The sequence below is a fragment of the Lissotriton vulgaris genome, chromosome 8 (genome assembly GCF_964263255.1).
Source record: "Lissotriton vulgaris chromosome 8, aLisVul1.2, whole genome shotgun sequence".
In the NCBI taxonomy this organism is placed as follows: Eukaryota; Metazoa; Chordata; class Amphibia; order Caudata; family Salamandridae; genus Lissotriton; species Lissotriton vulgaris.
Window position 1 is genome coordinate 803,936,540 of NC_141696.1, and position 72,089 is coordinate 804,008,628.

The window sequence follows — 72,089 nt, forward strand, 5'->3', positions numbered from 1 at the left end:
CCGGCAGAAAAGCGGCGGATAGACTTTGCAGCCGCCGCGATACCCACCGCCATCCTAATATGCCAGTGGGTAAATCTTGTTACAATGGCGTAACGATCGCCACCACCGGCCCGCCGGTGGCGATTGTTCCGCCATCGTAATCAGCCCCTTAGTTATTATAATTTAATTTGATGCAGTTAAGGGCTGGGTTTGGGTAGGGCCGCATCAGGCATTAGACTACAGCATTTTAATGCTGGCATATGCATCACTGGGTCGGTGTGATGAGCAAAAGAATGATGGATTAAACCCAGATCCTTGTGACTGGGTGTGAATGTTTGCATTGTCCAGCATTACGTCCATCAATTCTTTCTTTTGCATATGTCGCCCTAAGTGGGAAGGGTATGCCCAGACGTGGGCCCCGTGCTCACTACACCACTGGATTCAAGCTAGCCTGGCTGACGAAGGGTGATGCCCTGAAAATGGTGCCAGGATGCTTGTTTCCGGTCTAGCGAGGACCTGGCTTGGCAGTTCGGGCTGGACTTTTGCCACAAGACACAGGGTCATGGCTGATTTGCATTTTGTTGGGACCAAGCTGGAGTGGTGTGGTGAGCAAAAGAATGATAGCTTAAACCCAGATCCTTGTGACTGGGGTTAATGTTTGTATTGTCCAGCATTCCATCCATCAATTGTTTCTTTTGAATATGTCACCCTAAGTGGGAAGGGCATGGCCAGAAGTGGGTCCCGTGCTCATTACTCCACTGGATTCAAGCTAGCCTGGCTGATGAAGGGTGATGCCCTGAAACCGGTCCCAGGATGTTTGTTTCAGGCCCAGGGAGGACCTGGCTTGGTAGTTCGGGCTGGACTGTTCTCACAAGGAACAGGGTCAAGACTGATTTGCATATGTTTGGGTCCAAACTGGGGTGGTGTGGTGAGCAAAAGAATGAAGGATTAAACCCAGATCCTTGTGACTGGGGGTGAATGTTTGCATTGTGTAGCATTCCGTCCATCAATTGTTTCTTTTGCATATGTTGCCCTAAGTGGGAAGGGTATGCCCAGACGTGGGTCTGATGCTCACTACACCATTGGATTCAAGTTAGCCTGGCTGATAAAGGGTGATGCCCTGAAACCGGTCCCAGGATGCTTGTTTTCGGTCCAGGGAGGACCTGGCTTGGCAGTTCGGGCTGGACTGTTCCCACAAGGAACAGGGTCACGATTCATTTGCATATGGCTGGGTCCAAACTGGGGTGGTGTGGTAAGCAAAATAATGATGGATTAAACCCAGATCCTTGTGACTGGGTGTGAATGTTTGCATTGTCCAGCATTCCGTCCATCAATTGTTTCTTTTGTAGGCATCCGCATCCCAGCATTAAAATGCATTAGTCACGCATTCTAGTGACCCTCTTACAATACTGCAATTGAGGAGCACTGCCAATGAGGTAGCACCAGCTCGCTAACATTGTCTAACATATATGAGCACGCAACTGGGCCTTCAAATTTAAAATGCTATGTGTCAGAGATAGAATATTCATGAACAGTGCTGAGCAGGCAGGCCACAGTTTAACAGATCAATTAACTGTGTCCCAACCAGCCTTCCAGTGAGTGTACTCTGGGGGTACCAGCCATCACATTGGTGACCCATGGGGCGTGTATTTCCTGCTATTTTCACACAATCACACCACACTTTTGGTGACCAGAAGCACACACATGCTTCGAAGATTGGACACACTGGCGGGTGGTAGCTTTGCTTTACCTTGCCACGCCACCCAGCAGAGAAGTCACATTACCAGAGCCTCTTGTGCAGGATGTTCGTTTTACAGCTTGCTGGGCCCATTCCCTTCTAAGCTCCCGCGTCAGCCTGGACAGAGATTAGGAAATAATCTGCTTTGCCACACTTTTCGAATCATAGTCATTTAACTAGTGTCATCATCAATGAATCTTGCTTTACCTCCCAAAAAGACAAATTTCTTTCTTTGAAAATGGACTTCGTGAGATTCAGGTCGATATCCAACCCTTACGTCAGCTACCACCTTTTCCCCAAAGATGGGCCATTGCAGCCCCACTGCCTTGTCACATGGTAGCTGCTGCTGAGGGCACATCATTTCAGGGGGTCAAGAATTAGGTTTTCAGGGAAAGGGAATAGTAATTCCAAGTGTACGTGATTCAGGACCCCAATAAAAAGTAGAGTTTTCATTAGAATACTCTGCATGCTGCACAGAGAAGTCAATTAAACATCTTACAGCAATAGAAAGAAAATGCAGCTCTGCCTGGATTTATTCCCCTCACTGCCAAACAAACTATGTCCATCAGATTTCATTTATTTTCCGACTCCAAGCACATACATTTTTTGTAGTGACTCTGTCCAATCATGTTGAGTCAACTCATGCACTCTAGCTCAGCCATTCTAGTAGCAAGATGATCATTAACCCTCAAAGTAGTCTGCTTGCTTCCTAAAAGCACCACACATGCAGTGGTCGAAGTAGGCGGGATTCCCCTGCTTTTTTATTTTAAACGTGCGTCCCAGGACGGCAGAAATAGCCAAGGCCCACAGATAAGGCTTGACGTTTGTGGAAGTTCTGGACAGGGTGGATATAGAAGGAAAAGACTCTGTCTCTTCCTTCTTGACCAGAGAAGACAAGGACAGTGCCCACTTCTGCTCTGCCATTTTCAAAAGCACTCACTGATTTCAGAATAATTAGAGTAAAAGTGTCGTTCCTGCTTACATTTCACATGCTTTACTTAAACTTGCATTCCCATGTGTGTTTGCATTTTCCAGGATGTTGTTACTTTTTTTAGGCAGCATATTACTCTCGTCTAATGTGTAATTTGAATTGAGTCGCATCTAGGTGTTTATAGCAGGGCATAATTGGGTTGTAGCTGAAGGCAGTGCAGGTTTCTCTCAGTGGGGCAGTATGGTGTTCAAGTGGAGGAAATGATGTGGCACTATAGGCAGAGCTGCCGAACCAGGTTCAGCCTTTATGACCAGGCCACCAGACCACTTTCCTGAGGGAGCACATTCCCTTGCCTGACCTTAGAAGACCCCGCTAGACCTTAGACTCTAGAAGTCTTAGCACCAGCATGTGGATCCTAGCGGTGGCAATTGTGGGTAACCTTAAAGGCCTGTTGACCACAATCCACACTGAAGTTCACCTCCAGTCTTGCAGGCAGGCCTAAGAAACAGGACACCCTAGCACAACAGTGACTCTGTCACTGAGGTCACAATACCCTTGAGCAAGCTGGCTCTAAGGCTGTGCGATCGCACCGGGCGCTGACTTCGTGTGGGGTGTCATGCTTGCAGGTATATTATGTTTCTAAAAGCACTTTCTTCCTCCTTCCTCCAGCAATTTTAGGCACCAATAAAAATGTCATGATAACTCCGGCGATTAATGTTCTTCCTAGAGAGAGATAGTGTTTTGTCAAGTGGATGTTTTGATTCATTGAAAGGTAGAGCATAGGGCTAATTTGCCTTCTGCAAAGAACATGTACCATCCCGATCACAAAGTGCACATAAGTTAAATGGGTCAGTGGGTTACTGCTTTTGTCTGTGAGATCTTTTTGTTCCTTGATGTTTATAAGTCAAAATCCTAACATAGAACAGCAAGCTATTAACTGTGATCTAAGAGCTGCATGTTTTTCCCCAGTCTTATTATCCTAATGTTGCAAAAAGGTTTAATTTGAATAGAAATCAATTCTGGTTATTAAAGAGAACCTCAATTCATCGTATTATGTTCTAAACTCGGAGTTTGTGTTTCTCCAGACCAATCACTATTAAACTACACTGCCCACTAGTATGGATGTTGTGTGACTCCTACTCCTTGTAGTCCTCTGTCTAATGTAACATTGCCTATAGAAAGATTTACACACATATGAATAATTGTATTTTTGTAATGAGTGTGATGTAAAGTGCTCTTACATATACACTTGTATCAGTTAAATCTAGTTAAATGAATCTGAGAGAGATTGTGGTTATGGAGACTTGAGGTGCACTGTTTAAGGGTGGTGTTGAGGGAATCAGTGGTGGAGGGAGTCATTGGGGGGCACCAACAAACATTGTAGCACAAGGTTGCACCACCGCTAAAGCCGGCTGTTCCCTTGACGCCTGGCCACCTCAACTATTGGTCCCTTTGTTGACCTTGTTTCAGCAGTAGTAGCTGTAACTCACCAGGGGTCAGCATTGCTTCATGCACAAGCACTTTTAACATGTGCTGCCTGCTTTGGGGCCACTGGAATTATGCAGCAATGGAGTACAAAATTATGCTGCAGTGTTGACTAAATTATGCAGCAAAAAAAAGGCTGCAGCATAATGCAGTATATTTTCTGATACTTTATCATTTTGAGATTTTTACACATGCTAACAGTTGCTGCAAAAATCTTGCCTTATTAGTACCAATGTAACGTGCAAATCCAGCAGTGAGAAAGGTAATCAGTCAACCTTTGCAAAGGGCCGTCCACTTTGCAGAAACACAAGTCGCATTTTTTGTAACTTTTGATCTGTTTGTGATACAAACAATGTATTAGTTAAAATCATCAAAATATGCAGCAGATGATGCATTATGAAGCAAATATTACAGAACAAGAACTATATACAAAACATTTGCAAACTAGGATACTTTGCCATTTATGCTTGAACTGTTCTTGTAGAAAAAGGGAGGAGAAGTGCTGATGACAGAAACTCCATTGCTCAGAGACAGATGGTTTGTGCTACCACTTTTAAGCACAAGTTGGAAATTCTGTGATTGGAAACAAATCCCACTTTGTGGATGTATTTTAATGTCAATAACTCATATTAAACCTTAACTAAACATGTATTCATTGGTTGAATAACTTAAGCTGTAACTGGGTAGTAAAATGTGAAACAAGTAATAAAAAATAGAATGATTTGCTCTTTCTGGCCACTATTGCCTCATATATAATGCCACACCTAGCAATCTGAAACCTTAGCAGCATTGAATCACCCTGCAGCCCTGCTTTATTTAGAAAAAGAAATGCAGCAAGTCTACAAACAGGGTGTGTGCTTTTAGAATCACCTGAAAGCACACGCCATGTTTGTAGGTTTACTGCATTTCTTTTCTTAATAGAGTGCAGCTGCAGGGTGATTGTGTACTTTTGTTAAAGTTTTCATGTTAATCGCAGCGGCCATCATGAGCTGCAATTAACATGAACACTTTAAAAAAGGCAAACAATCACCCTGCAGCTAGCTCAAATAAGAAAAAAAATGCAGCAAATCTATAAACAGTGTGTGCTTTCAGGGGATTTTGAAAGCACACTCCGTGTTTGGTGCTGCATTTCTTTTGTTACTAAGCGAGGCTGCAGGGCACATTGTTTGCTTATGATTAAAGTATTCATGTTGATCACAGCTCTTGACGGGTGCTGCAATTAACATGAATACTTAAACAAAAGCACACAATGTGCCATGCAGCCACACTCTTGAAGATTCTGGTGAACTATCGCAACCTCTGCTAATCTGTCAAGCAGATTCACTGCCACCATCTTGTTCTGAAGGAGAGTTCTCAATATGTGGGGCATATTTATCTGAAATACCCACGACCTTCTTCTTTTTAAATTGGAGTATTTGTTGTCGAAGTTTCTCAACCGTATTATGATGATGTCAGAGGACCATTGTGAATCCTTTTTCGGTTTCACATACTATTCTTTTCTATGCTCTAAGTGCCCGCCTCTCTTAGATTATTCATTTGAGGAGTACAGAATGGAAGAAGAAGGATGTGTATCAGTGTACTGATACCTATCAGGTTATTTTAATTTATTACAGTTATGAAATTATAATGCTTATCAGAGGTCTCTGGTTGCAGAGATCCACCCTGTAATTTTACTTTTTCTTTATATTTATTCTTGTCCCAGCATTTTTTAGAATACTAAGGTGCTTGTTTGGTATTATACTTTTCAGAACTACATTTAAACTGTGGCTTATTTGGTCTTGCCCCCAAATTATCTCAACCTATAGATTCATAGGTGTCTGCAATACTTTTTTGTAGCTTGCTTTTCTGGTCGACTACAGCAACGAGCGCAAGGTGTTGGCGTATTGCCAGTGATGCTACTTCCCCTTTAAAGCTTAAGGATACTGTACCAAAATAGCCAATGTATTTCCTCCCCAGATCCAGGGCAGGGGCAGCCCCATATTCATTCTGAAACAGTTTTAGCACTTCAGCAAGTGATGGTGTACCATGAGTTATGGTATAGATTGCAGAAAAGCCTCTACCTCAGTTGCCAGTTGGGGAACCCATCCCAAGTGACAAGCACATAGTGAGAATTCTATCTTTATCCAGAGCAAATTACCGCCGCCACCGCCGAGAGTCACTTACGGGCAGAGAAGGCAGCAGACGTTCTAGCCGCCACCGCCAAGAGTCACGAAGGCATCTGACTCCGCGCCGCCGCTCCGGGGGACTACAACACCCGGCAGGCCTCGCGGCGGCGCGTGCAGGGTGACGACAGACGCGCCAGAGAGCGCCAACGGGCCCAATAAAGAGAGGAGAATCCCGGCAGAGCGGGGGAGAGCAAATTACCGCCGCCACCGCCGAGAGTCACTTACGGGCAGAGAAGGCAGCAGACGTTCTAGCCGCCACCGCCAAGAGTCACGAAGGCATCTGACTCCTCGCCGCCGCTCCGGGGGACTACAACACCCGGCAGGCCTCGCGGCGGCGCGTGCAGGGTGACGACAGACGCGCCAGAGAGCGCCAACGGGCCCAATAAAGAGAGGAGAATCCCGGCAGAGCGGGGGAGAGCAAATTACCGCCACCACCGCCGAGAGTCACTTACGGGCAGAGAAGGCAGCAGACGTTCTAGCCGCCACCGCCAAGAGTCACGAAGGCATCTGACTCCGCGCCGCCGCTCCGGGGGACTACAACACCCGGCAGGCCTCGCGGCGGCGCGTGCAGGGTGACGACAGACGCGCCAGAGAGCGCCAACGGGCCCAATAAAGAGAGGAGAATCCCGGCAGAGCGGGGGAGAGCAAATTACCTCCACCACCGCCGAGAGTCACTTACGGGCAGAGAAGGCAGCAGACGTTCTAGCCGCCACCGCCAAGAGTCACGAAGGCATCTGACTCTGCGCCGCCGCTCCGGGGGACTACAACACCCGGCAGGCCTCGCGGTGGCGCGTGCAGGGTGACGACAGACGCGCCAGAGAGCGCCAACGGGCCCAATAAAGAGAGGAGAATCCCGGCAGAGCGGGGGAGAGCAAATTACCGCCGCCACCGCCGAGAGTCACTTACGGGCAGAGAAGGCAGCAGACGTTCTAGCCGCCACCGCCAAGAGTCACGAAGGCATCTGACTCCGCGCCGCCGCTCCGGGGGACTACAACACCTGGCAGGCCTCGCGGCGGCGCGTGCAGGGTGACGACAGACGCGCCAGAGAGCGCCAACGGGCCCAATAAAGAGAGGAGAATCCCCGCGTCGCGGGACGCCCGGGGCTAAGCCCGGGCAAAGGGCGGGCCCTCTACGGCCCTCATCCGCAGGAGGAGGCAGGGGCAGGGCCAGAAACGCTGCATGAAAAAACTCCTGTGAATCATCCCTCAAGTAAGTCTTGCTCACCCAAGACTTTATTAACTTTATTTGTTTGTGTTTACAAGATTATATTTGATCATATTCCCAAATATCCCTAAAAAACTTGATGAAGTCCCGCTAAACACTATTGACAACTACCTTGTTCAGACTGTTAAGAAGATAAATATGCAAAGGAGGGAGTCATTGGGGCTGAGCCAATCCCCTGACTTACGATGTTTGTCCCCTTCTACATCTGTATCTATCTTGAATGATGACACCCAGCTTCAAGAAGCTCACAGTGTGGTCACTATTATTGACACTACTTCCCAAGGAACACCTGGCACATCAGATAACGTAGCCCCGGCCTCTGAGGGACCTAATGTTGAGGCTGAGGGTGACACAGACATTGATACTGAATTTGAACAAGATAATCAGCTTCATGTCTCTGTGGATGAGCAGTCTCCTATAGGGCGTGCCGCCAGGCCTAAACGACTATGCACTAAGAATCCTCCAAAGCGGGGAGGGTTACGCTCAGGGACAAGACGGAAGAGGGCTACTACCCCAAAACCTAAACAAGCAAATAGTGCTGAGGATCAACCTAATTACACTTTTGAGGAGGCTTTTTTTAAAAAAATTGCAGATTTCCTCGAGATAAAAATCAACACTATTATCAAACCTCTAATATCTAAAATTGATAAACTGTAAGCAGAGGTTAAGAAGTTGGGTGGACTTCAGAATTTGGTTGCAGGTGGTGTTGAAAATATAAATACGATAGTCACACATCTGAGTAACAATACTGGGGAAAATGTTGTTGGAGGTGATGTAGGTGAAGGAGATGGAAATCAATCGCCTGGGGAGAACTCATCACCACATCTACCAACTTTGACTGCTACTAATGAGGGTCCTATAGTAGCTAATATTCCAACAGACCCTACCACTTCGGTCAATATCCCCCCAGTACAATTACAAGCACAAGCTTATTCAACGGACCCCCTGCATTTCATAGTCGAAGCCACTCCTGTGGTTTTAGTCCTCGCAAATGTCCCCCCGCTGGAAGGGGGAACAGTGGAAAGTCCCTCTTCTCTTTGTAGCAAAGCCCTACACTGGCTAACTAGCAACATGCGGCTAGCACCAGGGGGAAAGCATCATCTGGCAAGCGTAATTAAGTCAGCAACCAGGGTTCCCTGGCTGGGTAATCGGCCGAAAAAGTTTAAAGGGGACTGTGTGGCAGTGAGCTTTGCAAATCAAGACGTTCTTCCGAATATCCTTGCGAACATTTTCCCTCCCCAATGAAGAAGGGGTACTGTGGTTCCCCTAACTTTAAAATTCTTTTATGGGGAACAGCAGAACGTTACTTACCCAAGGACCCCTGCCCCAGGATGGGACAACAACTGGGACTTTAACTTCAGATGGGGACAAGATACAAGGCACAACGTAGCAGCTCATCGTCACCAACCATTACTGCTTAATCCAGCTACACAGCCACTTGAACTGTTTAATCGCTATGCGCCGTTATCTTTCATGGATCAAAATGATTGACTTTTGCCAAGACAAAATAGTGATGTCGATGGACCCCAGCCTGTTTCTGGCCCCTCAGTTCAGCATTCTGCAGGTGTTAGGGCCTGTAGAATCATGAGCTGGAATATTGCTGGCCTTAGAGCCAAATTTAACGACAAGAACTGGCTGGACATAATTAGATCCTATGATATTCTTGCCTTTCAAGAAACATGGGAAACATCAGACGGTTTGGCCTTGGATGGTTTTTCTTACTTTAACGTATCCGCAGACCCCAGTAAAGCAGGAAGAGCAAGGGGGGGTTTGGCCATATACATTTCATTAGATGTCCAAGGAAAACCTAGACATATTAAGACCAAAACCAAAAACTGTTTAGCGGTTGAACTAACTACATCAAATTCCCATCCCATTTTATTTGTTAATTTTTATAATTCTCCTGTCAGTCAAACTCCAATCGAGCACTTGGTAACCTTAGAGGAATTCCTGTCTACCTATAGTGAAAACAGTGACCACGAGTATGAGGTGATCCTCATGGGAGATTTTAATATTCACCCATGCCACGTGGATTGTCATGGGGAATTTGAGGATTTCCCCCCCCTATTCCTCCCCACCTCATTTCGAACACACACCACGTGGTGAGGCTTTAGAATTGCTCTTAGCTACCTTTAATCTTTATGAATCAAGTAGTTGCCCCACTGGTCCGAGGTTACCAACATATGTGGGCAATGACTCGGGCACAATTATAGATTATATCTTTTTATCTCCTGGTATTCTGCCTGAAGTAATTAATTATAAGGTAGAAACTACAGTTTTTAGCGACCACAATCTTGTGATTTTAGAGATTATTGCTCAGGGAGTCCTGGGAAAAAGGAAGATCGACGCTTTATGCGCGACAGAACTAGTTCTGAGAGATCAGAATCGGAGGTTGAAATGGGATCAAGTCACCCCAATCACCTTCTTACAGGATACTTTGGCTAAAGTCGAGGGGGAGGCCGCCATCTGTCTAGATAATACCAACTCTAGCGCCACCATGGTTGAGGCCTTTAATGTCATTTGCCGCCAGATCAATTTAGATCTGACTGTAAAGGCAAAGCCAAATAGGCTAAAGGGCCCCAGATGGTTTGACACAAACTGCTCCAAGGCCCACTCAATCCTCCTAAAGGCTCTAAAAAATAAACCTAGAGACAGAGAGCTGATAGCGTCATTAAGGAAACAATATAACCAAGCTATCAGGACGAGGAAATCTGAAATAAAAAACGAGGCGTGGAATGATTTATTATTGCCGGAAACACAGAAAGACAGTGCAAAATTTTGGGCAGTTATAAATCACCCATACTTCGTGGGACTAGACAATCAGAGAGCAGACTGCATTATTCCAGATGAACAATGGGTGAAACATTTTAGCAACATTTATAGCTGTACTCACACTACTCTGGATCGTGAATTGCCTCCTTCACAACCGGTAACTCACATCTCTCTTTTTATCCAAGATGAGGTGAAAAAAGCAATTAATGACACACTCTGTAAAAAGGCACCGGGGCCCGACGGGGTCCCCGCAGATTTTTTTAAGAGTGCTCCCGAACTAAGCTCCAAGATTCTTACTAATGTTTTTAACGCTACAAGGGAGTTTATTTTTCCCTCTAGCTGGGCCAGGTCGACCATAGTACCAATTTTTAAAAAAGGACAGAGGACAGACCCGGCCTGTTACAGGCCAATTTCCCTCATCGACTCAAGTGTTAAAATTTTGGGAAGGGTCCTCCTAGGAAGACTGACCCAGATTTTAGAAAGGAAGGGCGTTCTATCCAATGCACAATATGGTTTTAGAGCCAAAAGAGGAACCTTAGATCAGTGCCTAAATCTAGAATTAATCTTAAACAAATATGTAACCGCCAAGGGGGGCTCCCTGTACATGGCCTTCATGGACCTCTCATCAGCTTTTGACCTGGTCAACAGGGCAAAGCTGTGGAGGATCCTTTTGGCCATGGGCCTCGACCCCCCATTGGTTGGATACTTAGCTGAGCTACATAAGGACCTTGTGACCTCGGTCAGAGTAACTAGGGAAGGAAGATGCACTTGTCACTTTAAGTCAGAGAGGGGGGTTAGGCAAAGGTGTATACTTGCCCCCCTCCTCTTTACCCTTTATATAAATGACTTAGAGGCAGTCATGGCATCATCCCATATTGACATCCCGCGTGCGGGCGAGACAAAGATACCCGTCCTCCTGTACGCGGACGATGCTGTTCTCCTGGCACGATCCGGAGTGGCATTAAATAAACTCCTTCTATCCTTTGGTGACTTTATGTCCTCGCTGGACATGAAAGTTAATACAGAGAAATCTCACATAATGATTGCCGGAGCCGCAGGCAGGAAAAGAAAGTCGAAAACTTTTTACTGTACTGGTAAAGAGGTTAGGAGAGTCCCTTCCCTTCCATACTTGGGAGTGACCTTCGACGAAAAGGGCACCTGGGGTCCTCAGCATTTAGTCAAAAGCAGCGCTGTTGCTAGAGCGGCAGCAGGGCTGCTTTGCTTTGCTAAAAAACTAGGCGCCCGCCCCATGGAGAGCATCATCAAAGTCTATAAAGCAAAATGTTTGTCCGTTGCCCAGTATGGCTCCGTTATTTGGGGGTATACTAGTTCTGATAAAATACAGAAAGTAGAAAACAAATTTCTGAGATCCCTGCTTTCTGTCCCCCAATCGACTTCGATCTTTGCACTGCATACAGAGCTAGGACTGGGCTACATATCTGACATTTTAAAATTAGCCCCAGTGATTGGTTGGTTGAAAACTTGGCTTAACCAGGAGCTTACTCTGAATCACACCATTTTAAAAGATTGCTTAGCCCTGGATAGAGCCCTTAACATCCCGTGGGTAAGACACGTACAAACGCAGCTAATTCTAGCTGGACGTCCGGAACTCTTTTCATCTCCAGATGTGATAAGTTATGAAGACCTTAAATCAGTTAAAAATACCCTGATAAATCCATATGCCCTGGAGAGGGAAGCTATAGAGCTAAAAAAAACCATGGTGAGGAAACACTGTATGTTGTCATCTGTTCCAGGAATTGAACCATATCTTTTCCTGGGAACTAATTCTTATCATTGTTTCCTCCTAACGAGATTTCGTTTTGATTTGATTCACTTTGTCCTGGGCAATTTTAGAATCTGGAATAGACCTGATGATGCTGAACCATGTGATTGTGACCATTTTTCCACACAGGACACGATGCACTTTATCATGTTTTGCGGACATTATAATGAGATTAGAAAAAGATACCTGCTTCCAATCTTACGTAATCAAGGCTTTATTCAGGTAAAACCAGCCTTGTTGTTCTTGCAACTCCTCCCTAATGTAAAAGTAGCTTTTTCTGTTGCTAGTTTCTTAGTTGCAGGAGCACGTTTAAATAAGCATCGCATAAGATTTAGGCACCCTATCCTTGAAGAATGATCTTCCTCTATATCTCAGTTACTCATATGTTGTGTGTTTTAACAAGCCCCTCTTCTTTTATCTTTTTATCATTTTTACTATCTTTGTATGATTCATTGTGATTTTAGTGTTTTTAAAATAATGATTGTTTGTTTTTAACTTTGTATCAACTTGTGCTCTGATGAAATACTGTTATGTAACTATGCTCGTTCTTTTATGATTTTTAATAATCGAATAAAGATAATTGACTGACTGACTGTCTATCTTTATCCTGGGGTCCCTTAGGGGAAACACTGCTTCAAGCTGATTTGTTTTTTGTGAAATCCAGAATGGAATTTTCTCCCGTCTGGTGGGAATTTTGCCGATAATAGCATTGATAGTTACAGGACTAATTGCAGGTACAGCTAACTGTGGCTGGACAGCTTAAACAGTAATTTCTGGGGCAGTTGGTATTGTGTGCATAACAAATAGTGTTAAGCATATTTATAGTCTAACAAGACCATTGTAGAGAGTATGCAGTTCACCTGCGTTTAGTGGTTGTAAATGTGGGTATGTTATGGTGTGTATCCGGCTAAGACTGGACAAGGGGCCCCATCATTTCTGAAGAAACCCAGTAAAATATTTTGTAATACATGTGTTAGGGCACCTTGGAACCAATTTTAACGTTTCTTCAATGTTAGTGGTGTTTCTAAATCATTATAAGCTCTGTATTGGCCTGGAAAGGCAACTTCAGTGCATGTGTGAAATGTTTGTGTATTAGCATCTATTGTTGGAAAAGGGACCCATAAGTAAAATACTTCAGTTTTATAAGTGCTATAAGCCTCAATCACAAAGGTAACTTGTCTACACCTAGTGAGTAGCCCATGTAATGTTAAATGCACTGTAACAGCAGGTCTGCAATTGGAATAACATTCATTGTAGTGAGTGGAAAAAGAGGAAATGGCTATAGCAGAGTATCCTTTTAAATGCTCAAGCTTAAATAACAGACACACAAAACGAGGTGCTTCCTATAATGCTGAGGAGAATTCATCCCCAGCACCATGGACTTCTCCATTTAAAGGTGAATAGGGGACCTTAAGAACATACAAGAACTATCAAAAGGCCCGTTAAATACGTGCCTGACCTATAAATGTTGGTGGCACCGTGTTACATGTTTTGCATTAAAAAGGTAGGACTGTGTATTCGGATGACATAACTTCAGATTGTGGAGACTGAGTCCATCTACACCATCGTAGAATGTCAGCCCAATGTAAAGCTAGCTCACAGTTACTCACTTGAACCCTTAATCTTTCATCTCATATCATCGCCACTTGAATCTCATTGATTGCGCTTGAGAAATTGATTATCCACAAAGGGTCTACTAAATGGTGAAGGGTGGTCATAGTATTGACTTGCACACATAATGGGGCCTAGGTGTATGGAGTCTATTATCCATGAAGACTTCTGTACAAAGTGTAGGCTGTGTTTTGTAGAGAACTTGGCCACCTAAGAGGGCATTGTTGTCTGGACAAACTAGGCTGTCAGTAAATTCTTTTATACAAACGATACCTGGCCAACAATGCAGATGAGGGACTAGCCTCTCTATCAAAGAGCATATAATGGACTTCCAGTATTCTCATGATCCCTCTGGAGTCTCACAAGAGCCTGTGCATGCACCTGTATGCTCTAGTGAGACTCCCATTGGATAAGCAAATGTCAAAACCACATTTTCTGCAAGATGTTGGCACCATGTGGAATTTCTCTAGGAATCTGGGGGGTATGGGTAACCATAACTTTCCCAGTGTATAGAATGGAATGTTTTTTTTAATTCAGGGCGTAGGGACTGAGACCCCATGTCCTGTAATGGTGCCAACATCATGTCTGAACGTGTTGTGGCCAGCCAATCAGAGCACAAGATCCTGCACTACTGTTTTACAGAAGCAAGAGGCAAACAGGAACAAAAATCTCTCTTGGCCAATCGGATGTTTTCATTTTTAATTTGCAGGACTAACAGTAAAAATATCTATACATTTTGAACCCTAATTTTGAAAACAACAATTAATAGATGAACATAAAATCACAAAAAGCTAATTGTGTGAGTAAGGATCTCACTTTCTGCAAAATGTAGTGTAATTCCATTCTTCTGTTTTAGCTGTAGTGCTATCAAAAATTCCCTATGGAAATTGCACTAGGGAAAAAGCATTTTGAGACCCCCCCTTTTTTTTAAATCAATAATACGCAGGTTACCAACGCCTTACAATACACACCTTGTGCCTTATACAGAAGTCTTTATTGAGAGCCCCCTCCCTTGAGGCACCCCCACCTCATTAGGTGTGCAAGCCCCTACTGTGCACTACCTTTACTCTGAAAAGAACAATTAAAAAAAAAGTCAATTTTTTATCTTTATAATTTTCAAGTTGTCTTTCAAATAGAGTTCAACATAAAAAACAAAAAACAGGCATCAAAACCTGGGAATCAAAAAAATTTCAATTGGGGCTTTTGGGCACACTTATTGTCCTCCAAGAGTCCCCTCCAAGAGTCCGCTCCCCTCGCTTCATGATTCCAGCCCAGTGCAGCGCCCACAGCCCACAGCTGAATCTCGTTTGCCTTGACTCGCCTGCAGAGTTTGGTATCGTTGCTCCGGCATAATCATAGCGCTCTGTGCATTAAGTTTAGGCAGCGCTTTAATTTCACTGTACTGCATATTTTAGAAGCGCTCTGGACTGCAGCTTGCTTTAACTTGTAAGCGCTCTCACCGGGATTCACTGAGTGAGCACGCTGGTAGTTCTGTGCTTTGAACATTATCAGGCTCTGCATTGCGCCCTCCCGGTTTCACTTTCTAACTACCCCACCATCTTGTTGTTGTGCTTTCCCCCTGGCCCGCCTCCACGTCCCCGCCTCCCAGCTGACCCTCCCACGCTCCGCCCCCTCTACCACCCATGTTAGTCAGATGGTTCCACGCGCAGCGTCCACGCGCTACGGCCACGCCGAAGGTGCGCCAAAGGTAAGCCCGTCTACGCCCGTCCGCGCCTGGACCGCGCCCAGCGCCAGACCCCCTGGTCCTCGTAATGCCCACCCTCCCCGCATTACTTACGATGCCACCACCCTCCTAGCCCTTAACCCCGGCCGCTCCCTCAACTGCGTCCAAGCCGCTCCTGGACACACCCACGGACCCTTCTCATGCAACTCCTGCAAGTTCAACGGCACCAAGAACAATTCCTCTTCTACGAACACACAACAGATATCCGTCCCCAACCACCTACAATGCATCCTGCTCAACACCCGCTCGGTCCACAGGCACGCCATCGACCTCTGGAATCTACTAGACACCATCTCTCCGGACGTCGCCTTCCTAACAGAAACATGGATGAACGCCACATCAGCCCCAGACATCACCATTGCCATCCCGGAAGGCTATAAGATCACTCGCAAGGACCGTACCGGCCATACAGGAGGAGGCATCGCTATCGTCCATAAGAAATCCATCCGCATCTCGACCAGCTCTGACGTCAATCTCGCCAACACTGAACACCTTCACTTCCAGATCCACATCGACCCCAAGACCACACTCAGAGGCACACTCCTCTACAGGCCACCAGGACCCCGCGCACAATTTAGTGAAGACATCACGGACTTCATCACACCACACGCGCTCCCCCCCGAGGATTACATCCTTTTGGGAGACCTCAACTTTCACCTTGAAAATAACAACGACCGTAACACCACAACCCTTTTGGACAACCTCGCCAACCTCGGACTTAAACAACTTGTCACTACCCCCACCCACATCGCAGGTCACACACTCGACCCCATCTTCACCTCCAGCAAACATGTCTCCTTCAGCCACACCACAGCTCTCCTTTGGACTGACCACAGCTGCGTTCACTTCACCTACAACAAGTCCACATCCAACATCCACCCCCAACCCACTCTGCGAAGAAACTGGAACAAAATCACCATCGACCAGATCTCCTCATCGCTTCTTCAAAACCCCCCCGCCCACTCCTCAAACCCCGATCAAGCAGCCACTAACCTCACCCAATGGTTATCCAACAGCGCTGATATCCTAGCACCACTGAAAAAACGACAAATCAAACTAGGCAGCAAGAAGGCCTCCTGGTTCAACGATGACCTTAAGAAATCCAAGAAACTCTGTCGCTCCCTTGAGAAGGCCTGGAAAAAAGACCCAAACACCAGCACCAAGGACGCCTTCAAAAACGCCACTCGCATACACCACCAACTGATCCGGAATGCCAAGAAAGCCGCTTTCAAGGACCGACTAGATAGCAACGCCCACAACAGCAAGGAACTATTCAACATCGTCAAGGAATTTACCAACCCCTCAGCCAACTCCAACGACATCACCCCCTCTCAAGCCCTCTGCGACTCCCTAGCCTCATTCTTCCACAACAAAATTGCAGACATCCACAACAGCTTCGACAACCGACCCGAAGACCAACCCACCCAACCCTCTGCAGGACCCCCACCCCCCTTGAACACCCTCAATGACTGGAACCCAATCTCCACCGAGGACACCATCCGTCTGATGAACTTTATCCACTCAGGATCCCCCACAGACCCATGCCCTCACCACATCCTCAACAAAGCAGATTCCATTATAGCACCGCACCTCCGAGACGTCATCAACTGCTCCCTCAACTCCGCAACCTTCCCGGAAAAAGCTGGAAACATGCCGAACTCAGCGCCCTTTTGAAGAAACCCACAGCTGACCCCACCAAACTCAAAAACTACCGCCCTATCTCGCTCCTTCCATTCCCGGCCAAAGTCATCGAGAAAGCGGTCAACAACCAGCTCGCCGCCTTCCTCGAAACCAACAAATCCCTCGACTCCTCACAGTCCGGCTTCCGAGCCAAACATAGCACTGAAACCGCCCTCATCGCAGCAACAGACGACATTCGAACCCTACTGGACAATGGAGACACAGTCGCCCTCATCCTCCTCGACCTCTCCGCAGCCTTCGACACAGTCTGTCATAGCACACTTTTACAGCGCCTCAGAAACGTCGGAAACCCTCTTCAACGTATACATGAGCCCCCTCGCGGTCATCGCACGCCAACACAACCTCAACATCATCTCCTACGCCGATGACACTCAACTGATCCTATCACTCACCAGAGACCCTAACACCGCCAAAACCAACCTGCATGAAGGAATGAAAGAAGTAGCCAAATGGATGAAGCACAGCCGTCTGAAACTGAACTCAGACAAAACAGAAGTCCTCATCCTAGGCACCTCCCCCTCCGCCTGGGATGACTCTTGGTGGCCAGAGGCCCTTGGAAAAGCACCCATCCCGACGGACCACGCACGGAACCTGGGCGTCATCCTGGATTCCTCACTCTCGATGAACAGACAAGTCAACGCCGTTTCTTCATCTTGCTTCAACATTCTTCGCATGCTCAAAAAAACATTTCGCTGGATCCCCACCAAAACTAGAAAAACGGTCACCCACGCACTGGTCACGAGCCGCCTGGACTACGGAAACACCCTCTACGCCGGTACCACCGCAAAACTCCAGAAAAAACTCCAACGCATCCAGAACGCCTCAGCCAGACTCATATTAGACATCCCGCGTAAAGAACACATCTCTGGTCACCTGAAAAACCTCCACTGGCTCCCCGTCGATAAGAGGATTACTTTCCGCCTCCTAACCCACGCACACAAAGCACTCTACGAAATCGGACCCGAATGCCTCAACACACGACTGTCCTTCTACACCCCCTCCCGCCAACTACGATCCTCCAACCTAGCCCTCGCCACTGTACCTCGCATCAATAAAACCACCATGGGAGGTAGATCCTTCTCCTACCTGGCGGCTAAAACCTGGAACTCACTTCCCACTCACCTCCGCCTTACTCAGAACCACCTAGCATTCAGAAAGCAGCTTAAAACGTGGATATTCGACAAGTAATCCCCCACTCTTCTTCAAGCGCCTTGAGACCCTCTGGGTATGTAGCGCGCTATATAAATCTATTGACTTGACTTGACTTGACTTGATGCTTTGCTCTCCAATAAAGACCCCCTTGGAGATCCTCCTCTACTGGAGAGCTATCTGTGAATAAGCTGGCTCCAATTCTGCATATACCCAAAGGACTTCTGGTGGTACTGTGTCACCCAGCGCAAGCAATGATTCTGCTTGTGATGTGTAAGCCTCAGTTCTGCGCTGTTGTTCTTCGACTTGAGCTAACCTCACAGGGTGCATGAAGTGCATTTGTCTTCACATGCCAAATATCCTATAACTTTATTTCTAGTTACTTCGCAAGATAATTCCTTCTCGCAGATATTACAAGTTACCAAATAGAAGGACACGTGCTAAAGAAATTGCCACATTGGTGATTCTTTTGTGGCTTGATGACTGGTCTCCTCCTCTTCCTTCACAAACTCCTGATCTTCCCATGATGCCATGCTGAACCACAACATTGGAAAAACTCCAAAGGTCCAAGGGAATGCCAATACAGGGTGACATCTGAACCAAGTGAATACCAGAAACAGGAATGAAAGGTGGGCACTTTCTACAAAGAATCAAAGTCTTTGATTTCAACCAATTGTATATGTTTCTTGCATGTGACATTAATCCCATAGAAGTCTATAGAGAGTATTGTGAGACTTCCACAGATGATTGAATGTAAAAATGAAGCGATTCCAAAATAAAAAGACTAAAGGGATTGTCATTAACTGATCCAGTTAGAAAACTTCTAGGCTGAAACGCAGTAAAAGGTTGCTTTCACAGTAACTAAAACTTTTCACATTTTCAGCGCTTTTGCTATAAGTAAGTAATGCCCACTTGTAGTTTCTGAGGACTATTTCATTGGCTGAGAGACTCTCATGAGTGTCCTGCAGGACCTGTGGAGCTACCACAGGGAGAAGCAGACCTGGAAAAAAACCAAATAAAAACTGTTGAAAATGCACATTTATTATTAGTATTAAATAGGAAAGAGCCTACTATGCAAAGTTTAGACTCCATGAGCTCCACACATAGGAGCCCCATTTGGTGGGAAGCCCCCTACTACGTACAGTCTGCACTCTATGCACAAACTGTGCATATAGCCCCCTCTCTTTAGAAACCCATATATCATTAAGTGGATAAGCTCCTTTAGGTGGGCAAGCCCTTACTACACATCTGTGCCCACTGTGCAGTGCTTTACAGGGAACTCACTCCTTCCACTCTACTCTCCACTACTCGGTACGTAGTGATATCTTACTTTACGTAAGTAAAACATTGAAATTCATAAACAAAAAATAAAGGTTAAATTGAAGTTATAATTAGGTGTGGTATTATTTTCTTACTTTACTTTTTTTTTAAATCCTCTACAAAGTGACTAAAAAGATAAAGGTAAAGTGATGTTTCAGTTAGGTCTGGTAATACTATCTTAATTTATGTTAAAGAAAGCCGTAGAAAGTCACTAAAAAAGTTAAATTGATGTTATAGTTACGTGAAAATGTCTGTTAGAAAACACAATTTTATACTCAGAAAATCACTGAAACTCACCAGTAATAGTTTATTGAGCTAACTATAACATGTATGCCCACAAGGCTTTGATGATGACCTCGCATATTACATCACTCATGATATTTTACAATGACATCTTTGATGACAGCACTGATTAAATCTCCAAACCTTTTCAACCTATGCATCTTTCCCATTAAAGATTTAGGGCCATATGTAGGTAATCTACATTTACCGATTCTGGAATACCATATTTTACCGATTCGGTATTTTAGAATCAGTAAATGCTATGTAGGAAAAAAAACGGTAAGATTCGGTATTTAAGAATCGGTATTTACCGATTCAGTAATTCCCATTCATTCCTATGGGCCTGGAGGCCCAAAGGAATGAATGGGCTATTACCGATTCGGTAAATACCGAATCGGTAATAGGGAGCAAATATTCATTGGTGGCAGGGTGTCACATTGACACCCTGTTGCACCCCTGAATCGTGCATGTGCGCATGTATGTCTGCCATGTGGCACTGTTACAAAAGCACAAAATTGATATTCTAAAGGTTTTCGATATTTACCACCAACTTGTAGTCGGTGGTAAATAACGAATCCTTAAAGCACATAAGCACTCTTAAATGTGCTTCCTATATACCATTTACCGATTCGGTATTTACCGATTCGGTAAATAATGATTTGGTAAATACAGAATCGGTAAATACCGATTCTGATCTGTATTTACCAAATCATTACCTACAGAGGAAATGGCTCAATACCGGTCGGTAAGCCTGAAATTTACCGAATTTTGGGTTTACCGACCGGTAATTAGCCACCTACATCGGGCCCTAAGCCACATAATTCAAGTTCTTCTGAAAGATTAACACTAATTTCAACTAATTCCTACACAAGATGAAAAGTGATAGCAAATTCACAGCAAACCACCAGCATTGGTGCCTCACTGTTTAATGAACATAGAAGAGTACTTCAGAGTTATTCACCCATAGAGATATGTTATTTGTAGTTGAGGCTCAGTTTTCATAGATACTATTTTGTAAGTTGTGCAACTTTTCTTCCCCGTTCTAGAGAACCGTTAGCGACCGATACTAGCTAACAGTCATAGTTACCACAGACTGTTATGGCACTCAGGCATCCAGCCATTTGCCCCCATTCAGTTGTGACTACTCAGCCCTTAACAAGTAAAAGTTCTCTATTTTCTTAAGCAGCTGGATCAGCAGGACTCCTGCAATAGCGGTGTAGCCACTCAAGCACATCCCATGTGCCCAATGTGCCCAAAGATCTGCCTCAATATAGTTATCTTCTGAATGTCCTCCTTAAGAACATGAAAATAAAAGAGATGACAAATTATTTGCTTACCCCCCTTTTCTTTCTCTATTCTTTTAACTCCGTACTAAAGGATTAATGAAGATTTTATACCAAACTGGGATGAATAATTAGAACAGCAGGACCTGGCCTATTAAGTGAGGTTGCCACAATCACGGGGGCTGTGGAAACATGGAGGATTATCTACAGCCAATCAGCAGGAGACAATGTGCCAAGGAGAATGGCTACATTCAATTACAAATGACTGTTATCATCACCCTTCATGATTGAAATGAAAGAAGTAGAAGATGTCATTACGATTCTGAAGGTCCGCACCAACGCCCCCCACCACCACCCTCAGCGCCTGGACCCAGATCAACACAGAAGACACCATCTGCACGATGAACTCTATCCACTCCGGATCTCCGACCGACCCCTGCCCCCACCACGTCTTCAACAAGGCCGACGCTGTCATCGCACCCCACCTGCGGGACATCATCAACACCTCCTTCGACACCGCCACCTTCCCTGAGAGCTGGAAGCACGCCGAACTCAGCGCTCTACTAAAGAAACCAACAGCGGACCCCACCAAACTCAAGAATTACCGCCCCATCTTGCTTCTCCCGTTCCCAGCCAAAGTCATCGAGAAGACCGTCAACAAGCAGCTGGCCGCCTTCCTCGAGACGAATGGATCCCTCGACCCCTCACAGTCTGGCTTCCGAGCCAACCACAGCACCGAGACCGCCCTCATCGCTGCCACCGATGACATCCGAGCCCTGCTGGACAACGGTGAAACAGCGGCCCTCATCCTCCTAGACCTCTCAGCGGCGTTCGACACTGTTTGCCACCGCACCCTAGTGCAGCGCCTCAGCAACATCGGTATCCAGGAGAAGGCACTGGAGTGGATCATCTCCTTCCTCGCTGGAAGGACACAGAGAGTCCGCCTACCACCGTTCAGATCTGCAGCCACGGAAGTCATCTGCGGCGTTCCTCAGGGCTCCTCGCTCAGCCCCACCCTCTTCAACGTCTACATGAGCCCCCTTGCGGCCATCGCACGCCAGCACAACCTCAACATCATCTCCTACACCGACGACACCCAGCTGATCCTCTCCCTGACCAACGACCCCGCCGCCGCCAGAACCAACCTCCACGAAGAGATGAAAGACGTAGCCGAGTGGATGACGACCAGTCGCCTGAAACTGAACTCAGACAAGACGGAAGTCATCATCCTGGGCTCCTCGCCCTCCGCCTGCGACGACTCCTGGTGGCCCCCCGCCCTGGGCACCGCACCCAAACCGACAGACCATGCACGCAACCTGGGCTTCATCCTGGACTCCTCCCTCTCCATGACCAGACAAGTCAACGCCATCTCCCCATCCTGTTTCAACATCCTGCGCATGCTACGGAAGATCTTCCGGTGGATCCCCACCGAGACCAGGAAGACGGCCACCCAGGCCCTCGTCACCAGCCGACTAGACTACGGCAACGCCCTCTACGCCGGAACCACCGCCAAGCTCCAGAAGAGACTCCAGCGGATCCAGAACGCCTCAGCCAGACTCATCCTCGACATCCCCCGACGCAGCCACATCTCCAGACACCTGAGAGACCTGCACTGGCTCCCCGTCAACAAGAGAATCACGTTCCGTCTCCTCACCCACGCACACAAAGCCCTACACGACCAAGGCCCGAGCTACCTCAACAACCGCCTCAACTTCTACGCTCCCAAATGCCACCTCCGATCGACCAACCACGCCCTCGCCGCCGTCCCCCGCATCCGAAGAGCGACAACAGGAGGAAGGTCCTTCTCCTACCTGGCCGCCAAGACCTGGAACACCCTCCCTACCGACCTCCGCCTGACCCAAGACCACCTCTCCTTCAGGAGGAAGCTCAAGACCTGGCTGTTCGAGCAGTAGCGGCATCCCACCCCCTCCCCCAAGCGCCTTGAGACCCTCTGGGTGAGTAGCGCGCTCTATAAATGCCTTGATTGATTGATTGATTGATTGAAGGTGAAGTGATTCAGGAAATTGGGATCACTGAAATAATATCTACTACCAAAATATCGAGTTCCCAAAATATCGATGACAAAATATCGAGGGACATAATATCGACTTTCTATCTTCACTAAGGTAAGTACAAAAATATCGACTTTAAAATATCGAGTGTTAAAAATATAGACTGTCAAAATATCGATTTTTTTATGTCTTTAAAATAAGTTAAAACTATTATAATATTACATATATTTAATATAAACATTGTTAAAATTATTAAATAAATGTAACATTATTACATAATTAATGTAAATTTAAAAATTAATAATAATAATACATATATATATAAATACATGTTATTAATAAAACATATAGAATATATTTACCGTGGCATAGCAAAAGGTTTAAATGTAATGTAACCACTCCAGTGGGTGCTACATTACAGAGATCGTTGGATAGCGTAGGGGTAAAAATTACTATTCCCACTCCAGCGGGTGCTACAGTATAGAAAGCGTACGCCTGTACCCCAAAAACCCTAAACTGACCCTGAACCCTAAACATATCCCTGTACCCCAAAAACCCAAAACTGACCCTGAACCCTAAAAATACCCCTTTACCAAAAAACCCAAAACTGACCCTGAACCCTAAAAATACCCCTTTACCCAAAAACTGAAAACTGACCCTGAACCCTAAAAATACCCCTTTACCCAAAAACTGAAAACTGTCCCTGAACCCTAAAAATACCCCTTTACCCAAAAACTGAAAACTGACCCTGAACCCTAAAAATACCCCTTTACCCAAAAACTGAAAACTGACCCTGAACCCTATAAACACACAACCCGCTATAGAAAATAAATTAAAAAAAAATAATTATTTATCCATTATTTATTTTAAATTAATTACCAATTATATTTTAATTATTTACCAATTATTATTTAATTAACAATTACATTAAATTTACATAATTAATTAATTATAATTAAATTACTTCCCACCCTATTCCCCTATAAACACACAACCCGCTACAGAAAATAAATTACTAAAAATTAATTATTTATCAATTAATCATTTTTAATTAATTAACTATTATATTTTAATTAATTACCAATTATTATTTAAGTAACAATTACATTAAATTTACATAATTAATTATTTATAAATAAATTACTTCCCACCCTATTCCCCTATAAACCCACAACCCGCTACAGATTTATATTACTCAAATATTATTAAATATTAATAACTTACCTCATTTTCGATATTTTTGTTGTCTATATTTTTTCTAGTCTATATTATGTCTAGTCTATATTTTTGATTCGATATTTTGGCTATTCTAGTCGATATTAGTCGATATTTTTGTTGTCTATATTTTGTCTAGTCTATATTTTGTCCAGTCTATATTTTTTACTCGATATTTTGTCCAATCGATATTTTGGACTCGATATTATATCTGTTTACCAGGAAATTGACACCTTCTCCAAGGTTCATGGTAGGGAACTTAGCATATGGTATTCTGTTCATCTGAGTTCACCCCAAGTTAACTTGAGTATTCCATGGGTATGCTAAGGTCAGTCATTAATTGTTCTGTTAAACATTGTTTAAACCTCACTCAGGTTTCCCTTATTGACTTTAAAACTCAATTTAGCTGTGACAATTTTGCCAATCAGCTTTTTCAAAGCAAATATTTCAAATGCGCTATTGCTAGGGGTACACAATCTGTGAAGATGATTTGGGACAATAAGGGAACATTTACTTCCTCTGGTGATTAATGCACAATATTTATTCATCTTTTTGAAACACTACCAATAAACAATTACATTTAAACAAATGCTTTAAGAAAGCTCATTGGCAAAATTGCTGGAGCAAAGCACATGTTGGCTGTACACATGATTTATTGAAAATGAAGATGTTTGAAATCACTGTGACTGAATCCATGACCAATTGCTTGTTAATCATAAAAAGCATCACCGTGCCAAGAGCCCATGAATTGCTGTAGTAAATAACTATTTACTTAATGAATATTTACCAGGCAAGTCATTTTGTGGCACTCTGCGAATGGGCCTCGTGACCTCTTACCACATAAATCTCTTTACAATATGCCAGGCAAGTGAAAAATGTCCATGCATGCACAATTTGCACCAACTGTTTGGAAATTGTCTGTATGTACATCAAGCACTACATTATTTTCCTCCACAAAGCAAAGAAAGCACAGGTATTAAGACTGCATCTAAATCAACAATGAAACACATTCCATGGACAAATGTGCACTACAATATTATTACAATTCTTTGACATGCCATATTTTCATAATCCAAGAATTTACAAGGTAGGCTATTCCAAGATGAATGACATTCCATTAAACAATACATTACCAATACATAGAAATACAAGCGTTCCATAAATTGCTTCATAAGAGCTAATGTGGCGTAGCTAATCCAGTTATAATACTGCCAGCCAGAAGTCATTTATTTGCCTCATAAATACTACTTAACACTGTAGGATCAGGTACTTTCTCATTAAGTCATTTTCTTGGCACCTCATACGTATGGCATGGATAGAGAAAATGTTTAATCAATTCACTCTGTATATCATAACACAAGCATGCACTTTCATTAATAAATCGTCCACCAGCATTCCACTATAACTTTCCATTTTATCTTTAAAACATGTTGCTTCATCAGCATTACCATTTTTGTTGTGATATTGGAATGCAAAGATATATTTGGATTCACAAGGCAGAAATTTATAAGCTTGATATAATTAACATGATTTTAAAGTTGGAGATGTCAACCTGATTCTGACATTGTCTGTGCATGTGAGTATAACTTACAATATCAAAACATGAGACTGGAAAATACATTCCCTGGTCTTATTTTACAGAAATATGTGGTGAAGTTTCTATCCACAGACTGGATGTGACCCTGCAGACAATCAGAAAAATGTATAGATTGTTCTTTGAAGAGAATTCCAGTCCAGACAGAAATGGGATGTTACTGGGCAGTTGCACATCTGAAGGTTCATGAACACCTACAAACTCAAAACTTTATAAATCTTCACAAATGTTTTGCAGGTCCTTTGTCATGAAGGAGAAAGAGTAACTCACATTACATCGGCAAAAGTTACTTTGCAAAGTTATAAGTTGAAGTGTTGCCTTATGTATAATAGGCTGTGCTTAAACAAAAAAACATTAAAGCTGTTTAACATTGTTCCAAACCACTTTCAACAATAGGAGACATGTAGGGGCTTGTGCTCTTTGTAATGCTCTGCCAAAAGGAACAAATGATGGACAGAATGTTGAACATTGCGAACATTCACCCCCAGTCAAAACGATCTGGGTTTAATCCATCTTTCTTTTGCTAACCATGCCACCCCAGTTTGGACCCAGCCATATGCAAATTAGCCTTAACCCTGTTCATTGTGGGCCTTGGCGCTCCTACAAATGGCCTTCTCCTGCAAGGCAAATACTCGGACCTGACTTCAGCTATGACTGGGCTATTAATAGGCACGTGGACTCGGTCTCGAGTATCCACTTAGTATCTAGTGAGTTACTTTAATGGGCTGTACTGGCACTTCTCATGTGGGAGAAAATACCGGGAACACTTTTATATTTTCGCCTCCGAGAGAGAGGGATGGTGGAGATATACAGTTCATTAGCCTTTATCCAAAGTTAGACAAGGCATTGGTTTGCCAAGGAGTAGTGACAGCCAGCAGAGATGACAAAGCCCTGGTGCCACTGGAGGTGGGAAAGCTGCCATGTTCGTAGAGAAAGCTGAGCCAGAGACTGGCAATTGAACCGGCAATTGAAAAACCGAGCATGTAAACTCCCTCTAGACGGCATGTAAAAACAAGCAGTAGCAAAGCCAGTAAGGCTGGCTTTAGCCACCAGTAAGAAGGCATCCCTTTGCTACTCAATAACGAATAAGGCAGCAGAAGCAGGGCGCCACAAGAGGAAAACTTTGCGCTGGGGGGCGGAGTGTGCCCTACATGCAGGCGGAGGCAGGATCCCGGCACAAACTGACGGCCTCCTCATGCGTTAAGAACAACCGGAGATTCAGAGAACCAGCCTGCATGCCTTTTATGAACCACAATTGCAGGGATAGTACCCCGAACTGCCGGGGGCAAAACCTGACATACTTCAAATAACGGAGGGGTCAGAAATGGTTTCTCTTTGCTGTGGGGGCTTCCTGAAGTGCCTGCGCTAGAGCCTGAACTGACTCGTTGTGGGGCGGAAGACACCACCAAGCTAAAGGGTTTGCAGATCTCAGATGGGGGCGCCGCCTACCATCTGGAAAAAAGCCAGGGAGATATTGCCAGGGTGCTGGGAACAAAGGAGCCTGGTAGGGGGAGGCAAGTACCATGAATGTCGGTGGGGGCCAATGTGCTGAGCAAAATGGCGGCCCCCTGAAATGCCTATGCCACTAGAAGACCGGAAACGGCACACAGTGCAGTCACCTAGTGCCAGAGCTCTCACACAGGAACCCCTTAACAAAGAGCCACTGCTGGGGTACATGTTACACACCGACTCCAACCGTGCCTGGAGAGAAAATGGTGGGCAGAGAGAGGTGCCCCTCGACAGCACCAGGACCACTTCAGGCCCTAGCAGCAGCTCGGCCAGCGTTGGGTGACGGTGTGATGGGGTAGATCCAACGCACAGCACACAGAAATTGCCACAAAAATTGACTATTTTGCAACAAAAATTGACTATTTTGCTCCCCCTGCTGGCCATCTCAACACTTCATTTCTGCCAACTCTGCTCTTCTCCAATTCCTTGTGCTTTACTCTGATTACGGAAGTCTGCTAGGGTTGTTTACTGTTTACTTCCCATCTCATGCTGCCCCCTGCTGGCTGCCTCAAAGTTTGTCTACTCTGCTTTATCTGATTTTCTAACCCCTTGATCACCTGGACCACGCTCCGCGTGGGTTATTTGCTATTTGCCTCTCTGCTCGCCTGCTACCCCTCCACGCTGGCCACCTAAACCCCTACTCTTGCACGACTACTTCTGGAATGACCTGTGCTAGGCTTTTACCTTAGAGATGGGACACACTCATGGCTACAGAGAGAACATAGTCTGTCCCCCATACTGATGCTGTTTGTTGCCATTTAGTACACTTTCTTTCTTTGTCTACTTCCTTTGCTCCTACCCCCTCTCCCCTTGCCTGCTACACCGCCTAGCCCCCTGTCCTTTTGTGCCTTTTGACTAAGCACTTCTTCTCCCCTTGTTGGGGAAAGATCCAATATTTATACTCTGGAGTCTCAGCGAACCCACTGAGAGAGTCCAAAGCGCTAAGGGAGCCACTAACAGTTGAGGTATGGTATGGCACCCCTTGCCAAAGCACTCCCTCTCCCCTTTTTGGGAAAGGAACCAGTATGTAGGCCTTGGCGTAAAGGGAGCCTCCCACAACAGAGATAGAGAAGTGATACCACTTCACCTGGCTCCTGGGATCACAGCTTACTGTACTTTGGACGCAGCTTTGACTTGTCTACTGGTTTGTGTCCCCTTCACCCTCCCCCTCTTCTTTCCGTGCTGTGTCTCTCACCCTTCGCTCCACTTTCCATCCTCCATTCTCTGTCTCCTACCCCCCTGAATCTCTCCCCTTGCTTGCTTTTTCCATTATATATAGGTCATTTTTTCTTGTCTTGACCTTAGATGTAACTATGTTGCCATGCTCTAATCACTGTGTAATCTTTGTAACAATGTAACCTGCAACTATGGTTTGATACTCATGTAAAGTACTCTGATACCTCTGGGTCTAGCCAGCGTTATATAAAACCTTTAAAATAAATAAAAAATAAAATAAATGAACAGTCCAGCCCGAAATGCCAAGCCAGATCCTCCCTGGACTGGAAGCAAGCATCGCTGGACTGGGTTTGGGGCATCACCCCTCATCAGTCAAGCTAGTTTGAATCAAGTGGCGCAGTGAGCACGGGAGCCACGTCTGGGCATACCCTTCCCACTTAGGGCGACAAAAGCAAAAGGAACAAATGATGGACAGAATCTGGAACAATGCAAACATTCACCCCCAGTCACAAGGAACTGGGTTTAACCCATTGTTGTTTGCTCACCATGCCACGCCAATTTAGACCCAGCCATATGCAAATCAGCCTTGACCCCGTTCCTCATGGGCACAATCCAGCCATAACTGCAAATCCAGGCCCTCTCTGGACCGAAAACAAGCATCCTGGAACCAGTTTCGGGGAATCAACACTCATCAACCAGGCTAGCTTGAATCCAGTGGGCAGTGAACCCGGGACCCATGTCTGGGTATACCCTTCTCACTTAGGGCGACAAAAGCAAAAGGGACTAATGTGAAGGTATGCTGAACAATGCAGACATTCACCCCTAGTCACAAGGCTCTGGGTTTAACCCATCATTATTTTGCTCTTGTTTCACCCCAGCCATTTTCAAATCAGTCTTGACCCTGTTCCTCATGGGAAAAGTCCAGCCTGAACTGCCAAGCCAGGTCTTTGTGACTGGAGGTTAATATTTTCATTGTTCCATCATTTGTTTCTTTTGTACTTGTACTTCTCTGGCACAGATTGATGTGGTAGTGGGGAACATTTTTGGGAACTCTAGAAACAGCTTAACATAAACCAGCATTGTACCTTGAGGACTAATGTCAAACTCCAGATAAGCAACTCGTAACGGTTTGCAGTAGGTTACCTTGTGAAAAACATTTCAGTCGTGTGTCCTTGACAAGGGGTCCATCTAGAAATAGAGTAGGGGAAAAGTTTCAGTGCTAAATTCTATTCACTTGTGCATGACTTAAGAGGGATATCTAGGTAGGCATGGTCTGACTTGCTAAGATGGTGGATGCATGAGAGCTGATCTTTGTCTCCACCATACGAATTCTGAGCCATCCTGTGACCCTGGGCCAATATCTGGACTGGTGCCCGAACACACTGCACCCTACAATATCTTCAGTGGCTCCGGGATCGAGCCAGTGATAGCCTGTACTTGGGTTGCTTTGCTGCTGGGCCTGCAATTGTGGCCGGGGACGCTGGCTAGGCTGGAGTGCCACCAGTGAGATGGGCAAAATTGGGACTTTAATCGACCAAAGGTAGTTAACACTGAGTGACACTAGCAACTCCAGAGAACTAATGCTCATGAAAGAGGTCACGGGTGGGGCCACTATGGACACTGAGGCTGGCCCGGTACTGAGGATGTTGCTGCCTCTCTCCACTCAACCGTAAGTGGGCTGCTCAGAGAGCATGAACTGAGAGGCAGTGCTCTCCCGTTCATGTGGATGGGTGGAAAATTGGATGACTGGACACAAACACGTCTAACGGAGTGGTGGCCTTGCCATGGGTGAAGACGCCTGACCGCTGGTGAGCGGTGAGGAGGCCTCTTCTGGATGACAAGTCTAAGAGGTAGGTGGATGCGTCTTGTTATGACCCAACAACTGATGCAAGGCATGGAGATAAATAAGCAAGTGTAGGAGAAGAGTTCCCTCTTTTCCCCTGTGATGGACCTCGGCAAGCTCAGAAGATGGGGGGGTTTACAGTGACATTGAGGAGTCCCATATTTGCTTCTACTGGAGGATATACCACTGTTGAGATACCTTACTGAGCCAAGGGAGGGTCTTTCCCCACTACATAAAGTGGGTAAGCCCTCTGCCAAGTCCCCCACAAGGGTGGCACATGGGACAGTTCTGAAGAGGAGGCTGGGGCTGCTAGCCTTGAGTCGATAGGGCAGGGTACCCAGGATACGGCGCCCCCCCAGAGAAAGTACTAAGATGATTCTGCAGGCCATAGGAGACTCTCATCCAGCTCTTGAACAGAAAATGTATGCAATTGCTATTGATTTGGGACTGTAGTGGGCAGATCATTGAGAACTGGCAGACATGGTGAGAGAAACAGAGTCCTTTCTCGTCAATGTGAGACCATGAGTCACCATGCTCCAGCTACAGGTGAAAGAACTACAAGAGGAACTGCAAACACTAATAGGGTGAGCGGATGGTGCTGAAGGTTTATCATGTTGGAATAACGTCTGGGTAGTGGGGCTCCCAAAGTGCCCTGAACACCCCTCATTGGAGCTATTTCTGGAGAATAGATTGCTAACAACTGGGATCAAGAACACTCAATTCAAATTCCTTACTGTGGAAAGAGCACTCTGAGTGATGACCTGACCACTTCTGCTGGGTTCTACACAAAAAGAAGGGGGAGGAGGATAGCACCATATTACGACCTCCTGATAGTAAGTATCAACACACAGAAAGTAGTAAGGCTACTGAAGTCGCACATTTTAATGAGTGTTGATCTAAGATAAATGTGTAGCAAAGTACAATATTTTATAAAAACTGCCCTCACCCACAACGAATTGTGGCATTCTTCATCACAGGGCTGCTCCGACACCTCAGAGCAGACCAAAGCTTGAGGTGCAGCAATAGGGTGGGGAAGACAATACAGACAAACAGAAAAGGAAAAAGGATCCAACAAGAAATAGTACAGATTATAAGTCTAAAACTAACTAAGGGATATCCTCATAATAGTTTTATTCCTGGACTCCCCTGTCAGGATTAAAAAGGTCATTCATACCCTAGGATGGTGGTGAAGTTAGTGTATTAGGAACCAAACAACCCTCCGTTCTGCATAAAGGTCAACATATTTCTGCTGGAATCCGTGTCTCTATCGACATTCATCAGGACTGTCGGACCATTGGCTTCCACCTCATCCCCAAGATTCCTGATCGTAGCTTTAGGAGAAACTTCTTTGAAGACAAGGGGGAGAGGAAGCATATGGATATATCACCAAGCACGAAGCTGAGTTCTTGACAGCAGGCACGAGCATCATTCCATATTACTGCACTCTGCCCAAGACTCATAAAAACAAAACACCCCCACCAGGCCGACCGATCGTTTCTGGCATTGGTTCCCTCCTCGAACCATTGTCATGCTACTGTGACCTCTTTCTGAAACCTTTGATTCAGAAGACGCCAACTTACTGCAAGGACACTAAGAACCTACTATCTATGCTACAGGACATCAACATTACAAACGAGTCAACTTTCCTGGTCTCCATGGACATTGAGAGCCTCTACACCTGCATTCTGCAGGACAATACCATCAGGGTCCTTAGCGAGGCTCCGGATGCTTCCCCATGGGACTTCACTACCCCCAATGAATTTGTGATTGATTTTGCCACCCCAGCCTTGAAGAGAAACTTCTTTGAATACAAGGGGAGCTGTACCTACAGTCAACGGGTACTTCGATGGGCAGCACTTTTGCCCCCAGTGTTGCTGGGTTGTATGTCTACGACTTTGAATGCAAATACATACTATCTGCACACAATCTATACGCAACCTATATATCCTTTTGGAAGAGGTACACAGATGACTTGTTCGTCATCTGGCAAGGACCTCGAGAATACCCTGTTGGAATTCTTCGAATGGATCAACACTTGCGATTCGAACCTGAGATTTGGCCATACTTACCAGAGGGAAGAGATGACCTTCCTAGATGTAGTCATTAGTAAAGCTGGAGACCGTCTACAGTCAAAACATACTATAAACCAACAGCCAAGAACAACCTGCTGCATTTTTCCAGCTTCCACCCTAGACCGCTGTGGGAAAATCTTCCCCTTGGCCAATACCTTCGCCTTAGGCGCAATTGCAGCGAGCTGGTGGGTTTCCGGTCTCAGGCTAATAACTGGACGACCAAGCCCTGCAAGCGTGGTTACCCAGAAAGGATACTTAAGAGAAGTTGCAAGAGGGCAAGGAACCAACCCAGGGAAGCACTTCTAGAAGAGAATTCCAAGAACTCTGAAGAGATACCACTCACGTGTGTCACAACCTACAGTAGTGCTTCCAATGTAATCAGCAGATCAATCAGGAAACACTGGAGGATTCTAGAAAGTAACAACCCCAAATGGGAGAAGACTCACTTTTCTTTCAAAAGAGCCAGGAGTATTAAAGACACCCTGGTGCATACACGCCTGAGAAAAACAGACACAGATGAAAGCCCTGCAGTACTTAATGCCTGGGGCCTCCCACGAGTAACAGGTAATTTTCCCAGTGGCACATGCAGCGTGTGCCACCTTACTACTCCGACTAAGAGTCTGGACCTGGAGCCTGGCAAAATATGGACACAGCGGGCCCACACAAACTGTAACTCCGTAAATGTGGTTTACCTTATCACATGCCTGTGTGGCTCAAGATATGTGGGAATGACGACATGCAAGATAATGCAGCAGCTGTGCGAACACTGTAGCAATATACAACATAACCATACCACCAATGACCTATGCTGGACAATCATTGAACAGATCAAGCAAGGACTCACAACATAACATTCTATTCGAGAAAGCTGGATTTATCGCCTCTCTACACATGTGGATGGATTAAATGACAATATCCCCTGGGGGTCCGTAATGAGATGCTGATTTTGTGCAATCCAGGTCTGGTTCCCCCTGTATACAACCTGTTTGTATTCAACCTTTTTTTGGGGGATCTAGACTATCTTAGGCCATCCTTTTTATGCCACCAACAACACTATTTAGCTAGGCTAATTGCAGACATCCCCGCTTTTTCACCCCCCCCCTGCCTTTTTGAGCATACAGAAAGATATAGGGTAGTGGGCATAGACACAGTAATGGGTGCTAGTTCTCTGATGCTTTTCTGTCACACAATACCACTATAATGATCGCACAGCTAGTTATAGATGTTGTATGCTTGAACTCCGTGACAGGCTTGATAACGTCTTTTGACACACTGCCACTTGTCAATTCCCTACTGGGTGTTTTATACTGCACAATGTAGACAAGCTAATTGCAGACATCCCCGCTTTTTCAAAACACCCCTCCTTTTTGAACATACAGAAAGATACAGGGTAGTGGGCATAGACACAGTGGTGGGCGCTATTGCTCTGAAACCTATCTGATACACAATACTACTAGATCATACATCTAGTTATAGGCTTTGTGTGCTTGTACTCAGTAACAGGCTCAATAAAGTTTTTTTGATACACTTCCACTTTCGTAAGTTATTGTTCCAGCTTACATGCCTCAGACATAACACTCCTCATGTGACACGCCCCAATCACATGATCGATATCAGTTCCTGTACTTGAATCCAGCAAGTGGCCGCCGAGTTAACATTCGGGTCAATGGATCGGAACTGATAGGTGGCTTGCAGGTGGCACGCTTTAGAAGTAAATCGGCTGGGGCATCTCCTTATGCGGTAACCGAGATCGGTTTTCCTCCTGCTCTGACCTATTTTCTTTTGCCCTGCACAGATCCTAACAGCGGCTCTAACCCCCACCTGGACCCATGACGTGAAGTCAGTCTATACTTCACGTAAGCCCTAGCTTTTATATGTTTTTCAGTTTCTTTTAATCTTCACTGCTATTTATCTGTTAAGCGCGAGTTCTTCCACCACTCGCCTTCACGGGTTAGCCACTGTCACGAAACCCGTTTGCATCATTGATAATGCATATAGCGAGCTCAATAAGTAGCGTGTCACTAGCAACTGGGTGCCACCCTTTAAAGTAACCCCTCCGCATGCGAATGTGAAACACGTAGTGGCAGTACTATTTTCACAATGATTGACACGAGTACTCGAAATTGAGGTTTTCGCTAGTATACCTCTAAATATATAATGGTATGCATGAGTGTTTGAACACACAAGATCCATTGAATACTTGATTGCTGGTATTCCTGATCTCACCGAGTTGTTGTTTCTGTTTATGTGTTCTCGCTTACAGAATTTATTGACTTTTTGGAACTCCAGAAGGCCACTATGGTAACACCGCAAGTTTATCCACAACATCACCCACAGGTTAGGGTGCACCTTAGCGTGCGCATATTGTTGTGGAGGATCGGTCCTGACGAATGCTTCGCCAAATTGCACCTCTGAAGCAGAAACATGTTGACTACCATTTACACTTAGTCTAAATTGGATGTGCCTAAGCATGGGCGAATTTTGCGAATTCGCGATCCGCAAATTTGCGGATTTGCGAATTTGCGATCCACAAAATTCGCGAATTTGTGCGAATTTGCGGATTTTTGTTTTTTTGCGTGTTCGCGGGGTTTTTTGCGTGTTCGCGGGGTTTTTTGCGTGTTCGCGGGGATTTTTGCATCTTTGCGAGCCGCTTGCATAGCGAAGTTACCCATGCAGTCGTTTATGGGAGAGGGAGAGAGAGAGAGAGAGATAGATAGATAGATAGATAGATAGATAGATAGATAGATAGATAGATAGATAGATAGATAGATAGATAGATAGATAGATAGATAGAAAGAGAGAGAAAGAGAGGGAAAGAAAGAGGGAGAGAGAGAACGAGAGAAAGAAAGAGAGGCCGGATCTCTAAAGGGCCAGATTCCTGAGTTGCCCCTACAGAACATACAGCTTTTTATTTTTAGCAAAATGCATATGAAAATTGTGCTGTAAAGGTCTCTTTTAGTTTAACCCCTCCTGACAACTCAAAATGGGTGTATTTGCCATCCTCTCCCTTCTTCCTGTTTTTTATATCTGTAAGTGCTTCCTGATGAGGTTTAATTCCTTGGACAGGTGCCTCGTTGCCTACTTGTAACTATTCTCTGACCCTGCTTCAAGGGTCAGAGCAGGGTCAGAGAATAGTTGCAAGTAGGCAACGAGGCGCCAGGAAGCAATTAGCAGCAGGTGTCCAAGTTGAAGTTAATTTGTTTGTAACCCTTTTGTAAAAGGTTACAAAGAAATTAGGTTCAACTTTTGCACCTGCTGCTGTAACCCTTGCTTGGCTGAAAATTTGTCCCACTGATTCGCGGATTTTACCGCGATTTTGCGAGATCCGCGGATCGCGAAAATCCGCAAATTCGCCCGCTAAACGGATTTTACGCCCACCCTTAGATGTGCCTGGTCAATCTAGCCAGCTAACAAATATCTGCATCACTTGTTTTTAATGATACCTGGTTTTCCACCATTGAAATTCTACTGTGAATAAACCAATCATCTTTTAATTTGCACCACTTCACTGTTGCACTCACACCACACCACGAATACCTGCTCCGTAGTAATTCAGGAATTGTAGCACACCAGGGAGGCATTCGGCCTCTCTGGTGGGAACCCAATGATGAAGCATGTCACCAACTAGGTTGGTGAGTGAGGGTTCTTTTAAACAAGTGTGATTCCTCCTTCTGACACCTCTCTGTCTTCTCACTCTTTCGTAGTTGTTGATATTAAATAGGGGGAATAAGAGTGACTACCCCTCCCTCTTTTGTTATTACAACTATTAGACTACTGACTGGTCCCATCATCACAACATAGAGAATTCAATGCAGCTACTGTGGTACATTATCCGACCATGTTCACAGCTCCACAGATATACCACCATGCCCCATAGATCAGTTTTTGCCCACCATACAAACCCTGAGTCTTATGGGTACCCAGACAGCGGCACTGAATGTCCAGCTCGGTGTACTGGAAGTGAAGATGACCAGTGATCAATTTGTGAAAGCGGAGAGTGGATCGGCTCCCTCTAGAATTCTATGGTGCCTTGGTCCCACTGGCATCCTGCTTGCTTACAATGTAAATGGGGATGTAGCGGATTAGGGAGCCTGTTATAATGGTGTTGCCAAAACAGGACAGGGATCCTTTCGATGTTCAATCCTACAATTCCCCCTCCCTCCTACCTGTGGATAATAAAATACTAGGCAAGTTCATATTCAACTGTCTGTTTCTAGAGCCCATACACCTTGATCAATGCTGAATAGTCCTGGGTCACAATACATGTGAATTTCCGCAGATTACTACATATTATGGACCAATTGGTGAGTCAGCCGTGATCCCCATTGGTGCTGGTGCTTGATATTGAACAGACCTTAGATACATTGTTATAACCATACTTGTTGGAAGTGCTAGACATCATGGGGATTCCAGGTCATATATCCTTAAGATGATCCATCTATTGCACATTGACCCTCTTGCCTGGTTTCAAACAGGGAGAGGTTACTTAGATAGGTGGCTGCTATCTAGAGGCATCCCTGTCAGGTGCCCCCAGTCCCTTATATTGTTTGTCTTAGCTCTGGAACCTCTGACGTGTATGATGCTTGCTAGAGGCCCAATGTGGGGAATACAAATAGGAGGCACGTATTATGCAGCAGTATGGTATGAAGATGAGGCACTGCTATTTCTCAGGGACCCTAAACATATTCTCACACAGGTTGAACGGCTGTTGTTGGATTTTGGCGAATTGTCTGGGCTTAGGGTTAATGGGGAGAAATCCTGTTTATTCCCAATCACGACCACACACTTACCTGAACATCCAACACATCTTGGAGTCTCCATTAAGTGGGAGCCCTCCAAGTTCTGGTGTCTGGGCATTCACGTGTATCACTACGATGCAGACCTCAGACAGGGTAATTTGGTAATTTGGATAAAGGTGTCACTAGAATACAACACAATCTTCCCGTGTGGCACAGTCACCCGCTTTTGACACTGATAATCTTGCCTCGTCTTTTATATATTTTTTTGGACCTACCTCTGCAGCTACCAGGATCTTATTTATAGGAGCTGCACTTGGCACTCTCTGAACTGTTTTGGGGAGCCCAGTGCCAGCACATAAGTATGGACAGGGCAATGTACCCTATTAATGAGAAAGGTATGGGGGTTCACAATATGAAGGGTGTTACCTAGAAACCGGTCCCAGGATGCTTGTTTCTGGTTCAGGGAAGACCTGGCTTGGTAATTCGGGCTGGACTGTTCCCATTAGGCACAGGGTCAAGACTGATTCGCATATAGCTTTGTCTGAACTGAGGTGGCGAGGTGAGCTAAAGAATGATGATAGATTCAACCCAGATCTGTGACTGGGGGTGAGTGTCTGAAAAGTGTCAGCACTCCGTCCATCATCTCCTTGTGTTTGCTTTGTGTACCCTAAGTTGGCAGGGTATGCCCAGACGTGGGTCCCTTGCTCACTTTTCAACTGTATTCAAGCTATCCTGGCTGATAAAGAGTGTTACCCAGAAACTGGTCCCAGGATGCTTGTTTCTGGTTCGGGGAAGACCTGGCTTGGCAATTCAGGCTGGACTATTCCTATAAGGCACAGGGTCAAGACTGATTTGCATAAAGCTGGGTCTGAACTGAGGTGGCGAAGTGAGCTAAAGAATGTTGATGGATTCAACCCAGATCTGTGACTGCGGGTGAGTGTCTGAAAACTTTCAGCACTCCGTCCATCATCTCCTTGTGTTTTCTTGGTTCACAATATGGAAACATACTACATGGTTGACCAATTCATATGGTTTGCCAGGTGATTAGTGGTGGAATCAGACCCCAAAAGCATTTTTGGGGAAATGCATCATCTTCAGGTGCTGTACTCTAGAGGTAGAAGTCAAGGTCTGTACCCATGTCCATTGCTGGTCCTAAAATACAGATAGGACGGGGATTCCAGGGGATTGGGACCCAAATCCTTATGCTCCCTTAACCTGCTGCTATGGAACACAATGGCACTGATGGATAATGAGGTGAAAAATGCCCTCAAGCCCGGGACCCGGCCAGGGTGGTCACGATGGGTGACCTCTACATAGACTGTCAAATTCTTTTATTCAACTGGAGGATGGTTTGGTCTACACAAAGGCCAGTTCTTGAAATATTGTGCTTTGAGAGTGGTGATCAGTGATATGTGGGGAGGAGCTCAGAGGAACCAGCAAACTTGTAGGACCTAACCTCTTTACTGACACATGGGGTACAACACAAAGTGGTAACGTATATGCACCAGGCTTTGGCATCAGTATACTATGGGAATATGTCTGCTCTGAGGTCCAAATGTGATAACAATCTGGGAGAGGATCTCTCTGATAAAGAATGGGAGCACATTTTGAAGTACCCAATATCAATGACTCTGAATCCTTGTTTCAAGTACACACAATGAAATGTTCTCCAGTGTACCCAAATGCCACCAGCAAGACTGGCTAATGGTATCCATGACCCTCGATAGAGTGCCCTATGTGTCGGGCTGACTCCTCGGCTTACTTCTTCCATGTGGTTTGGGACTGCCCCCATTCACTAGTTGGCCCTGCTTTCTGTGCTAAAGTAAAATGCCAATCAAAAGTCACTGTTTGTGGTTGAGCTGGATCAGCTGCGATTTTAGGCAGATTGCAATAGAACTGCTGTCAGACACGCCAGACAGGTATTTCCGTTCAGATTTTTAATCTTCTCCTTTAGTTTAATTCCTGAAAGTAGAAATCTTCCAGCTAAATACGATCCATCGCTGTTTCCTACAAGATCCACTCAAAGTCGGATACCTGTTAACCGAGGTTCTGCTAAAGCCAATAGTTTTAGTGTGAAAAGTAATGATCAGGAAAATGATAATTTCATAGCCAGTGGAGTCCCCGTCTCAGTTAAATACTTTTTGTGCAGTCGACCAGTCAAATTTTCTGCATTGGAACTTAGGGGCTCATTACGATGGAGGAACAATCCGATCGTTCCGCCATCGTAATGAGATTTACCCACTGCCATATTAGGATGGGGGTGGGTATTGCGGCGGATGCAAAGTCCATATGCCGCTTTACTGCTGGTGGAAATCGTTACGATTGCCTGCCAGGTGGAGCAGGGGCACTATTATGGTGGCGTGCCTAGCAGGCACCATCCACCATATTAGGATGTGGGGACTGAACAGCCTTTCCATGGCGGCATCGATGGTACCCCCCCACCTTTCACTGCAACAAGTGGCAGACACCGTGTTGTGCCTGCCATGTGGTGTAGTGAAATGCCAGACATGCGATTTTGACATCGCAACGGGTGCTGCTGTCAGCAGCACCCACCGCAAAGTCAAATTGCAGAATGCGACCGCTATGGTTGCGATCGCATCCTAATTCGTGGTGCGGGACTGGCTCAAGTCTTGGGGCCGGTCCCAACACCGCGGGGATGGCAGGCAGACTCAGGTCCACCCACCATCCTAATAAGCCCCTGAGGGCCTGTTCCCTTTATTAAAAGTGCATTTTATTCTTTGACATTTGTATTAAGGTGGACCGGGTATCCGTCACATTTGGGATGGGGTTCCTGTCCACTAAACTCTATTTTTAGGTGCTGGAAGGCCTCCAGCAAGACAAGTCCAAAAGTTGTAACTGGGAACGTTGCCTCAAAGCTGGATACCTTAGCCATGAGGATCTACTACATTTTTTTTCAGGCAGCAAAAAATTTGTGAATAGACCAACCTGATTTTCTCAGCCACCAAGGTCCCACCTTTGGCGGAAAGCCTTGAGTGGTTGGTTAGGGTCCTTGGAGATCTCAAAGTCAAAATGATGTCTAAGTCCCAACTTTGTACATATTTCTGGACAAGTTGGCCACTCCAGTGAGTGCAACAGTAGGGAAAGTGCTGGAGAGCGGAGGGGTAAAAATTATTATTCCAACTCCAGTGTGAGTAACAGTAGGGAAAGTGTTGGATAGCGGAGAGGTAAAAATTACTATTCCCATTCAAGTTAGTGCAACAGTAGGGAAAGTGTTTGATAGCGGAGGGGTAAAAAATACTATTCCCACTACAATGAATACAACAGTAGGGAACGTGTTGGATAACAAAGCAAATAAAATTGCTATTCACACTGAAACACTAAAAAAAAAAAATATATATATATATATATTAGAAAATCAAAAATATAATGAAAATTATTAAATGAATATTTTAACATTTTTAGTTTATTGTTTAAAACTTATTAAAAACACATATAACAATAGTAATTACACATAACCGGATATGGGGTTCCTGTGCACTAAACACTATTTTTAGGTGCTTTAAGGCCTCCAGCAGGACAAATCTGAAAGTTGTAACTGGGGACGTTGCCTCAAAGCTGGATACCTTAGCCATGAGGATCTAATTCATGTTTTTTTCAGGCAGCAAAACATTGTGAATAGACCCACCTGGTTTTCTCGGTCACCAAGGTCTCACCTTTGGCGGCTAGCCTTTAGTGGTTGGTTTGGGTCCTTGCTGATCTTGAAGTCAAAAATATGTCTAACTCCCAACTTTTTGCATATTTCAGGACCAGTTGGCCTAGGTCGATTCTCAGGGTCCAGAGTCTTTAGGGACAGCACTCAAAGTTCAGCCCAACTCAAGCAGAAGCCATTAGCGCTGTCTAGTCCAGGGCCACTTGACACGAGTCAACTGTTCACGTCAAGAAAGGCCTCTTGCAGCTTTTCCAGTTCATGTACCCACAAAAGAGTGAAGTTTACTTCTGAGGGCCTTGGTACAGGGGGTAGCTGGTCCAGCCCCTGAGGCATCTGCAAAGGACACAGACAGCATGCCCAATTTTCTTCCATTCTTCTGCATGTCTACATGTGTTCTGAGGAGCGGGGTTAAGGTGCTTTTTTGTAGAAGGAACTAACAATTAGAAGGGGATTATTTATGGACAATCACTAACAAATGGAGAAAAAGTTCCTACGAGCAAACCTTACAATCTTATCAGCATATTGGGTTTGCCTTACAGCTCAATATCTCACTATACACCATGATCATGGAAAATCAAGATGGCTGAATCAGTCCCTAACCATACCAAATCACAGTTGGTCCTAGGAATAAAAAACCAAGAATATCTCTTCCCCAGGTCTTAATTTACAGCTACCTTTGCCCAAGCAGGCCTCACCTTGGCTCCTTACAGTCAGTCAGAAAGGTTTATTTCGGCTATTGCAGCCATGAAAGCACATATAAAATAAGATTATCCATAAAACATAGTTCATAAAATAACATGTTAATTAGAGATTAAAAAATACAATTGTCATTAGGACACCTTGGGAGTCAAAATGTATCAACATATAGGGGGTCCCACCCCCTGAAATCAATTGCCACGGGTGGAGCAGCAAACAAAGGCAAATACTATAACAAGGACATCTTTTTCAACAATAAAACAGTGTAGGCGGTTAAAAAAGACACTTAAAAAGTATAAATTAAACAAAAAATGTAAAAAAAAATTCTGGGCCTAAATTTATACAAGTTTAGGTCCACAAGGGCAATCATAAGGAAACGCGATTGCCTAAGCTCTCAGCTCAGTCTTTCAATAAGCGTCTGCGTTTGCACCACATTGCAAATAGAAATTTGGAAATTGCAACAACAAAAACTGGGTGAGTATTGTGTTTTAGTACCCTATAGAATTCTCTATGATTTCTTATACCCAGATTTCTGCAGAGTTGGAGGACCCATTTAGATCTAGCCCTTTTATATGCTAAGCAAAAAAAAGAACACATGAATTTATGTTTCTTCCGCTATTAAACACCTGTGACAAAGTTGTTTAGAAACACCCTCCCAATTATTAGTAAATGCATGGAGCGGGAGCAACCCGTGCCTGAATTGTAGAAACAGTTTCTTTGCTGCAAGGGGTTGAATGGAGTCCAACACCAACTCCAAATTGTAATGCTGTTTTGAATCCAGAAACCTGGGAGTCAGGTTGGATGAGTCTACTGTCTGCAAAATACGTGCCAATTTGTATTCTTTCAAAGCAGTTGCTAGTGATTTTTTAGAAATGACTGAAAATGTCCCTTCTGGTGCTGATGACAGGTTATCCCTCTATAAAGCATGAAATGTATTCCTAATAAAGGACAACCACAGGATATTCCTCGCCCCAAAAGTAGACATAACAGCTTTTAGCTCCTCCCTATAATTTCCGAACTCTGGCGTACTCCATAACCGTCGCCATTAGAGGAGTGGGCGGGAAGCAATCAGGTCTGCAATACGAATAATACACAAATCCATCCCTAAGGGGATTAGTGGGGTACTTTTAGGCAGGCCCAGAAGTTGTCTTATAAAATTATTTTCTGTCACTGTTAGGACATTAGTTAAACAGTGGTCCCACAGTTCAGCACCGTACATTGATACCCTCCTCGATTGGACCTTATAAATTTCTACAGGTGGACTTATGACCTTTACAGCACAACTCCTATGTACCTTTAAAATCCCCCCAGTAGCCTGGATTAGCTTTAGGTTTGTGTTATTAATTTGTGGCCCCCACCCCATTTTATCATTTACGGTGAGACCCAAGTAGTCGAATATGGGCACCCTCCCTAGGGACCTATCGTCCATTTTGGGGTGTGGACAATTAGTAAGATCGGCATGAAAGACCACATACTTCGTTTTCTTTATGTTTACCTCCAAGTTCCGCTTCTTACAAAACAAGCTAAATTCCTCCAGGACACGCTGCATCCCTATAGGTGTTTTGGATAGGAGCAGCTTGTCGTCCACAAACATTAAGGCCGGTATTTTGCGGTTAGCAAATCTTGGGGTGTCAATATCCTTGATAGCAAGGAGATCCTTAATTAGCCCATTGAGGAACAGTGAGAAAAGGGTTGGTGCAAGCACACAACCCTGTCTCACCCCCTTCTCAATGGGGAAAGGAGCTGTTAATTCCCCGTTCTTGCCGAATCTTACCCTAGCAAAGGTACCTTTGTGGAGGTGTTTGAATTGATGGCAAAGATAGGCTGGGGCTCCCATGCTGACTAGTAGCCCCCACAACTTATCACGATCTACTATGTAAAACGCGGATTTGAGGTCCACAAATTTAAGATACAGACTACCACCCTCCAGTGTTATGTTTTTCTAATAGATCAGTTGAAGTCTAAATAACTGGTCTACGGTTGAGGTTTTAGGTCTAAAGCCTGCTTGTAAGAGAGTTAAAAAATTAAGTTCATCCATCCATGCCTGCAATCTTCCTAATAGAACATGGGCAAAAATCTTCTGTGTTACGTCAATGAGGCTAATCAGCCTATAATTTGCCGGTTCTAAGGGGAAACCTTTTTTATAAATAGGAATTATCTCAGCACCTGCCCAAGTTGGAGGGGGTGCCATACCATAAAGAATTGCTTTAAAAAGGGTCTGGAGATATGGAGCCCACACTAACTGTTAATTTCTATACAGGTCTCCAGGGATCTTGTCTAGACCAGGTGCTTTATTTGGTAGTACCTTGGCCAAAGCTGATAATACCTCGGCCAGTGTACAAGGGGGTATATCACCAGAGGAGTCAAATCTTTGGGCACTAACCGATGTCCTTATCTCGCTGAGTCCATTTTGTGGCCTTGAATAGAGATCTTTAAAATGGGCTCGCCAAACTTCCTCCCCGAGGTTTGGCTCAATGGCAGACCTACTCTTGGTTTATCCAGTCTTAACCAGGTTCCAGAAGCCTCTTGTGTCTTTATCGTCTAAAGCTTTCTTAATGGCAAGCCATCTGTCAATATCCCATTCTGATTTGGCTGCTAAAAGAATTTTTTTTAACAACGCCCTTGCTTCCCTTATACATTTGCTATCCCCCTCTTTGAGTCTTGTAGCCGTAGTTCTTTTGCTGAGACTCCGGCCCTGTGGATTTTAAAGAGGGGAGAAGCGGAACTCTGAACTCTGCCCTGATTAACATTGACTCCGGACCTGTGGCGATTTCGAGGCCATTACCTGCAGCACTTTCTCACCGACTGGAGGAGCGGGACTGTGAGGACCAGCAGTCTGTGCGCAGTAACATCCAGCGCACCTGGGTCCTCTTCCCGCCCCCTTACTTCCTACAAGATCTTGGACTCACCCGCGTTGCGCGGGGCGCGCCGGACGAAGCCCGGACAAAGGGCGGGCCGTCTGTGGCGTCCGGGGCCGCACGAGGTAGGGCCAGGCCCTGTCCCTTTCGTTTTTATTCTTTATTCTTGTGGACTTATGGTGTTATGTATATATAGCCCTGTTTTATAGTACTTTGTTAACACTAAGCACAATGGTTCTTCGTTCGGGGAAGGGGAGGAAGGTAACCCTCAATACTGCTGGTGGGGTAGTAACCGGGACTATGGATCAATTTCTCAAACGGGCTACGGATATACTGGAAAAAGAAATAGCCCTGACGGAAAAAAGACTGTCCACAGACTTATTGACAGGGAAGCGCTCATCCCTGGGTCATATTGGGGTAGCTGCTTCCCCTGACCCAGGACTATCAGACTTAACTGCTGCCCAACGCCCCACGTCAGACTCCCTGTTACAAGAGTTAGATGCTGTAGAAGCTACCTTAAATTCCACCAGAATCAGCATAGCTCTTGGTGGATCTAATGAGTCCTTATCCTTACAAGGTATCTCTATAAATTCTCCCCTATCACCTACTCCCTCCATATCTCTTAGCCCTCCAGAAATAACACCAAGACCGGTTCTGAGAAGGAAAATCAAGCCTAGCTTGAAGAAAAGTAAAAACAACAACAGTAAGAGGAAAAGAGGGGATGGTGCCAAGAAGGGGAGTTTGGCTAAAATACCTAAACTAACTCATCCAATAGGGAGCCCCCATCTAGATCTTGACCTTAGCATAAACAATGAGCTTTTGGGGAAAATAGAAGTTATGATGAAGTCTCTCATATTGCCCCTAATCGAACGGACAAGAATGATTATTAGTAAATTTGACCAGCTAGAAAAACTAGTAAAAGAAAATGGCAGCACATTGGATAAGCTAGTTTCTGTTAGGGAGCCTGTTAAGACACTTAAGACATCTGCGACTGTTAGCCAGCCACGGGGACCTTGTGGTGCTGCTCAGGTAACTACTAATATACCTGTAAGTAAAAATGTTGCCATTCGGTCATGTCAGGGCGGTAACACACCTGGCCCTACTAATAAGCCCGTAAGTAAACCGTCTAGTGGGCCACTAGCGGCAGTTCAGGCTATGTCTAAGGAACCTGACTCCCTGCCCAAAGAGCAGGGGGAAGTAGGTTATAGTGAGAGAGGGAGACTTCTAACACCGGAGCTCCCTTCCGAAGCCAGCCCCTTAGTGGTTATCTTAGTTGGCGTGCCAACCCTGAGGGAGCATGTGCAGGAATCTTTTGCTTCGCTTAAAAACAAGGTCATAAATTGGCTTAGTTTGAATAGACCATTACCCCCCCCCATCTCATCGGCGAGATTATAATGGTAAGGAGAACACCCTGGATTGGTAGAACGGCAAGAAGAATAAAAGGTAAAAGGTGATTGTATACTGGTTACCTTTAGAGATCCCAGAACCGTCTCCCATATATGTGCCTGGCCTAACCAAGGGTCAGATTAAACTATTCAGACCCTCCCATTAACCTTTTTTTACCCGCTCCCCAATGCAAGGGCAGCAATGGGGAGGTTCAATGAGTGGACAAGTGTAGAAAGGAGGGGAGTGAATAGGGGGAACTGGAATAGACGGGACCCATATGTTCCTACCAGATATGTTCCTTAGCTATAACCGCTTTAACTGCCTAGAGGCAGTAGATTGACTGTACCCAATACAAAAGATAAGGCTTCATCAGGATCAGGAAGGGGAGGGAAGGGCCCCTTGGGAAGAGCCACTAAGTCAAGTAGGGCCTAATCCTGTGGACGATGGTGGCTCTAAAGGCAGCATGGACCCAGGCGCGCAGGAGGAAGAAGATTACGGGGGAATTATGCCGCCAACACAATCTTTCAATATCAAAGAGTGGTGACCAGGGGGTTGTAGATGTTATATCTAGGGAGCTGAATACAATTCAAGAATTAAAGCGAGTAGACTGCCAGAGGGGTACACATTATCCTGCTGGAATATTGCAGGCTGGAACAGCAAATTATAATCCTTGGGTTGGAGAGATCTTATGGATAGATTTGATATCCTCTGTCTCCAAGAGACATGGAGTGTTGCAGATATAAGCTACGAGGGATTTGTCTCGTTCAACCTGCTAGCCCAGGGATCAACCATGGGCAGAGCTAAAGGAGGCCTCCTGATATTGCTCTCCATTAATTTCCCGGCGAAGGTTATCTTGTATGAAAAGGTTGGATATCACTCCCAATTGCTATGGCTGCAAGACACAAATGTCCGTAATGTCCTGCTGATTAATTGTTATATTAGCTTGCCGGAACCTCTACGTTTGGCTGCAGTAAATGAACTGGAGAAGGCATTGGACAAAATTTGTCAGGTTAATCGTGCCAACTTTGTATGTATTTGGGGGGGGGGATTTCAATCTTCAAATGTGCCCGTTATCATTAAGTAAGGTATGTGGTTTTAATGATGATAGAGGTGATGGGTGTGTACATTTTATCCACAAAATGTACGGAGAGTCATTGAATTCAGTCCTAGCGAAATACGATTTAGTTGCTTTGCAAGCTGCAAAGGATGGGGAGGGCAATACTGTCCCTACTTTTACTGGGAGGAGTGCTGCCAAGGTTATCGACCATTGGCTGATCTCAGATAATATTAGCAGGCTTTGTAATACCCTGGTCGTATTGGATCTTGCGATCAGCGACCACAACTGTGTCACATTGGTTCTATCTATCTGGGGTATTAAAGTTTTGGCAGCTAAAACTACTGTTACTGATATTGTCCAATGTAGACCCAATGGTTATACAATTAAATGGAGGGGATATAACGCTGAAAACCTGCTATCGAAAATTGTGGTGGCTTTTTGACCTAATCTGTATTGTTGCTTGGATGAAAACACCGACTCGAGGAACATTTTGACTGGTTTTAATTAAATTAACGCCGTAATAGGAAATATTATGACTGTCTTTAGGCCTAGTAGCAAGAAACCGAGGTCTGGCTGGTTTGATACTGCATGCTCTGGGCCATTATGGAAGCTGAAGCAGGCTCTAGCGAACAGGCCTAGGGATAGGTTGTTTATTAAGAATCTTAGGGCTGCTTATAAAGGGCAGATAAAGCGCAGGAAGTGTGAACTACAGGAGGAAGCATGGGATAAGTTGGCCAAGGCGGTTGAACTTTCTGACAGTAAACTTTTTTGGGACACTGTCAATAGCCCTTTCCTTAAGAGTGATAATACCTCTGTCCTCACTGCCCAGGTTAGCGAGGAATGTTGGGTATCGCACTTCATGAGTATTTTTGACCTGGAAGGGGAGGGTGTCTCGGTGACCCCGGCGGCCAATTTTTGGCCTATTATCCCATTGAACATCACTGTCCTTGAGGTAGAGCATGCTATTAGACTTAGTAAGGGTGGGAAAGATCCGCGCTCTGACGGGGTGCCCATTGACCTGTATAAGGCCGATACTAAACTATGGGGCCCCGTCTTGACCAGGGTTTTTAATGTGGCGGTTGTGGAAAGCACCCCACCAACCTGGGGGGAATCTATAATCATCCCAATATATAAAAAGGGGAGATAGGTCGGAAGCGAAGAATTACCGACCAATCTCCTTTTTAGACTCATCACTTAAAACGATGAGCTGAGTAATGTTGGCCAGGCTGGAGGAATGGGCCGAAGGTGGTGGCATCCTTGCACAGTCTCAATTTGGGTTCTGTAAAGGTTTGGGAACCACAGAACAGTGCATTAATTTAGACCTCCTAATAGGGAAGTATACGCGCGCAAAGCAGGGATCACTCTTTCTCTGCTTTGCGGATCTTAGTAGCGCGTTTGATCTTGTCGATCATGCGCTGCTATGGTCCACCCTATTGAAACAAGGTGCTCCTGCTGGGATTATTTATTTTCTGGCAAGATTATATATCAAGTTATCTGCCCGTATAAGATATGGACAAAGGGGAGAATGTACAGATAGCATTCAGGTAAACCTGGGTATTAGACAAGGGTGTGTCCTCGCGCCCCTTCTTTTCTTCCCCTTTATCAATGCTATTGATACTGAGCTTAAGGAAGTTAACTCTGATGCCCCACAAGTAGGTGGCCTGGCTACCCCTGTCTTGCTTTATGCCGATGACTCAGTGCTTATATCTAGAACCCCCGCGGCCTGCAGAAGCTAATGGACAAACTTGTGGGATTTATTAAGGGCAGGAAGTTGAAAATTAATACTACTAAAACTTTTATTATGCAGTGTGGGAAGAAAATGAGGAAGCTGAAACCCTTTTATATAGAAGATGAGAAAATTGAAATTGTGAAAAACTTCTGCTATTTGGGTATAACGTTTAGCAGTAATGGCATGTGGTCTCAAGAGGTAACTAATGTTAAAGCTAAAATGTTTAGGAGTGCTCATGGAGTTTTTAAATTTGTGATCAAACTTGGGGACCGACGTATCTACGATATGCTGCACATCTACAGGTTTAGATGTGTTTCAATTGCACTGTACGGATCCGGTGTTTGGGGGCACTGTCGCCATGTGGATCTACAGATGGAAGAGAATTGTTTTATTAAAAAATTGCTATGCCTACCTAGATCGGCCTCAACTGAGATAAATCACCTGGAATTGGGGTTGGATTATTTATCTGATTTAATAAATGTAAGACCTTTGTTGGTGTGGAGAGCAATCTGGTTAAAATAGGAAACTGGTTTTACTAGGAGTATTATTAGTGATTGCCTCCACCTAGATAAATGTTCATTGATCCCATGGATTAATTATGTTATGACACCAGCCAAGGATGTATTCAACTTAGACGTCCAGGCAGAACCTGCATGCCTATCTGATATCCCCAAGAAAGAGCTAAAGTGCCGTTATATGGGTAAAAAAGCGCATGCATGGAGAAATGTTAAAATGTTGTTAGCAACCCCACTATTTTATTACTCCAATATATCTATTTCTGGCTTCCAAAACTATCTGAGAATAGTTACCAGGCCATCCCATCGGTTTGTCCTCACCAGATTACGATTAGGAATTGTCCACCATTTGGTGGCAATTCCGCCTATGAGATACCATCCCTCTGTACCCTGCCCTTGTGACAGGGCTACTAAACAGAGCACTGAACATTTTTTATTGATCTGTGATCTTTTCTTGCCCCTTCGTATTGTTTATTTGAAACCCTTATTCAAAAAAAAGCTGTAAGAACGATTAAATCAGCAATGAGTTTGTTATTTTCCCTAGAGGACCCTGATATTTGCTTCTTTACAGCCACGTTTGTCTTGAAATCAATGGCCGCTAGGAAAGTATGGTCTTCTAATCAATTAACTGGTTATTAATCAACACGAGCGGCACCTGCTTTTAAGCATCTGTTTTAACCTACCGTTTTTAACCAGTATTTGTTAGTAAAATCTGTATTAGAATGTTTTGGAATGGATGTATATTGTATATACTTTGTACGCTTTTATAATTGTTGTGAAATAATCGAATAAAGCTTCTGAAGCTAAACGAAACGAGTCTTGACAACAGGGCACTCTTTGCATCTCTACATGCCCTGTTGTACTAGGGGTTTTTTCCTCTATGTTGGATAGCTTTGTTGTTCTTAGTACTATAGAAGAACTCTGCCAGGGATGTAAACAAGTCCTGATGGATTTTTCCTAGCGCTTCTTGGGATTCTAAAGTGCGGCTATTTTCAGAGGCGTGGCATGCCTTTTCCAAAAAGGGATGATACAATTATACATATTGGCCATCTTTTCTGGAGATTGTGCAATTGTACCCCAGCGGACTCTTCTACCTCCTTCAACCGCTATTAAATTGGAGAGTGGCGGATTGACCAAACCCTGCCCTCCTTCCGGTGGGTAACTATCTAGAGTTACAACCAGCAGGTTGTGTTTGCTTTCACGCTGGGGATGGCCAACTTTGGAAGGCTTCCAAGGGTAAGAAGAATAAATAATATATCGGGGGAGTGGGTTTCTATCATTTTAACCGTACAACCCAAATGTGTGCCAACCCAAATACACAACCCCCGAGTGTCTCCCCCTAGGACAAAGCTACTCTATAGGATGATCTTAATGCCCAGGTGTCTTGAAATGAGCAGATCTCATGAGAGTCAATGTAGTCTCCCCAATCCGGAAGATCCATTCTCGCTGTTAGGCCTGCTATATTCCATGACAGGTTCCTAGTACCCTGTGGTCTTTCTACCATTACTAACTCTGTAGCCAAAAGGGGCTCCCTCCATTGTGATAGCGTGGGCAGGATCACCTCCGATTCTCCGCTAGAAGTAACTTTTGGGCCCCGGGTTGGCTGTCAATTCTTCCTATCATCTGGTGTTTTGACGCCAACTCATTACTTTTCAGCAGTTGCTGGTTGGTAGCCATGACTCCCCGCAATCTTTCTACCTTTTTGGGCTGAGGGACACTAGTGTTCACCCCCTGTTGGAGTGCTACAAACTTGTTTCCTGCCTCTGTAAGAGGAGTGCAATATGGGACCTCACGAATACTAGCATTAGTTCCCATGCTAGTCTCTTCATTCAACAACTCATTTCTGATCAACAGTTTTTGATTAGCTGCCTCAGCTCCCACATCCATGGAACATGTTCCTAGCTGTTTGATCATAATTGGTAGACACTGGTCAATTGGTTTCAGTCAATCCACCTGATCTAATACACTAAATCTATTACTTACAGGGACATTAGGTAATGGAAAAATATCAGTGTTTTGTCCCCTATTATGTACACTTCCTACCAGGGCTCTCATCTCCCATTTTTTACCTGGGTTTCCCATTCTCTCTGTTAGGGAACAAGGAGGATAAAAATAACTTACGGCAAGGGTCTGAATTCTACTTGTCACCCTCGGCTGGCACCATTCACAAATTCACAAATATATTGGACCACCCGCCTATCTCTAAAATTAATCAAAACACAGCCACCCGCAATATCTTTCACTCTCTGTCCCACCCAGCTTACTCTGCATGCAAATATAATGTCACTAAGCACCTGGGGTGGAAGGGGTCTGTTTTTGTTTAGCCAGTGAATGGACTTATTTTTTAGTTCAGTATAGGTTTCCACACTACCTGTTTCCAATTCGGGTACCCCAGCCAATAGAACAACATATGGTGAAGACTCAGGGGGTAAGTCGATACATCGCAAAGTGGATTTAGTTGCTCAAGTATTTGGTATTGATACATAACGGTCACTTTCCTTATCTCTTCCAGATGTTTTTTGCACCAGGCCGCCTCCCAGGGTTAAAGACTCTGCTCTCTCGCCCGATGAACGTATTATGCCTCCATGTGCCCCCGCTAAATTAGGTATTGTTGTGGTTGGTGATAGGGGGTTAGAATTTACAGTATCTTGGATCACATTCGTTGTCACTGCAGTTATTCAAAGAATATCGAGGTCAATACTCTTGACCTCGATATTCTTGCTGTCGATATTTCTGGCCCACAATATTTCCAACATAATATTTGTGCACCTCGACATTTTGTGCTCGATATTCTCTCTACACCATTACAACCCATAATTACAACCCGTAATTGCCAAAAATAATATTTTAATTGTACTTGTATTTTTCTCACTGAAACGGCGATAGCCCTATAGAGTTAAAATGGCTTTTTGGGGTAGTTTCTGGAGGAACATGCCAACCCTAATGTAATATTTGTTTCACTTTTAAATACTAGGCACCCTATTTTGTGACCTGGGTGGCCCAATTTGGTTTGGGTTACTTAATATTTAAAGTAGGGTTCCTTCCTCTCAAAAGCGGTTATTTTGACAGCTCTGCATTGAGGTTGAAAAGCTGCTGCAGTGAGGCATACATGTAGCCTTGATGCCACACTTTCCTTGCCAGCCTATTGATGGAAGAATATGTGCTTCAGTCAACACGTGACATTTAACTTTTACGCATGTATGTATTTCTTGCACCATATGCTATGGCCGTACTGGAAAGTTAATTATATAAATTGAAAATGGGCCAATTTTACCACACTTTATGGGTGAGAGAACATACAATTGGGAGTAGTCAGCAATGTTGTGAAATGTGCAGAGTTAAAAAACTAGGAACACCATTCAGCAAAAAAAGTGGGGTGATAAGACAAAAATAATAATTTTGTTTTGGTGCATGTCATTGCTCTTGTGGTATATATTACAGATGTTCTAACATAGAAAGACCTGCTCTTCTGTTACTTTGCAGGAAAATCAGTTATCTGTAGTGTAACTGCGTTAGATGCATCAGACTACTTAAGTGTTAAGCCTGGTTGTTTAGTTAATATTTCCAAACACCTTCTAGATCTCAGTGTCCCATTGCCATCCTGTGACTTCCTTCAGCTGTTACCTCAGAAGAGTTGATTCCTAGGCTAAACCTTGGGTGAATTTTGCCATGCAACCAAAGATGGCAAACCGGCATCCATGTCCACTAACTAGGGTATTGAGGAATTTCCAGAGCTGTAATGCCAGCAGCACTTGTTCAAAAAAGTATGAAAAAACCAAGCGATATTGAGCAAACGAGTTACCTTACTCCCATTAGCATCGGATACCCTATTGAGCCCAAGCTTTTACGAATACATTAAAATCTCCTGTTGTATTATTCAACAAGGTGGAATGAATATACTTATTTATGTACCTCATTTTTGCCGAATGGCAGCAGCAACTACTTGGGTTTACTCCACCTAAATTACCTAAATTTGTCAAAGATTGAAGGAGGAAATCGGTCATCAGCTAGTACATACCCACTGTCCAATTAAATGTTTTGAACTTGTTGATACAAACTCTATTATTTGAATATAGACTCCTGCAGAGACAAAAGGAAAGAAAAAACGTTTGAGTGGGGGAGTTCTTCGTTTTCCTAGAATCAACCTCTTTGTCGACCAAAAAAATCAAATGGATTCCTCTTCCAAAGAAGAACGTATGCAAAAAAGAGCATAGAAATAGCTAACAGAGGATGAGAAAGAACATCAGCGAAAGGCGGTATTCAGTCTATATTTTGGTGATTACAGACATGTACTTGTTTGTCTTAGAGATCCTTAAAATGAAATCAGTAAACACCAACCCATGGAGAAAGAGAGAGAAAAAGGAGTATTATGACTCATTTATATTGAATCTTCAGTGAGTGGCCCTAATAGTCAATTGTTTATTGAACAATTGCTTTAAAAATTGAAGATGGGAAGTTTATTAATTTTCAAGTAATGTTGGCTAGGGTAGCATGTACTGTGTTTCTTGACCATGACAGTGCCATTAAAAACGATGTCTTAGTCAACGAAGGAAATGCTTGAGCTCATTCAAACAACTGATGGATCACCTATCACTTCTGGTTCAGTAAGGGAGGTTTATTCACCTTTACATGCTTCTTTTCAAGATATTCAGATGTGATTTATTTTGATATAACAGCCTTTTCCTAATTGGAGTGTGATCCTTGGGTAAAACAGCACAATCTGTGCTAATCAAGCTACTTAGATCCTACATTGATTAAAGAAGATCAGGACAATTTACAATCAATGATTTTTCTGAAACTCATTACCTGGCCATCTAGTGTGCTACTTGCATGCTCTATTCCTTTGGGCCCGTATAAAAAAAGAAAGTCTCTGGGAACATACCTTTCTCCGAAAAGTTTTAATCATATAATGTATTTTATCTTATATTCGATCTGGTAGACTTTGTACTCGTATACTGAAACTCAGAATGAATTGTGTACCATCTTTTATATAACATTTTATAAACGATTAAATGAATTGATTATTGTATGCCACCTACGAGAATGTTTTTGCTTTTTTAATTTACTGCATCCATGTACTTTTATGATCTTATTTAATAATGATCGAATAAAGTTGATTTGGATTTGGATCCATTACCTCCTATTAAAAACGTTTTGGAATCTGTACATGGACTGCAAGTATTTATTAAACTAGACTTGTGAGGTGCTTATCATATCCTATGTATACAGAGTGAGGTGATGAGTGGTGAACACCCTTCAGCAGCACTTCTGAGCATTTCTAATTAGGTGTAATGCTATTCGGGTTGGGTTGTGCTCATTTTTCCACAGTTCCACAGATTCAGACATTTCGGATGCAATAAATCATTTTATATTGATTTTTCTGGAAGATATACATTTTCGTTCACAATGATGCGTTCCCAATTTATCATCAAGAGCAGGATGCCTTAGTGCTGTCCCGCCTTTAACAACATCTTTTAACTTTAACTGTAAAAAAATATGAGCGAAAAGAGATTGAGTATTTTGGATATAGACTGAGGAGCAGATTTACAAGCCCCCTGGGCCACCAGTACATCACTTTTCGTGTCGTACTGGTGGTGCAAGGGGCTCCTCCATATTTACAAGGAGAGGAAAAGCCACCCTGCGTGACTTTTCCTCTCCTTGTAAATACGGCCCTTTCACATGCAGCACTTTGTGTTGAAGGGGCGTTCCATGGGTGTTGCTGTGGGTGTTGCCACGCAACACCCATGGAACAAGACACATCTCCAAATTTATGAGCAATCATAAATCTGGAGATGCGTCTGAATGCTACGCCACCCTAGAGTTGGCGTAGCGTGGTGCAATGAGGAGAACTATTTTCATTTCTCCTTGTTTTTTCTCTTTCAATGCATGCTGCATTTTACAGCACGCATTGAATGAGGAAAGTGCCTGTAGTGATTGTTTGTGTGCTGGAAGGTGCCACTTCCTGCACAAAAACAATCTCCCCACTCCGCAGGCATCTTTGCACTATGGTGCAAGGGTGCCTGCACCAGCGCATGGCTGCAGTTTGTGCGCCAGCATGGGAAGCACAGAGATGCGACATGCTCTTGTAAATATGTTGCATCTCTGTGCTTCAGAAGTGCCACAGCGTAGTGCAGCTAAAGGGCTTGCAGTGCCATGCTGCGGCACTTCCTTGTAGATCTGCCCCTGAATGTTTCTGTTTTCCTATAGACCCCAAGAAATTATCAGTAATCCAGTAATTCCCCCAATGTCTTACAAATCAAAAGTTTCTTGGTTTTGCAAATTTTCATTGTAACTTCATTAAGGAGTTTGCAGATTTAACTAGTGACATTACTTGTGTTGTAAAGTAATACGTCATGTAAAGAGGTTTTTTTATTGGAATGCTCAAGTTGAAAAAATATTTACTATGCTTAAGAATATGATTATTATCCGAATCAGATTGGTCAGATTTCTCAATACAGGCAGTTTCGAATGGTCACAAACTCTTGTGTTGAGAAACCTTCTGTTCGCATTGAGAAAGCTGCTGCTTGGGTAGGAAATCTACTCAAGCTGAAAATCAACGTGAATGGCATGACCAGACGCACTCTCCTGCTTGCGGAACTCCTTGTAGAGCGGCAGAACACTTTTATATCCTGCATTTTCTCATGTGCTTTGTTTTGCAATTTGCTGTGCATTTTGTAGTGTAAGAACATCATCTTCTGGGGAGTTTCCATTCACATTTAACCCCATTGTGAAAGGGGTGTTATTCACATGCCCAAAATATGCTTCTTCCCTGGATAATGGCAAATGTAAAGCAGTGCAAAACAGCTCATTTGAACCATATTTCGTTTTTCTGTCTATGAAATAATATCTCACTTTTGCCCAGCCCTAAACAGCGACTCTCCACTGGTCTTTCCTGTCTATTTATCCAGTTCATGGAACATTTTCCTTCAGAAAGCAGTGTTTTCCAGGGACTTGAGTATTTTATGAACCTCTCTATGAGTAGATCAAGGTCCTTTCCAAAGATTCCAATTTTAGCAAACATTCCCACATTTCTCTCTGATGGTAATATTGGAAAAAACACAGCTTTTTCTCATTTGCCCATTTAGGGGCATATTCACAATAAGCATGGGCGAATTTTGCGGATCTCGCGTTCGCGGATTTTGCGGATTTGCGAACTCGCAATCCGCAAAATCCGCGAATTCTCGCGAATTTGCGGATTTTTTTTTTTTATGTTCGCACGGGTTTCTGCAAGTTCGCGAGAGTTTTGTACAATTTCGCAAATTGCGAAATTGTACAGAACGCGTGCGAACTTGCAGCAACCCGTGCTAACACAATAATATGAAGAGAAAGAAGCTCCTGGTCACAGGAACAGCACGGGGATTGCGCTCATGAAAGTCAAGGATGCAAAGGCCTCTACCCAGCATCACAGCTGACTTTCCACGGTAGATTTGGGAAGAGGCACACCTGTCCAGCCTCGAAGACGCTCATGATTGTTTTTGGGCTAATGAATGAGTCACTGAATTTGAGCATCAACTAGTTCGAGCGCCCATGTGTGTGTTACTATGCAATCGCCCCGAAGGGCGCAGGGGTCCCTTGAATGAGCTGTCCATCATAGTGGGTGAATGGCGGGAAGACGGTGCAAACCGCGAGTGTGTGCGCGGGGCCAAACGTGCGGGGCTTCCATGCGAGTTCACATGCCTCTTGTGTGCATAAAAGGTCAGAGAAAGATCAGTTCAGCCTGGCCTGTTGTAACTATTTTAGGATGGCGCCGGCAAGCTGCCAGCGCCATCCTAAAATAGTTACTAAGTTAGCTTCAACAGGAAGCTCTAATAGATAAAATCGAGCACCTGCTTTATTTTATCTATTAGAGCTTCCTGTTGAAGCTAACTTAGTAACTATTTTAGGATGGCGCTGGCAGCTTGCCGGCGCCATCCTAAAATAGTTACAACAGGCCAGGCTGCAAGTTTTGAACTTTTGCCCCCGGAAAAATCCGCCGCTCGCGGATTTGCGGATTTTCGGTAAATTCGCGGGAGTTCGCGGATTGCGAATTCACAGAAAATCCGCGAGCGGAACGGATTTTCCGCCCATGCTTAATTCACAAGGAGCTATTGCAGAATTAACTGAACTTTATCGCAGCCAAAGTCATGATACATTTACCCTACCATTTACAAGCTGGTGCTTTCAGCCCGCAGCACCACTTTTCCCGCTATAGCAGCTGCAAAAAACATTCCCACAGAGGACCCCCGCAATTATCGCTTATGAAATGCAGAGTACGCGTTCCCGTAACAAAATCTGCAACAACACCACACCTCAACATTCACAACAATCAAACAGATCTGCTATAAGAACAGAAAACATGCGATAAGGCGAGTTAGCAGCAGGAATTTTACACCGGCTCTGACCTGGTGTAAAGTCGGACAGCAGATTTCACCACAATAGGGAGCCCAGCCCAGAGCCCCACCAGAAGAACAACAGATGCCATGGAGCAACTGATCATGCCCACCGGACACCCAAGAGGGCCACAACACCCACCGCCACCACACCCAGGACCCCCTGCCCCCCCACCCCCCCGGCAAAGACATGCTACTCCAGCTACACCTAAACATGTACCAAATACTTTGACTGATGTCGCCCAATCACAACTGGTGACATGTATGTGTTGGGACAGAAATGACCATCACACATACACTATTGAAGCTAACTAACAATTAAACTTTATTGAACCAGCACAGTAAACACTTTAAGACACATGGCGGCTCCCCACGACACATTCCGTAGGTCAAAGCCTGCAAGACAAAAAACATGATGAAAAGGAGTGTCCTGAACACATCAAAGAACAGAGAGAGAAGAAGAGAGAGAGAGAGAGAGAAGAAGAGAGAGAGAGAGAGAGAGAGAGAGAAGGAGAGAGAGAGAGAAGGAGAGAGAGAGAGAGAGAGAGAGAGAGAGAGAGAGAGAGAGCTGACCCTGCGCACCTAGGCCACACCGCTCACCTGCTGCCACCGGTGTGTCTCCAACCACTTGCCGGTACGTAGAGCTGCACACCAGGTCACACATCTGAGACAGAGCCATCAACTGAAACTGAGTCCAGAGACATGAATGGCACAGTAAACACAATTGCACAGGACAACAACGTTCGTCCCCCCTGCACACCCAGCCTGAGGCATCCCCGCCCCTCCCACTGCCCATCGGAGCATGCCCGCCCATGTACACATGGGCTTCACTGCTCACCTTCTGCCACTAGTGAGTAGACTGCAGGTCCCACCACGTCCCGCTGTATGTCACAAGTCTGGGCCCTCAGACATGGCAGGTTCCGCATCATGCATCCACGCTGTGCTGGCCACCAGGTAACACATCTGGTGCTGGGACCATGGTACACCATGGCATGGTATGGACCAGGGCACCCGGCAACATCACAGCCTGCACAGCCGTTCAGCACAATGGGTGCCACTAACTCTGTGACCCCGGAAGCAGGGTCACATTGTGGTAGGCATGCGTTGGACACTGGTGCGGCCTAAACTGCCGTCCAGCAAGGCACACAAATCATGGGCAGTCCAGACCACCAGGACGGGCCATCATCACAGGCCCACTCAGCAGCTCAATTTGCAAATGACTCAGTGCACCCTAAGTTACCATCCTGTGGCAGGGTGCCTCTGCCGGCAGCAATGCAGCGTCTGCCACAAACTCTGTCCAACCCCAGTCAGTGTCCTGTGGCGGGTGCCTGTGAGGCTGCTCTGCTGCGACTGCAACAAACCCTGTTCAAACCCAGTCAGCGCAACATGGTGGTAGGCCCGTGCCACAAGGCCTCGGGTCCGCCATCCAGTCACCAATGACAGAGAGGTATGTTACGTCGTCGGCCCCTTATATTTTCCGGGGCACATGGCTTGTGACTCCTGTGCCGGGTGGGTGTGGTGTGTGTGTGCAAACCTGCCCTCATGGAGTGTCTGTGACATGCTGACAACTAGACCAGTGACATGCGCAACACCAGTGAGTACGCCTGCAACGGGTAGCAATGAGGCCCCGTGGGAGCGTGAGCGGAGTGGTCTGGCCTGCCATACGCCGAAACAAGGCCGAGCTTGAGAAAATGACTCGTGGGCAATTGGCGTGGTTTAGCCCATGTCCGGACTAGAAAGTGGCTGCTGTGTGTGTCCCTGTTGTGGTGCTCACGGGACCCCTGACACAATTTGCCATGTTACCCTCTCTGACAGCCATCCCACAGGATGTGCATCATTGACGCAAGGGAAATCACTGTCCCTACATTCATCCACACATTCATACATGATTGAGGAAAGACATGACACAGCACTGCGTCACTGGATGTTTATTGCACATCCAGTGCTTTTCCGCAGCTGGAGTAGTGCAGGGCAATGTCAAATACACCACACTGTCTGTGCCAGTGGTGGGCAAGCCAGTGTCCATTCGTGGAAGACAAGTACTGCAGAAGAGGAGGGGTGCAGTCCCCATTCTGGTCGCCGTGTCATTGGTCATCAAACTGGATGTGGCGGTCAATGTCGCTGTCCAAGGTGAGTGCATCTGGGTGAATCGTTGGTCAGCTGAAGGTCATGAGGCCATATGCAGGACCAACCAGGAACAGGCCAGGTGACAGAAATGTATGCTCTTGAGCCCTTCTGATCACAAGCCCATCCACTTCCGCATCCCCGGATATTTGCCCTGCCCCACCTGGGGGATTGCTGTATGGGCTGTGGCACTGTGTGGCACTGACACCTCAGGTGCCGGGGGTGGATTGTCTGCCACACTGTGTGACACTGTCAACTCAGGTGCCGGGGGTGGAATGCCTGCCACACACATTGTGGCACTGTCACCTCAGGTGCCTGAGGTGGTCTTTCTGCCACACTGTGTGGCACAGACAACTCAGGTGCCGGAGTGGTTAGGCTTGCCGCACAGGGAGGCATGGCTACACCAGGGGGCAGAGATGTGGATGATGTGGGGGCAGCAGCATTCAACTTCGTCACACCTTGTGGCAGCAATGCCATGATGAGGATCTGCAGGGCATGGTAGATCCCTGCTACATTCCGCTGATGTGCAGTGGTGGCTGCCATCCTTTCCACCTCCATCCGCACCTTGTCCTCCGTGAGCCTCCGCATGTGTGCCAGCTCACGGCTGGTTTCGCTGGAGCCACTCTGAGTGGACAGGTGTTCTTCTCTCAGCGTCATGACTCCACAAATGTCAGTCAGGGCTTGTTGGAGACCATGGAGTGGGGCTACACACCCAAGGATAGCGTCAAGTTTGGATGCCATGTTGCCGAAGCCCAACCGCACCTGCTCTGCGGTGTCCCACTGGCCCTCCAGCACACAGTGTTGGACGGCCATGTGATGTTCCTGGCAGTCTTGGGGGGGTGCCGGGATTGTGAGTTCCTCCTGATGGGTGGTGTGGGTAGTGGGTAGGGTCTCCTCGATGCAGCTGGCCTGCCCTGATCCTGGAGGTGAGTTGCAGATGAGGTCTATGATGTCTTGGATGGCTTGGGTGTCGATGGTGGTGTTGTCCTCCTCGTCATCAGTGAAGAGTGGCTGGGACTGCTCTGCAGGAAGTGTTGATGGTGCCCCTGTGGTGTAAAGCGGAGACGGTGTATTATGAAGTGTCCACATGTACGTAGTCGCATGGTACATGTTGACATTCAGATAGCATGGCATTGTACATTGTGACAGTCTTTAGACCTGGGCAAGGACCCGTAGTCATTGTGGGTGTGCACTGTGCTATGCTTGATTGTGCATGTGTGCCATTGTGGCTCTCTCCACCCATGCCCCCAGTACATGGTGGTCACTCACCCTGTTGTGGTTGGGTTGTGTCCTGTCAACCAGTGTCCGATCCCCCGACTCCGGCCACAGTCTCCACACTGATGACTGTCAACACCAGGCCCTCAATTTCATCAAGCTCGAGCTGTGGCGCTGGGCCCCCACCTCCAGTCTGCGTTGCTGCCTTCCGGTTGGCGGGAAGTTTCTCCTTGGTCCGCCGCTTGATGTCATTCCATCACCTCTTGACCTCGTCCATTGTCCTCTTGTGCTCCCGACGGCATTCACCTTGTCCACTATGTCCCGCCATATTCCATTTTTGGTGCCCAATGACAAGTTGGAGGTGACGAACAGTTAAAGATGGTGATGCATCACCTCCGTGACTATGATCCTGTTCGCCTGCGGATTGAACTTCATTTTCCTCTTCTTGTCCTTGCCCTTCTCTGTCCCCGAGGTCCCAGCCTGGTCGTCCGGGGTGCTTGGAGGGCTGTGCTCATCCTCTGCGACTGCTCGTGCAGCCTCCATGGTGCTAGGGTGTTGGACAGTTTGTGCTTGTGTGTTTTTGTACTTTTCTGGTGATTTTTCCTGCCTGCCATGTGTGTGTTGCAGGCCTGGTGCTGCTTATCGCTGATTTCCTCATCTCGCTTGGGCCCATTCATTGCAGGTTTTTTGGTGTTGTGGTTTCTGTTATTGTCTCCATCGCAGTGGTTGTTTCGCAGACATTGTCCGCGGTTTCGGGAGACTATTGCATGCTTCCGCTGAGTTGTGAATTCCACTTTGTCACGGGGTTATTTTCCCACGATTGACTGTGATGTTGAAAGCTGCGTTATGCTACTCTTGAGGTAAGTATCACACGTTCTTGTGAATATACCCCTTAGTGCTTTAGATTCAGTAAATATCAGCGGTGTCACTTCTTTCCATGTTGACCAGTTTGCTGTAATATTTCATCTATCCAATATAAGCTCTAACATCTTTGCAGATCCATGAGCCCTGAATGCTCATACTCTAGTCCACTTGTCATTTAAGGTTCCTCGTAGCTGTACCACAAGAAATTTACAAAACAACTTCGGCTAGTTCAACCTAATTATTATCAGACTCACTATTATCAGTCTTCTTGCCTTTGACACTAAAAATGACAAGAAAATCAAGTCCTGTGACCTCAGAAGGCATCTTGTCTCACTGGGCTAGGGGCAGTGTTGCGTGTTTATCTAGGTTCCTGATAGATACTGCAACCTTATGCCCCTATTCGGCTATAAATCCATTTATTCCCTATATTGGCATAACCGTTCGAGTGCGATTTTCAGAAAGTCATCTCTGGCCTCACACGAACAGAGCCACATTCCAGCATAGTTCTCTGCCACTTCCTTCGCAACCAATTAGTGCAATGACAGAGCAGAAGTCACTATCTGATATTCCTAGATTAACACTCCGAGTTCTTCAACAAGATAAAAACTCAGCAAACCTGGAAATCCCCGCTTGCTGTGTTTTGATTAGTAATGGAACTCTAATGAGCAACTGATAACTATCACTTCCTAGTGACATCTTTAATTGACGTCTTATGTCCAGCAAACTTGCGTCAAACCCGGCACCTGTCAGGTATAAATATTACCAACGTTGCCTTAAGCAATGTGAGCTGAAAGCTGTCGTGCTGTCGTAAGCTGCCGTGCACCCTGTTGTGCATCCCATTGCTGCTGCAGGCAGTACGCTGCTGCTGTTGTCCCTTGGTGGTGAAGCTACTGATACCATTATCGCTGCTAAAGTGCGAACGATGGTGCAGTACGCTTAGGAGCTGAACAGCCGTCCCTCTGCGAAAGAAGCCCAGCAGATTCCAGCTGCCGCGGACGCTGTCCCCCGCCTCCTCCTCCCGACGCGCTGAAGAAGAGCCGCTGCCTTTCTCCTGCAGAGAAATCCAGCTCCAGCGTTTCCGGTCTGCCCTCGCGGGTGACTGGGATATTGAGTGCCCCCTGAAGGAAATACCAGACTTCCATCATTCTATTCAGAGGTATGGTGTTGACTAAACCCTTAGACGAGAATTCTTGAAGCAAACCTTGGCAAAACCAACTTAACTTAAAGCTACTTACTTACTCCCCTTCCACGTGTTAGGCTTAGGTCAGGCACACTGGGGTAGGCTTAGTTAGAAGCACCAGTTGAGTATTTTAGCCTAATGTATATATGACTGTATATATGTTTTATTACTTTTAAACCATTGTATGGCTAAGAAACCATATCAATGCTTTTACAGTTCTATTTCGCAATCCTTATCTTACTGTACGTACTTTTTATAATAACAAGTCTTGCAATTGTGGCAATACATTTCTCTTGTACGAGAAGAAAGACTGTTCAATAAATGTTAACCCTTTATTGACAAACGCCCGTCTCTCTATTCTCTACATCTCGTGAAAGTAAACTGCACTAAACTGACTGAGTGAAATACATGTCTATTGTTTCACACGACCCTAGAGATTGACTCTTGATCTGAGGAGCAAAGTTGTCATGTTGCACGGTTGTTGGAAAGCTGAATCCCTTCTTGTCTGTGCCAAGGAAGCTGATCACTTCCTATGCAGAGAAGAAAGTTTCCAGTGACCTCTGAGCTAGTTTGTAACACACCCAATTAAGTTTAGCATAGTCAGTGGAGGCCTGGAATATCCGCAGTTCCACGTCGATACTACTGTTTATGTTATTCCAATGCGCAGGGCCTAGTGGGAAACTAGGAACTACACTACATGGCGCCTAAACGTTTGGTAAGGCGATAAACTAACGCAAGACGTTAGAGTAACTCAGTTGTGCATATTTCACACAGACCCCTTTCTCCCGTAAATACTCCAATAGACGTCTGGAGTGGGTAAAAGGTTAAAATCCGCCCGAACTCAGTAGGAAGAGATTCCTATGTAAAGCTCTGGTTTATTCAACGTTGAAGGATACAGTGTTCCAAAATATTGTGCACCTAATCTTTGTCTCCTTGGAGACCAACTCTGCAAACCTTGCATTTTAACAATGCCAGGAGAAAACGGAACCACTGGGGCCGCAGCAGATGTGACTCAGCAAGGTCCCGAATACACAGACCCGGATGCTATTATCATCCCGGTCCACTTAAGAAGATCTATAACATTAAAACTTATAGAAAACGGACTGACACCTCAAGGTGGTACAGTAATTTTCGTGATAGAGGCTCACGAATATCGGCAGACAGAGGTATTCTATTCATGGATAAACTTTCCAGTGGTAAACGCTAGAACAAAAGAGTTTCACTATTACAAAATAGAGAAACCCCCGGAAGAGTACGCTCCTTTCGAGGAGATTGAAATTCCACTTAAATTTCAAGAGCACCTGCTCTGGTTTAATGGCGCCCTAAAACACAATGATCACATTACCAGGCTCGGTCCACTAGGTAGACCAGGAGCAACGTGGCCGGTTCTAGCCAGCTACACACCACATCCGGACATTGTAAAAATGTCTAAGGAAGAACTGTTAGTACAGCTAAAAACATTAATTAAAATACATAGGCAATTAGTCCAATATGTAATGCGGACTGCAACAGTCCAACCAGCTGTTAATGTACCACAGCTGACCCCTCATCAGGGGAACACTAATAAAATTACACCACAGAACATTCAGTCATGTCTTGGTAAAACACCCGTAAAACGGGAACAAATTCCTTTCTGGTTAGCACAGAAAATCACTCAAATAGAGGCAGTATTTCCTGATACTACCCCTATTGAGAAACACAGAATCTTGACCATCTGCCTTCCTATGGGAATCGCACCACACGTGGAGGACTGTGACACTTGGGGTACAGTCTTTGCTTCCATTTACACAAAAACACACGGTGTTCCGTCTATGGCGGTAATACCAGAAGTGCTAAAACAGATTCAGAATGAATTCGGTCCAGAGCCCGCTTTAAATCTAGGTATGAAATTACTGAAAGACTTCAAGCAGGTCTCGGCTATATTATTAGCCAATATAAAAGGAGAAGCAGCATCTGTGGCGATTCGCCAGAAGTTGAAGGAAACAGATATAAAAGATCCTGTTGAGCTTGCAAAAATCATAGAAAAATGCTATGAAGAATTAGGTAGAGACAGTTTGGGTGGGAAACCGGTAAAGCCCCAACTGCTCGAAAATCCAGAAAAATTATTTATTAAAAATAATTCAAACACTCCTAAAAAGAGCTGGGATGGAAATAAACAATCCACTCCCAAGGAAAAAGTTTTCCAGTCCAGAGGAAGGTCTCCTCGACGGAGGGAAAGAACTCCGACTCGAGAACGCCAGTCTCCCCAGGGGGAGCCCTCTGAGAAAAGATATAACCTTAGAAATAGGGATAATCTGAAAAAACCTGATAGATATCAAAGTATTGATACACGTCCCTCTCGATCTTTTCCACAGAATTCGGAATGAAGAGGACGGTCAGACCCAGGAGAGCACACCAAGTCCAAAGACAAGGAACCTGCTCAGAGTAACAAATCTCAATTTCCAAAAAAGAAGGTAGCCAGTATTAGAGTAATCAACCATGCCGAGAATACTGAGCACACAGTTGAAAAACGGGGAGTGGGCATTGACAATGTTGGACAGTGCAGCGGAAATCAGTATAGCGCGCAAGATCTTGATGAGTCATCTGGAGACAGTGGACACGAATGAATACATTCAGGTTGAAACTGCCGACACCAGACTTAGCGAGCCCCATAAAATATACGAAATAACATTGCGTATAGAGGGTGATAAGACTAGGAAAATAAGAGGTCTATTTTGGGATAAACTCTCAAAAGGCTATGATATTCTGTTAGCTGAAAAAGATTGGACCCCGGAGTTTGTCAGGGAGTGCCCTCGTGGCGAAGAAGTGATTATGCCTGCCTTCTCGAATCACATTCCGATTCACAAAAAATATACATATGCAAGGAAATGGGCAGTAGCCCAGGTACCTGCATTATATAAAAATCATGTAGGATGGGATGAGGACTCTCCTCCTCACAAAATCCAATTAAAAAGTGAACCAACTGCCCAACGGCAGTATCCCATAAAGCAAGAAGCTAAAAAACAAGTCAGGGAGATCTTAGATCAACTTGAATACCAGGGGGTGATTGAAAAATGCACCTCTCAAATGAACAATCCTTTGTTTCCTGTCTCCAAGCCAGACAATTCATATCGTCTAGTTTTGGACTACAGACATCTTAATACATGTTGCAAAACTTTTGCAGTACAAAACTCGCATAGTGCAGCCCTAATGAATAACATAGTTAGGAAAAAATATAAAACGACATTAGACATATCTAATGGTTTCTTTTGTCAAAACATTGCACCAGAAAGCAGATATTTGACCGCTTTCTCTGCATTTGGGTCACAGAAAAAATTCTGTCGACTCCCACAGGGCTTCAAGAACAGCCTAGGACTATTCTCAGCTAGGGTAACAGAGTTACTACAAATCTATGATGATGAAGCATTGTCTTACGTAGATGATATTTATCTCACAGACGACGACTTGGATACTCACTTGAAAAGAGTGAACACCATTATACTTGGGTTCGCAGCAGAGGGTTACAAATTCAACTTTAAAAAGTCTCGAATTGCCCATCTGACAGTACTGTTCTTAGGGTACGAATTATCAAGTGAAGGGAAAAGCCTAGCGGACAACTTCTTAGAGAAGTGCGCTGTACTCCAAGCTCCAAAAACGCTGAAAAATTTACAATCCAATCTAGGTTTTCTGAATTTCGGAGGAACTTACATTCTAAATTACGCAGAGAGGGTTAAACCTCTCTACGAACTAATTAAACCTGATTTTAAACAAATCAATTGGACTCAAAAACACACAGAAATTTTGAGACACTGCAAACAGACATGTTAGCAAAAACAAAATTAGATACACGTGACAACACGATCGATCTTGTAATCCGAGTCATCCCAGAAAGATGCGGATTCACGTACCTGACCTCTAATGAGGGAGAAAAGGTACCAATTTCAATTAAATCTCACTTGTACACACAAGCAGAAAAAACATTCAGTCACACAGAAAAAACTGTGAAAGCAGTGCAAATCGCATTAGCAAATGAACGAGAACTAGCACACGGCAAACAGATTAATATCCTTACAGCGGAATCCGCCTTCGAAGCGCTATTCAGCCCAGTAAACCTGCCTACAGTGTCACTGGATCCGAAATGGATACAGTGCATAGATTCTCTAGGAGCGGAAGACGTGAAATACTATTTCGCCCCGCAATTTGAAGAACTGAATGATTTAGAGCATGAAGAAGAATATCCTCTGCCAATCGAACTTCTGCCTCTCCCACAATACGCCTGTATAATCTATACAGATAGCTTTGTATAGCATTTCAACGTAGAGAGCAAATCCTACAATGCAGCATGTGCGATCATTAAAGGTCGTTGGCTGTGCGGTAAATTCAGACCGAAAGTAACAAAAACTGAATCTGTAAGAAACTGTTCAGTTCAGAGAACTGAAATCAGATCTTTAAAGATGGCGCTCGAAAATGCAGAACGTGAATTCCCGACACTTATAGTGTGCGATTCTCATTTTTGCGTCAACTCTTACAACAATAAACTGCAGAGTTGGATTGAAAACGACTACAAAGATGACACAGGTGCCACAATAAAGCATAAATTGCTCTGGAAACAGGTAGCTCTTTTACACAAAGAACTACAAAAGACTCACGTGATTCACGCACAGAGTCTTCAACGTGATGGCGTTCACGTTGCAGGGAATTCATTGGCTAATACAGCCACAGCGGAAGCAACTAAACCGGCTTCCGTAGCCACAAAAAAGCGTACAGATAAATACATAGACGGGGAAACCATGCTGGCAGTAAAAACGACTGTAAAAGGCGACTGTGCAGCACTACCCGTGAACTATCCACTCAATTATGCATACATAATCGATGCAAACTCCGTTCCTTTTGCTCGAATCCCTGGAGTGGGGGACAGAGTAATTCCAAACATGAACAGGAGAATATTTTTAATAGCAGACGCACATATGGGTTTGGGTCCTAGGCACAGAGAGATCAAGGAATCACTGACTGAATTACAATCAGTATACTGGTGGCCGGGAATGAGTGTAGAACACCAAATATATGTAAACAACTGTGAAAACTGCAGTAGGGATCGCAGTAGTGAACCATGCTACCGGCTACCAGTCAGAAAGAGCGTAACGCTGCCTACACCCCATCCTGCGTCCTATTAACAATTAAGACAAAAAGCACTTAAAAAATGAGGCCCCCAGCGCTCGGCTGACGCTAGAACGGTTATAAAAGATTTGCGAGTCTTTATCGGCACATACGCAATTACCACGTTCCATTCTGACCAGGGTCCTGCTTTCAGCTCTCGAGCTTATAAGGAGGCCATAGCTAGCATGGGAATTGGGTTGCGGTATTCTTGTCCGTCATACCCCGGAAGGGAACAGTGTGGTAGAAAGAAAAAACCGTGACATAAAGCAATCTATAACAGCCAAGGTATTAGGTTCTGGCGCTGGGTGGGTCAAACATTTAATAAGTGTCCAAACTAGTCTTAACAACATGCCAAGAAATTCTCTAAAAGGTTTCAGCCCATACAAACTATTGTTCGGAATTAGAATGCGTATTCAGGACCTCGATAGTCAGATGTCAGTGGTACAAGAAAAAACAACAAACTTTGACATCAAGGATCGTTTGGCTGTTTTACAGGAACTGAATGAAACAAGAAAATCATTAAGCAACATAAAGTTAAAGCAACAGCCAGATACCACTGACGAGGCACCACCAGCAACAGCCCCAGCAAGGCCTGTCTGGATTCCAAAGATTGGGGATCTAGTCAGAGAAAAGATCGCGGTTAAGAAGAAATTTGGGCCTTCTTACAGAAAAGCAGTACCTGTCTTGGCAGTCACCGGAACAAGATCAGTTGTGCTACCGCCCCTTGCTGGTAAAAAGGAGAACAGAGTCGTGTCCATCGACCTGGTAAAACCACAAGCATGTGGCCTATAATCAACAGTAGGCCCAGTGGACCCCCAAGAAACAACAGAATACCCAAACTTGCAACAATCCAAGAGGTTCAAACTGAAAGACTAATCACATTCGATCAGCCTGCAGTGCACAATGAAGGACTATGCAATAATGCCATGGAACTCGTGCCTCTTGAGACACAGATTGAAACAGTTCGTCAAGAAACAACACCAGTCTACACTAATGTGGCATCAGAAAATGCTACCAAGAGACAGATTGAAAGAACAATCCCATCAATTGACAGAACTGCCTCTGGTTATTTCATCAACTTCGACAACTTCTCTGAAGATCATAACGAGCCCGAAGTAATGCCAGAAACAAAAAAGACTTTTAAAGAAAAAGCAATGGTGCTCTTTCATCAACTGAAGGAAATCTACTTTGTTTCCCCTTGGTTAGAGTTCTGGTTCGGTCTAGGTGTATTTTTCCTCCTGCTTTGGCTCATCATGGTACTTTGCTTGGGAAAATTCATTGAAGGAAAATATATTACAATGGACACAGCAAGTCAGAACATCAACCTAGTCCTGAAACCACACAGATCATCCCACGTGAAGAAAAGAGAACTGTCAACAGTAAATGTCACAGCAATTCCAATACCTGGTGGGGTAGTATGGGAGAAAACAGACTATGAGATATATGGTCCGGTCGAAATCCTGAAGTATCCTCATCAACTAAAGGTTTCCTTAAGTGACTTTGTAAAACACAGTACATTCTCTGATGATTGGGACTTTAACAGTATTAATGACATGATGTCTGATTTAGTAATGTCAGCTAGATTCACAGATCATGATTATTTACAAGGTTCATCTAGTTATGAGCAGTTATTCTGTTACACCCACTATGGGGATCATTACCTGCATAAATCTGCACAGCCTAGAAATGTTTTTATGTATAATCAATGGGAACATTGTTCTACACCACCTAAAAGCAGTTCTAAAGCATTTTTTGAGAAATTCAAATACTTCTCCGGGTTTAACACCAGTAATGCAGAAACGTTTTATTACAAACTGTTAGATAAAACAGGAATGAAAACAATGCTGACAAATTCTAAATTGATATATTCAGAAGCATTTTATGACAAAATGATGACATTTGGTTTTGATTATTGGGAAAATAATATTGAAACGAAAACAATTTGGGGTACAAAAGATTGGCAGGTACAAGGCATAGAAGCACTATTTAGAACCTGCATGATACCAGAACAAATGTTGTTTTTAAATGACACAATACACCAAACATCTTGTCTTGGCCTAGCTAAGATCAAAGACCTTAAAACACCGTCTATACCAAAGCCAATACCTGAAAATGCAACCGCAGATATTGAGTTAGACGTGTCACAAATTTTACATTTTAACAGAACACATCCTGATTGGAAAAAGTGGTTAATCTGGCCTACTGACACAAACAGCTGTCAAGATAGATTCCTGAATAAAACACAGGGGTTAAAAATGACCAGACTAGACCCGAGATATTCCCAGAGACAACATCCAGGGATTATAACAACATACAGTGTAGGGAAACTCTGCCTTGAATGGCTAACAACATCCACACTGGCTGAAATTAAGCAACACTTGTCTTTACTAAAAGATGGTGCTGATTTGCGCAATTTCATTCTTGGACCACGCAAACAGCGTCAAAAGCATTTCATAGCGACCAGTATCTATGCTGCGTACAACAAGGCTTGGAAAGTCAAACAAATTGAAACAGCTGAAAAAATACGAGAAATTGATCGTATTAGTTTGGAAAAATCACTTTCTGTAGTAGACAATGGGTTAATGACTCTGTCTTCTAGAATATATTCGTTGGACAATATTGTATCCTCTGCCTTTGATGTGATAGATAGAGACTTGCTAATGTTACAACATGGCCAATCTCAATTACGCTCTATTATAGAACTAGGCTGGACGCTGCAAAATCTTCGTTCAGGCTATGTGCCTTGGCGTTTAATCAACACAACGTCATTATTTTCCATTTTTAACCTTACTGATAAACAGATCAGTTTGGCACAGAAAGGAGCAGACTATACAATCCTGAGCATCGAAAAACTCGAGAGATTAACATTTACAATGTCAGAGAGTCCTGTCATTGAATGCATACTCACATTATGTCAGTAACAAGGGGATCCAGAAGCAAGACTGCACTTAGAACTGCTCAGTTTATAGGTCCTATCGACAAATTTATCTCCACTACTACTGAGGCTATCAATTTAAACATTTCCCTTTTAGAGCGCAGGGTTTCCCAGGACCTTGCGTTTGCTAGGAGATCCTCCCTGGGTCTCATAGCTACAGCTTTAACCCCAGCCCCAGCAGTTACATCTATCCCCAGCCTTTCTCAACCTGGAAATGTTATAGCACAATTACATTCCATTCCCAATGCCGTAGATTTATCGGCCACAAACTTGTCATTGGGTCTGGACTCTATTGAGAACCTTGAGATCACCCCGGATTTAGAGCGGATTGTAGTTGACGACCAGTCTCAAGGTATTCACTCTATGGGGGTGAGAGAAGGCGCCATTCCTAAGCAGTCAATACCTACAAACAAAGGGAATAAGGCCAACCAACATCCTAAAAACAAGAAAAAGAAAGGGACTACTACAGCACCAGCCATGAATATACCTACCGGTACTAACCCTACAACATCTGCTTCGCTTAATTCACATAGTACTTCTAATGGTATTGTCCAGGGGGGTGCACCTGGTCCGTCTGACTTTGATAATATCCAGTTGTTTGAAAGACTGAGGGACTTATTCAAACAACAACTCCTGCCCCTGGAACGGAGTATCATGGCCATTGAGAAACAGCTTGCCATACTTATTGATAAATCTCCTAACCATCCAAGGGCAGGAGCAGCTACATCTGGGGGGGTTACACCTGTGGTTTCAGCTGTGGTGTCCTGTCCGGGGGTCCCTTCAGCTAAGACTAACATAGATAAACCCTCTGTTAATACAGTTATGTTTAATACCAAATCTATAATAAAGGATCCTACAATTTCAACATTGTCTAATTCTAACACCTGCACTAATTGTTCCAAATCTAAGCCGAAAGACAAATCAATACCCCAGACACCGTCATCTAGTCAGCAAATTCTTGCTGTCCAGACCCCACAAGTTACTTCCAATGATGCTAATCGTACCCTTACTAATGAGCCTTTACAGCA